Source organism: Idiotropiscis lumnitzeri, chromosome 22 (genome assembly GCF_059441095.1).
Source record: "Idiotropiscis lumnitzeri isolate Australia: NSW breed Sydney's pygmy pipehorse chromosome 22, RoL_Ilum_1.0, whole genome shotgun sequence".
Taxonomy (NCBI): Eukaryota; Metazoa; Chordata; class Actinopteri; order Syngnathiformes; family Syngnathidae; genus Idiotropiscis; species Idiotropiscis lumnitzeri.
The window spans coordinates 3,884,583-3,956,671 of record NC_142412.1 but is presented as its reverse complement, the minus strand read 5'-3'; the positions used below and the strand labels follow the sequence as shown (position 1 = coordinate 3,956,671).

Genomic DNA, 72,089 nt, shown 5'->3' with positions numbered 1-72,089 from the left:
GATTTGAAAATATATAGAAGAATTTTGAAAATGATTTGTTGATTGACTGGAAGCCAGTGGATCTGCTGAAGGATGGGGGGTTGATGTGATAGGTGGAAGGTGATTGGAATCCATTGCACATCCTTGAGGCACCCTAAAGCTCCCGTATGTCTGTCACTGAGTCTTGAATTTTTACTTAGTAAACTGAATTTTGTTGTGGAATGCCATAAGAGACGTGGCAGCCAATTGCTCATGCACTGCCTGGAGTGCTGAGGTGGTAAAATTCGCCAATCTATAAAGGTGTGACACAAAGGTCAGAGAATTGTGCAGTCACCTGCATTTGTCAAAAAAAAATTATTGTGACGAAGAAAGACATTCAGAAGCAAACTCATGAAAGGTCATACCATAACACCTGACAAAACCCCATTCAACTTAGCATTTTCTCGCGTTTTGGTCACTTGATTTGATAATGATAATACAGCGCTTTGCAAGATGTGCATATCCATCCAATTCACACACACTCAGTGCGAGTTCAATCAAACATGGCTTTTATGCAGTAGCTGGTTTCACCAAAATTAATGTAGCGGCAGATTTCTTTTTTGTGACTGTTTATTTTCCGCTGACGCTTATAATTCCATTACTTCAAACTTCAACTTGCTCTTGCGGTGCGCTCCCAAATTTTCCATGGCGAAAAGTATGAGAGCTACCTAAAGTGCAAACCCCTCTTTCAAATATGGTTGTCTCCACCACTTTCTCACTTGTTGCCAACACCACACAATCTGTTAGAATGAGTTAACATGCAATTTAGCAGCCGCTATTTGGAATCTTAGTACAGTAAATCAGGCCCAAACCGTCTTTGTTCTTTCTTGTATTTTTGTGATTCCATTTATTATACCCGTTATAATTAAACTTGGACTCTGAGGTATATATATTTTGTTGTGCATACAACACAACACAGAACCACAGGACACATATGCATGTTTGCAACAAGAGTTGAACAGCAAGTCCTTGATGTGCTACTCCTGCCAAATGCAGAAGAGTGCCTACACAAGTGAAAAATACCATAACATAAATATTATTATTAAGCATTATTTACTGTAATACTTTAAACCACTGATGGGCAACACAACTAAACTCTGAGTGGCTCCTGGTTTAATTTTCTATAGAAAAAAAAACATTTAACAATCTTCTCTAGATGTCTTATCTTGGAAATTTGGAATGATAGGCAGGACAAACATAGTACTTCAATCATATGACAATTTTGAATGAGTTTTTAGTGAGAGAAATCTGTCTTTGATATTGGTTTTGTTAGCCTGAATTACAACTCCAAATGTTGACAACTTGTCGAAGTACTTTATTTGCCACGGCCACCACCTCCTCCACAGCAAAGACCCCTCTTTCTTCTCCCCAAGTAACACTGCCCCCTAGCTGTGTAGCATGTGAAGGTTATAACACAAAAATAAGACAACAGGTTTCTTGTACCGAAGTTTTGTGCCGTCCTTGAATGTTATTTTTTCTGCTAGTAGTGGAAAAAAACATACAGTACTGTATATGTTTATTTTGTTGTTTGTTTCAAACCCTTGTTGGATCTCTTGGAGCAATGAGCTAGGTTTTACAGGAAGTCGGCCATTTTGAATTTACTTAAAAGGGGGCGGGTCACCACAATGGACTTTGTGTCGAAATTATTATTGGGGCCCGCTTGTAATATATATATATATACTTGAAAAATTTCGAGAAGATGGATCATCTGAATCATTTTGCAGGAACTTTTGTTGCCACGTTTTTTGGGGGTACAAAAGTGTGAGAGTGTGTGTGTGTGTTAACCCAAAATGCACACAGCTGCATTTTGGGTAAGCAGAGTGTGCATGAAGAACGAGCGTAAGAGTTTGGATCTCACCTTTTCTTGGGCAAAAAGGCAGTTTCTCATAAAGATGCGCCGTCATCGTTGGACTCCAAGATGTAGCAGACGGCTCGTCCGTCGGCAAGCCCGCTGGCTAAAAACATCACTGTCATCTGCAAGGTTGGTCATAAAGCAGCCAAGTTGCCAAAGCTATTGATGCACTGTAGTAAAAAAAAAAAAAAAATGCAAGCTGGTGTCAAACATTCAAAATTCAAACCAAAAAAAAAAAATTGTTGGGTATGAGCAGAGGTCACTAGAAACTCAACGCAGCACAATCGTATAAAGCCTTTGAGATCCTTTGTATGTATGTCGAGCAAGCTTTTAGGGGCCGCTTGGCACCGCCTGTGCCCGGGGAAGGTGCTCATATTCGGCTTACTGTGACGCGAGCATGCCCTCCTCCTCCGGAGCTTCCATTTGGTTAAACTTAGGGGCCGCTTGGCACGGGCCCCGATGCAGTATATCCCAAAAGCATTTTCCTCTTTTTTTTCACTTGTTCATAAAATACATATTTTGTGCAGAACATACGTCCTTCCATTATCTAAGCCGCTTATCCTCACAAAGGCGTGCTGGAGCCGATCCCATTTGTCTTCGGGCAGTAGGCAAGGTACACGTTGAACTGCTCAGCCATTTGTTTCCTCTTACTGTTTCTACAGGAAAAACGGATAAAAACATTTTCGCGCGGTTCGGACCGTACCAGGGCTCCGGCCGGCGTGCGTGGCAGCTTCAAGAAGAGTCGTCGACATTCTCAGTTCCATTTGTAGAGATGAACTTTTCAACCACGGAAGGATGGTTTAAAAGACAAATAAAAAGGTCATGTGTCTCTCCGGGATGTTAATGCCTGTCGTCAAATATCAAGCACATAAGGAGGCTTAATCAGCCTCCGCAATAGCAATGATGCATTTACATGCGAGACATTTTTCGTTTGGTGAGAATGTTCTTTGCGTTTATCTTCTATTTAAAAATCAACAAAAAAAACAAAGCTATACTCATCCATACTTTCACACTTATCGATTTAACAAAGACAAGTTTAATAGTAGCCTGTTAAATTAATAAAATTTTAGGAAAAATCTTCCCTCAAGTTCCAAGTCGAAGACGTTAAAAAATAATAATAATTGAAATGAAAATAATTTTTTGGGGATTAATCACCTGAGTTAATGCTTTAATTTTGACAGCCGGAAATCTAGCCATTGGAATAGTCGAAGTGGGAGCATTTCAGGTCAACACTAGCGTGGCTCAGAAAGATTGAGTTACTGCTCTGAGTAGATGCTATTTATATGATTGCTGAGCTAATTATAAACGCAAATTTACACCAGAGTCCCTGTTCAAATAGACGTAACCTTTGAAAGTAAGAAAAAAAAAACACAATTTTGCATTTCCTGATGTGAATGTTTGTGTTTGCATTTCTGATTTATATACAATATATTGATAGCATCACTGACACTCTCTCTTTAAGACCTTTAACGTTTTAAACAATTGACTATGACATTTTGCTGTTCTTGCACATACCCTCTGAATCATTTGGTCTGCATTTGTCAATTTGTTATTGTTGCATTGACACGTTTGCCATGATTTTGTACATATCTGCGGCACCGTAATAGCCACGCCCTTTGAAGGAAAGTCATAAAAATAGGGCTAGAGAGCTTTGACTTTGTCTTATATTGTTTCTACTGTGCTACCTTGACTTGTGCCTGTCGCATACTCGACAGGTTAGTCAAGCTCTTCCACATCTTTATTACTTAACCCCCCCGAGACCACCCCAAAAAAAAAAAAAAAGTCCAGAATGCCATTACGAACGTCAGTAAATTTGCCGGTCAATATTGCAGGAGTGTTAAAAGTGAGCGTTTGCCCAAAGTACATTTTTTTTTAAAATCTGAATTGAACTTAATGACAAGATTTCACCCCTTTTTTTGGGGGGGGGTTGCTTGGTTCAACTCTTAATTGTCCATCTTCCCTTTCAGATTCATCAGCCAATCGATGGGGATTTCACGAGGAGCTCCGCCCACCACCTCCGCCGCCTGCCCGCCCACCTCCACCTGCGGCCTCCCCTTCAACTCCACCCACTCCCTCCAGCCCTTCATCCACAAAATGACTCTGGAATTCACTGAATGGTCTTCTATATGGATTTTTCCCCCCTGTAATAGACAAAAACAAAAGTAAGGCGAGAGCGGAAGACGATCTCAATGACCAATAAGCCATAAGCGCGCACGCACGCACACACACACACACACGCACACATACACACGCCCATTCACTGCATCCATCCACAGACCACACGCATGCATGCATCAGACAAAAGAAAATTGCACAAACTTTGAATGTTAAGCGCTCTCTTTCTGTAAAACCAATTGGCCAGGGAGTGATGAGCTGACCGCATAAGGACGGTGTCAACACGGCAACAATTTTGCTAATTGAAAAAGAACAGACTCAAGAGAAAAAAAAAATTGAGATTTTTTTTGTGCGTATTTTCTGAACTATAGAGCGCCCCCTACTGGTGGAAGAAAAATCCACAGTTGCAGAGACACTTTTCACGAGCGTGATGGGCGGTGGAGGCGGTGGCGTGGATGTCAAAGGGAAACTGGGTCCAATATTTCCCTTATGAGATAATGCCTCTCATAGCAAATGTGTACAGCGCGAGCTGAAAATGCATTTACAGCACTAAAAAACCAAACTTTTATAACAGCTAAACCAAACGTTTCCAATGTAAATTTCCACCTGGGCCATGAAAGCAAGTTGGGCTGACATGATGTTTATGTGAGGCTTGGAGGTTCTCTCCCACATTGATGCGAATTCTTTTGGGGCCATGAAAGCAAGTTGGGCTGACATGGGTTGTTGTTGTTTCATGTTCTCATTTACAGTGATGTGCAATGTGGCCCACAAACGTGACGTTGCAAGGTGGAAATTTACATTGGAAACGTTTGGTTTAGCTGTTATAAAAGTTCGTGACTATATTCCAACAATTGTCCTGATTTTAATTGAAGGCCGAGGTTAGGATTATACTCAGTGGTTTTCTGATTACTGAAGTGTTTGTAGAAAGACAATGGGCTCTGTCAGAGGCGGGATTCGAACCCACGCCTCCTGGGGAGACTGCGACCTGAACGCAACGCCTTAGACCGCTCTGCCATCCTGGCAATGTGTCGAGTGACTCTGCTGCTGGTGTCAATCATCGCAGGTGGGCGATGATTATCAGTTCCGTCCATCGCAGGAGTGCATTTAATGAGCAGGTCCGGGGTGTTTCGTTCACTTTCATTTAAAATTAAATGTATTTTTTTTCGCTGATGAGGTGAGGTTACCAAAACACTCCATCCATCTGCTCCTGATCGGGCCCCCTCTGCAAATGTTGTCTATTATTCTCTTCTGAACGGCAACATGAGCAACACTGAAAGCCTCCATGTGGTTCAAGCATAAAAAATTTTTTTTAAAAATCAACATATTTATTATAACTTATTGAATGTTATATATATATATATATATTGTGATGAAATGATACTGACAAGATTACGTTTTTTTTCCATTAACATAAACCATATAAAAAACATGTGTGCCCAAAGGAGCAACATTGTAATTCCACATTCTTACACTATTTATTTTTTCTATGCCAAACAGCTTGGCTTGAATGAAGGACAGACAGCCTGATGGGACAGGAAATACTTTACAGACCCCCCACCCATCCCTCAACATAGATGTCAACTCCTCAGAGAGAAAGCCCTCACGTCAGCAAGCGATCCAGTGGGCACGACCCCCCGAGCCGGCACGAAACGGATTCCATGGGAAAGCGGCCCATCTGAAGTCGCAGCACGGCCGAGCTAGCATAGATTCATTTACTGTAAGCACAGAGTCTATTGCCACCTCTACGAAACACTGATTCTCAAATAGGGCAGTACGTTGACAGTGCTGCTGCCAAGATACTTTAGGATCCGCTTCTACTGTCTTTCAAATAGTTAGGCCGGGTGAGACACGGGAATAAAGACCGGCCAGCGTGCGTGGCAGTTAAGCCGTAGAGGAGCACCTTCCCCGGGCACGGGCTTAATTAACAAAGACCGGAGGTTGATTTTAGTCCAGCCCAGGAATCACCCCATGTGTGTGTGATGAACCTACTTGCCAAATAGGCCGACAATTTTTATGAATAAGATCGGAGGGTGGCGGCCGGAACGGTCCAGAGATAGTGGCCGGAGGGTGCGGGACTGACTGGCAAAAAGGGTTAAGTGCCCAGCTCTGCAAACAATGAAAGAAATTAATAATGAAGACAGTAAAACACACAAAAACAGTCAAACCAAAACCAAGTCGCATACTGAGTCAAAAGTCAAATAATAAAAATGTGTGATTATTAACTGCATGTTTGTTGCCCAAATGTACCATTACAACCTGATTGATGTTGAGAATGACGCCTATGCTTTTGCAAAGATTCCTCATTTCACTTTCAAAACCTTCATTCCATCTTTCATAACACCTACTTCTCTCTTTCAATTCATGCAACCAACTCAGTGTCTTACATCCCTCAACCACATAGGTTCTAATTCTGTTACTCTATACAGTTTTCCACTTGCAAATCTGCCTATGACACCTTTCTCACTTGCCCTATCATTTGGACTTCATCAATCCTTTCTATGGAAAAATAAAAATTTTTACTTTGGTACCTTTGCGAATGAAATATTTTTTTTTTTTGGCCACTGGGTATTGCTTCACCTCTACCCCAACCCTATCTCCTGCAACTAATTCCACACAAAGCGTTGGAGCACCGAGATATTGGTCTCGTGTGCGGTGTACGGGATTGCTGGCCGTGGTTCTGTATAGAAAATGGATGGATGGATATTTGTCACTCTCAAAGTAAACCATAGCTTGTAAACACAGTTGGCAAATCCAGATCTAATCCATCGTAAGTGCGGTCGCCGGAGGAAATCGAAACTCCGACGCTCATCAATAACCTCTGACACTAATTTAAAATAAAACCAAAACTAAAATAACAATAATACCCGGAGGAAACCCACACAGGCAAGGGGAGAACATGCAAACTCCACACAGGAAGGACGGAGCCGGAATCGAACCCACGAATTGGTGTCTGGTGAGTGTACACCCCTCAGGAGATTCATGCCAGTTTTAATAGCGAACTGCTAGCTGCTAAAAGTATGCTTCTATATTTAAACACCGTGTCACATTCAACTATTTTAAGATATTCAGTGCAACTATGTAACGTTTTTTTCAATTTTAAAAAGTTAATTAAAGTTAGTAGCCAATGTTTTAAGCAACATTATTCATTGTCAGGAAGTATCGAGACACACATTGAACAAGTGAAAAGTGAAGAAAATTTTCCTCTCATGTGCAAATATTGATGAGATGGATCTTACTCTCTGCCGAATTTTGTATTGAAGACGTTGACAGAAGTGAGCTTCTGTCTGTTAGATTCTTTACTTCTACTTCTATGGGTGTGAACCCTGTTGTGTTTATATTCTATGAGAATTTCTTCAATGCATTCGCTCGCGCCTCGCCCGCCTCGGACGCCAACGCTGCCACACACCTCATCCGGCACGCCCTGGGCACCGGTGAGTACGGCGAGCTGTGCCACGAGAACTCCGGAGGATGGCCCACGAGTATGTCAAATCAGTTGCAACTTATCTGCAGCAGGGCGGGTCACCACAATGGACTTTGTGTAGAAATTATTATTGGGGCCCGAGCAGCGACCGCGGCGAGGTCCCTATTGTTTTTGTATAATTCTTAGTGTCAATGGGTTCGACAAGACTTGATCGCTGACGACTTGACGTTTGTGTTATTTCTTTTTTCTCTAGCAAAGTCACATGTACGGAGCGAAATTTAAATTCCCCAAAATTCTAAAATACCGCGCTTGGAACCAGAACCGAGAGCCCCCCGCCCATATGAATGCATGAACATCGGCAAACATGCTCGTTCCATTTGAGCCTTTAATTTAATTGAAGACGTTGACAGAAGTGAAACCATTGATTACATGAGAGTCAACTGTAAACATCGGGACACCAATTAACATATCACTTATCACAGTATCTCAATAATAATAATAATAATAATAATTTCCACAAAAACAATGGGGACCGCGCTGGATACTTTAGCCGCTCTAGCTACGTTAGCCGCGCTAGCAACGTTAGCCGCGCCGGCTGCGTTAGCTGCGCTGGATTCGTTAGCCGCGCTGGTTGCTGCCGAGTCTGTACCTCACCAACGCCAGATCTAGATAATTACCGCAAGAGTTTACACACGCCCGTCCTCCGTATTTATTTATTTGAAAATATATATACTATATTTTTTTTAACAAATTCAACATTGGTTCTTGTAGTAATGTTTATCCATCTTTCTCGTGTCTTGGGAATTCCGATGCCTCCTGCTGAAAAGAAAAAAGGACTTCTGTTCTAAGGCTATATTGCTTTGGCACTTCCTGACTCCTTAGAAAATGATAAGCAACTCCCTGTAACGCGCCTTGAAATGTCCCGGTCCATGATGTGGTTTTCCCTTTTGCAGTGGTCAGTGATTGCTGATTTGTAATGTTCATGTTGTGCTTGTTCTTTTACTAAGTAAATCACGTTCTTCGCGGCGTTATTTTCTTTCTCTGATGCGAAAACGCCACCGTGTGAACCAAGTAGCGCTACAATAACATTTCATGGGAAAGAATGAGTTTTAAAATGTTCTCTTCAAGGTACACTCAGAGATGATTATTAGAGATTATATTGTGCTGGGTCAACTTTGAAAGCTTTTGTGGACAATCACATAAGCGGTTTGTTTCTTACTGCCTAAAACTTCCTTGATGTCTACTGTTTGCATTAAACGTAACTGTGCGTGCAGACAACACACCTCCCGTGGTCTGTTACTGGCAAGGTGGGCCTCCAGCCTCCCCTTGTAGGTTGCCTTGGCTAGCTTGATGCCTTTGCTCAGGTCAGCACGAGCCACCCTGTACTGGGCTTTGTCGCCTGACCTGAAGGCAGCGTCACGGGCCTTGAGGAGAGAGCGAACCCTGCTGGACATCCAGGGCTTCGCATTTGGGAAGGTCCGTATAGTCCTGTGTCATCTTGGCACACTCTCTTAACCCGGCCAACGCCACCGAGACGCCCGTCACAGCGTTTCACTCGTATGTATGATAGCGTTTCATAAGTATGCATGAGCAACAACAATTTCACTGGTGTGTAAGAGATATATATATATATATATGTATATATATATATATATATATGTCAGGTGTGGCGTTGGCCTTCATCGGAATTCAAGGGCCTCACTGTTTGAGGTGCAAAAACTACTGACAAAGAATGTGGGAAAAGGAAGATGCCTTTATTTTTTTTTAATTTTACAAATGCAGAATTCAATACGCTATTTACCAGGTATCATTCTTTGATCAGTGGGCTTTTATTTCTGCACAGTGGTTTGAATTGCATTCAGTGGTTTTCTATTTGAATTGTATAGGAAATGCATTAGCCAATTCGCTTTTATAACATCGAGGAATCAGATTACAAGAAAAAGAGGCAGAGAAGCCCCCAAGATCAATGAGTGACATAAAGAATCAGACCTTAACAGAAAGTGGGAAGGAAAATGCTTAAAAAAAAAAATACAATATATATAATAAATATAATTACTGCTCAAGAATTGAATCCACTTTAGAAGTTGGCAAAAAGGCATCTTAGCTTTATTTAATTAGGGTGCATGCATGCTTTGAACTTTAGAGGCGGTATCATACACTGCCGTAATTGGACGCTGTTTATTCCGGAGAGCGGGTTATTAAATCACACGAGAATGCAAAATGACTCATAATTGCACCAAGAAATGTTATGAATTGCGATAGAAAGAGAAATTATTGTTAACTGTAGATCAATGGCTGATATTACAACTGATTCAATAAAAAATAATTAAAAATTAAGTTTTTGTTATCCCGCAACCAGACTACTGCAGAGGAACACTAGGCCACCCCAGGTATCCAACCAATTTACTTTCATCAAAATCTGATGTGGCATTTCAAAATAAAAGGCAGGAGAAATCTCAAAATTTGACCTTTACATCCGATTCCGAAAATTCATTAAAAATTAAGTTTTCGTTATCCCGCAACCAGACTACTGCAGAGGAACACTAGGCCACCCCAGGTATCCAACCAAGGTACTTTCATCAAAATCTGACGTGGCATTTCAAAATAAAAGGCATTGCGTTCAGGTCGCAGTCTCCCCAGGAGGCGTGGGTTCGAATCCCGCCTAAGACAGAGCCCATTGAAAGTACCAAGCAAGAACAAAGCAAACACATTCAAGAGAGCATTACCAGGTGCCAGGATGGAGGAGCGGTCTAAGGCGTTGCGTTCAGGTCGCAGTCTCCCCAGGAGGCGTGGGTTCGAATCCCGCCTCAGACAGAGCCCATTGAAAGTACCAAGCTAGAACAAAGCAAACACAGTCAATAGAGCATTACCAGATGCCAGGATAGCAGAGAGGACTAAGGCGTTGCGGCCCATTAGATGTTTTAATCCGGCCCGCCGAACTTGAAAAAAATGAAATGAATAAACCTTGTTCATGTTTTATTTTCTAAATACTGTGTTTTTTCAAAGACATATATATTGTTGTAGAGCTTTTGTCCACTTTCATTTAAAATTAAATGGGTTTTTTTTTTCTCCGATGAGGTGAGGTTACCAAAACACTCCATTCATCTCTTCTTGGCCCCTCTGTCAAATTTTAGAACCCATTGTGGCACCTCTTCTTGAGCCGATTCAACTTCACCCTTTCCTTCCGTCCCGGGTCGAACAACGGCAAGGCGGACGCCCCCATGGGGCATTCGTAAGAGGCCCTGCATGGGATCCCCTCCAGATTGGGTTCACTGTAAAATGAAAATGCTCTTTCAAAAATTAAAACTATCTAAAACTAGTGATGGCAAAATGAAGCCCCATAAAGCAGCCAAGCCACGCTTGAACATTTTGACGGTCACCTGTAGAGAAGGCGAAAATCATCAACAATCAATTCGGCACAATCAACCCGACATTTTTAATCGTACGAAACTTATTTTGGAGTTGTATTTCCTGGAAGAAAAGCTCCAAAGTGACGTTCAAATTAGAGTTGACCAATGTTAGAATGCCTGGTAACCTCGTTCGCACTGCTTTTTTTTTTTGTGGCATTGGCAGATCTCGGGAGTTTTTAAAGAAGGTTGCACGTCTAAATAAGTATTTGTAAATGCAAAATTTTCAGCAGTCGGATGGCGATCGAGACCTGCAGGAGCACCGGCAGAAGAAAACGGATTAGGCCTCATAAAAACAAATAAGTCTTAATGAGCTGAAATGCCATTATGTCCCCCCCCCCAAATAACATTAAAAATCTCTTATTTGTTTTTTTGCTGTCATTGGGCAGCATGCCAAATTACGGCCGTGGCTGCGGTCTAAGGCGTTGCGTTCATGTCGCAGTCTCCCCAGGAGGCGTGGGTTCAATTAGTCAGAAAAGACTCAAGACAATGATCTTACTCTCTGCCGAGTTTTGTGCCAAAAGTGACGTTAATATTACTCGGCTTGGGAACTGGGCTAAAAAAATTAAGATTTGTTGTAAACACCAAACTCCAGCAGTGTTGGTTTGCAAGGTCCAGTGGTAACTCAAGCAAGGTGTTTTGTTCTGAGATCATGTGAAAAAGAGGTACAGCTGATTTGGAATATTGGCTTTCCAAGTTATGCAAATGAATGTTTGAAAAAAATAAAACCGAGTTAAAATACTTAATCGCGTTAATTTTTCAAAAGATTTATTTGTTTTTACACCATACCAGAATCTTCACTTGGAGATGTTGTACCAGCAGCGATAAAAGGAGAAAGGGAGGCCTCGGTGAGAGTCGCAGAGGTCTCTTGTTTTAAACGTGCATTGTCCTAATAAATTGAAACCTTGAGATCACAGAACAAGCTGTTTGCATCTTTAAAGCAATTGCTAACCCCTGGCCGCTCGTGGCTTATTTGACATTATTTAAATTAAATTGGAACCAACTAATCGAAAACTATTTGCCGTAGTAAACTTTAAAGAGACGAAAGCAGCCCTGGTTGAGTGTTTCACCTCGCTTTTTGTAAATTTTATGGAGTACAGTGAACCCTCGGTTATCGCGGTTAATGGGGACCGAGACCACCCGCAACAACAGTGGCAAATATCACCTGTGGGGTTGCCATGAGGCCATCAAGGAATTTCCAAATGCAGAGCAAGAGCCAAGGAATCTGTATGGTGGCCCGGAATCTCATGCTCCTTTTATACCCAGTCATGACACTCACCTGCTTCCAATTAACCTGCTGACCTATGGAATGTTCCAAACACGTGTTTCGTGAGTATTCCTCAACTTTCCCAGGCTTTTGTTAACTCATCCCAGCTTTTTTTGAAATGTGGTGCGGGCAACAAATTGGAAATGACAGAAGATTTGCAAAAAATACGTTCATCACTATGAACATGAAATATCTTGTCTTTGTCGTATATTTAATTGAATGTAGGTTGAAAAGCATTTGCAAATCATTGTTATATTTGGTTTTGTTTTCGTCCAGGGCGTGCGTCAGAAGGAACCAGGGCAAAGTGAATCCATTTGTATATTAGTCACAACAATTGGATCCCGTGGCGCAAATGAACTTTGACACCACGTTTTCTTTTGAATATTTTTTTAACTTCTCTTAATACTGTGTGGGCCATAAAGATGTTTTTTCATTATATAGTGTAAAAAGACATCCTGAAGCCTGGGCAGTCATGCCCTTTTGCAAAGTACAAACATTTAATGTCTTTCCTTTACCATTCACACACGCACACACACACACACACACACACATACACTTATACTGTATATTTCGGACATGAGCTCAGCCAAAGTAGCTGCAACCATGTGAGGCTGCTCAAGAAAGAAGAGTTCAGAACATTCTGAAATAGACACTCTCATAAAAGTAATAAAAATCCAATACATTTATATGAAGGAAATAATAATGATTTATTTATCAGTGTTGCAGCTCAAGTTGGCCAGTCTTAAAAAATAATTATAAACTGTAGAAAGGTGGAAATTTACATTGGAAACGTTTGGTTTAGCTGTTATAAAAGTTTAAAAAAACTTTTGGGGGGTAATTTTTTTGCAATTTTAAAACCCCCCAAATTCTTAAAATTTAAAAAACAACAAAGCAAACACAGTCAAGAGAGCATTACCAGTTGCCAGGATGGCGAAGCGGTCTAAGGCGTTGCGTTCAGGTCGCAGTCTCCCCAGGAGGCGTGGGTTCGAATCTGGATCAGAGAGGCCATTGAGATCTGCGACCGAAAAATGTCATCTCAAACATTTTACGTTTTTTTTTATGTATATGTATGTATGTATATGTATAAACGTGTGTGCGTGTGTTGAGCTGCATCAACACTTAAAATAGATTAAAAAAAAAAAAAACAATTATTCAATCAATGTCAGAAATTAATCTTTGAGACAATCTTGTGTAGAAACTGAAGCAACATTGTCGCCTACGGGTTAGCACGTTTGGCTCACGGTCCGATCTCGGAAGCTAAGCAGGGTCGGGCCTGGTTTTGTCCACTTATAATAATAAGTGACTAATGATGTTCATTTCTTCCACATCAGTGCGTCTCCGGCGAGAGAGTGGCAAGGCGCCCCGTCGTGCCGCTCGGCGAAACTACAATGCCCCCGAATATTTTAAACTTATTTATATGTATGCTTCAGAAACAAGGAAAATGTAAACTATCAAAAATGCAAGAAAAGAGTGAGCAGCAATTATTCCAGTTTGTCGTGTCGTTGCATCACTACGATTCTGCCCTGAGTAAATGTTCATACCATCGGAATCTTGAACGGGCTCTGAATCCTGCTTCGATTTTTTTCCTTTGTAGCTCTTTCCTTTGTTATGTTCTTCTGCAAGAAAAGAGTAGGCAGCAATAACTAAATACTGAACTTATCAAATTAATGATAGACAACTTTTTCATTGGGTCGCACCAAAACAGATTTCACAATACGAAAGTCTTTCGCCTTCTTCAGAGTGTCACATGATGCTGTCTTGTGACCCGTCTTTATCAGCTGATGTTCCATGAGGGCGTGTGTGGGTCCGGGAGCGAAACTCTTTGATGGCATCGGCCTGAGCGAAGATGCGCTCAAGGACTCGCTCAGACTGTGCACCAAGCAGTGGGTGGGGGGGGATGAACTTGTGTTGCTGGAGGCAGGCTTTGGAAAGCAAACACAGTCAATAGAGCATTACCAGGTGCCACGATCTCAACTTTAAAGCCGTTTTTGTTTTATGACAGTTTTTTTTGCACCATTAGGCGCAATATCAATGAACGGGTCTATTTTTATCCATTTTCATACAGGCCACAGTCGGACTCCCTGGTTTGGCCTCCCGGACGCCCGCCCGAATGGATCATCTTCAATTTTAGCTGCAGTATACTAGTGAACAACCACATGAGTTGGTTTGTTGAAATGAATTGCAAAACAAAATAAAAGCAGGAACAAATCTAAGTAAAATGCATCAAATAAATTTAAAAAAAAAACATTTTACCACAAAATTGATTGAAAATCAGGTACAGACTCTTTATGTACATGTGAAGTTTTGGATTTTTAGCAGCATGTGCAGGAGAGTTATTAAGCATTTTGATTGCAGTTGGCTAACTGCGCCGCTCTCATTTTTAAGTGAAGTGCAGCAATAACATTTCATGATTGGGGTCCTCCTCAAGACTGAAGGAGGTGCTGAACCCCCCAAATGCAACATCTCGTCATTGAGGGTAGATGACCTTTCTTCTTTAACAAATGCAACTTCTTCCACGTTCCCTCTTAGTGCATTCGCACACACCCAGACGAGAGAAGCCCTTGAAGGCTTTCCAGCTTCAACATTTGGCCCATGTGTAAGTAATTAAAGAGGGGAAAAGGTGGATGAGGTGGCCTCCCTGAAGCCTGGAAAGTCATTAATTTGAATATATATATATATATTTATATATTTATTATATATATTGTATATTTTTTTTAAGCATTTTTGAAGGTGCGCCGCCGCTTCGTTCAGGTCACAGTCTCCCCAGGAGGCGCTGTTGTTTGTTCTCTTCTGTGCGGATGACCCTGCCCTTCTCCCGGTCCATGATGTGGTTTTCCCTTTTGCAGTGGTCAGTGCAAACCTTCCCAAAGCCTGTTGGACCTCCCCGAGCTTAGCTGGCCTGGAGTCGACCCTCACATTTATTTTGTTTCTCAACCATTTTGACGGTTCATCGCAGAGTCTGATTATTCTCCGTGGCAACAAAAGTTCCTGCAAAATGATTCAGATGGTCCATCTTCTGGAAATCTTTCACATTTGAGGATATTCAGACGAGTGGTAGAAGGCTAGCAGCAGCTTCCTGTCCAGGTTGAATTTCCTGAGGACTCTCAGGAAGTGCAGACGCTGGCGGACCCAGTCAATAATGGAGATGGAAATGACAATGGTATAGCTCATTAGCCATTTGTTCTTCCGAAATTCATCCCAGCCAATCAAGTAGCTCTGAGAATGAATCATAAGAAGGGAAGTCGAATTATACTTTGTTGTTTTATATGTTGTCTCGTACGCATTGTTGAAACTTTGTTACCTCAACCCTGATTGCATTTTAATGCCCAAAATAACTGGTTTGATCCAAAAAATGTTGTCAAAAAAATGAAAAAATCAGAGCAGTAAAAGAACAAGCACAACATGAACATTACAAATCAGCAATCACTGTTCATTTATTTGTATTAGGTTCATTTTGTCTTTCATTTCACAGGGCACACCGGACGGCGTACCAGCAGGTAAAAGTCGGAGTAATTAAATAAATACAAAAAGAATGGTTGGGGGCTCCAGTCCATGGTGCTTTCTTTCAGTTGGTTGACAACATCCATGGACTGGCCAATGTCTACAGTGCTGGGCATACTTCCGAGGGTTCCGGGCGGTGTAGATGTCCGACAGCGAGAAATGACAGGAATATGATGAATTATCATGTTGTGATGGATTAAATTAGATTATGAATTAAATTAGAAATTTTTAGTCTGTGGATAATCCACTCAAAGACGTCTGCGTTAAATCAGAGTGCATCCAACTTTGCAGTTTATACAGTAAAATCGCAGGCAAATTAATAACTCTCTGGATTATGGAGAGAAATCAGGAATTGCAGGAGTCTATCCAAAGCGAGACGTTGTGAAGGCATTCAATGACTCAGCCACTGGGAGCCTCATAAATAAGTTCAACCGCGTGGAGGCTCCGGAGGAGACAGGCCGGCATCCGTGAAAGTCAGGCCGAAGAGGACGGACTTCCCCCGGACGCGAGGTGGGCCGAGTGGCCCCTAAGTTCAACCGCGTGGAGGCTCCGGAGGAGACAGGCCGCTGAAAATGCATTTACAGCACTAAAAAAACAAACTTTTATAACAGCTAAACCAAACGTTTCCAATGTACATTTCCACCTTTATATAGTGTAGAAAGGCATCCTGAAGCCTGGAAAGTCATTAATTTGATTGTCCAGTATTTCCTTCATGAGATATTGCAACAAGCAAGTATTGAAGAAATATCTTTTCTTTCAGTACGTGATAAAAGTACTGTAATGGTGAGAGTACTGAAATGACAGGAAAGTACTGCAATGATAGAAAATACTGCAATGATAAAAGTACTGTAATCAATATCATTTTTTACATTTTGACGTACTGCACGGTACCGATGTCAGAGTTTGGTCCGCATTGTTTGGATTGCCCGGGCGCCACCGACTCACACAATGAGACGTTGTCTTTCCACTTGGCCACAATAGAGCATTCCTACAAAAACAATAGGGACCTCGCAGCCGTCGCCATACTGCATTACTCAAAAGAAAACTGCAGCGCAGGGGGCGCCACCGCTACCCTAGCTACCGTGATCCCCCACCTGTCGTCACCGTTTGGCATTTGCCGAGTGCAAACTGCGGCCCGGGGGCCACGTGCGGCCCGTTAAGCGTTATAATCCGGCCCGCCGAACTTGAAAATAATTAAATGAATAAGCCTTGGTAATGTTTAATTTTCTAAATACTGGAATTGATGGCCGCCGCCCCTGTGGTGTATATTTCCACCTTTATATAGTGTAAAAAGATTGTACTGGTCAAGCAGGCGCACTATGTCGTGGTGCATTCTTTCTTGTCGCACTCACATTGCAACAGAGAATTTTCGGCATCCTGAAGCCTGGGAAGTCATTAATTTGAGTTTTTGTGCATGTTTCGGGGGTCAAAAATGCGATCGAACACTCATCAAAGTTTTAGTTTGAGGTAATGTTTTCCTTGGCTCATAAAAGGTGACTAAATTATCATCTGAATTTTCTTTTTTGTCCCATATATCGTTGACATGCTGGGTACCAGTCACACAAACGTCAGACGACTCAGCACATACCGACTGTCTCAGCACTACACACTTTCACTCCAAGGCAGTGCTTCGAACCCACGCCTCCTGGGGAGACTGCGACCCACGGAGGGGAGGGGAGCGCGTGCGCGTGCGTGTGACCGAGCGCAAGCTTGTGCTGCTTGATTATGAAAAAAATATTAATCACACTTATTTTAGTAATAATTAAAATCACAATTATTTAAACGATTATTTTTGGGGGGTGCAAAAAAAAAACCTGTGAAGCCCCTGGGCCAGTTTTGGCCCACGTGCCAAATGTTTGACACCACAGATGGATATTTTTTTTATATATATATTTATATATTTAGTGAGTTATGAATTTTTGAAAGTCCCAACCGGAAGTGATGAAAACGACAGGAAGTTAACCGGAAGTGTACTTTAATTTCGGCAAGGCATGCCTCTAATTTATAACACTCCTGTCTGTGTCGCATCAAGAAATCACTTTTTTCCAGCCACCTCTTCTGCCTTCCACACGCCCGATTTTTATCCTGTTTGTCCTGCATGAGAACAGTTAATGCAGTATCTATTGCTGTAGATATAAGATTAAGATAAAGATGGTCTTTTATGCATGATCACTTAACTCTGACATCACTGCATTAACAAAGGGACTTTTGCTTGATACTTTCAACGGGCACTGTCTGAGGTGGGATTCGAACCCACGCCTCCTGGGGAGACTGCGACCTGAACGCAACGCCTTAGACCGCTCGGTCTACCAAACACTCTCCATCTCCGGGAGGAGCGGCCATGGCGCATCCAATTTTGTTTGTTTGTTGAGAATCTGTAGAAGTGTTTTTGCCTTTTTTATTATGAACTCCCACTCAGGATCCGGATGACAAATCTTTTCTTTTGAGGAAAATAATTGCAACGTCAGTGGCTTTTCTCCGGGTGTTCCAATTTCCTCCCGTGTCCGGGGGAACGTGCTCTTCTTCGTCCACCCATCCTGGCACCTGGTAATGCTTTCTTGAATGTGTTTGCTTTGTTCTTGCTTGGTACTTTCAATGTGCTCTGTCTGAGGCGGGATTCGAACCCACGCCTCCAAAACACGCTTGTACCTCAGCCTCCGAATCCTTCAGTTTCTGTTTCTTCTCCTTAACCTTCATTTCAAAGACTTGTTCCATTTCCGCCTCCATAGATGAAAACATAAAGTTCCACTTATTGAGACCAAAACACTCCATCCTTATGCTCCTGGTCCGGCCGGCCCCTCTGTCAAATTCTAATCAGATATGGGAAGCGCTCTACCACCAATGGCCCAAAGCAAGGTCCACACGTTTGACCTCTGACAAGGTCACCACCGTCTCTCTTATTACCCCCCGGGCCCCCCCCTCCCAGTATTCATCTGTGGTGGTGTTCAATCCCCGGAGCTCCGTGCCTGAGGGCGGGCTGTGAGCCGCGCCGAAAACCACTGCCACCTGCAAATTTTCTGACCGGCAGAGCAGGTCGGCCACTTTATCCGCCTTGAAATGAGAAATAATAAAAACACAATTTGGCTTACAACGCGCTCGCCAAAGTGATGAAATTGTTGTGATGTAAGCACAAGCGACAACTGAGCCGATTTGCAGTTGGAAAGGGCTGTCGGTAGATTGGGTAGCGCCACGAAGTGGGCGGCCTTGGAGAACCGGTCATCAAACAACCTGAACACAACCAAAGCAGCTGCGGCGCCCATACCAGATGTGTGTATGTTAGATGAAAACCCAGGACGATGATTTTATGAATAAGGGCGGGGACAATGACGGAAGAGAGCCCAGGTCACTAACGGCAGACGGACTGGCAAAGTAGGGTAAAGTGCCCAATACAACAAGACCACTAAAATAGTTGTTGCAACTGCTAAAAGTGAATTACCGATTTTTTTTTTCCAAATAAACAAAATGCTTCCATTCAAGCACAGCTAAGAGATTTGGCGGGGCGGTCTAAGGCGTTGCGTTCAGGTCGGAATTTTTAATCAGGTCTTGAAGGACTTGTTATTTTCATGTGCGCTACCCCAAGGCGCCTTCAGTCAATGCGTGCGGCCTGCGTAATAAACATTTCAAGTCCGGGAGCCGAGCGACCCTTCCCTGGAAAGAAGCCTGGGAAGTCATGGCAGCAGCGGCAGCAGCATCAACAGCAAATTCTGCTGCGACGGCACGGCCTGTGCCCGGGGAAGGTGCTCCTATTCGTGACGCATTGTGTTGGAGCTCCAAGTTCTAGGCCACCGCCGTGCCGCCGAGTCCCGTCGCCTGTGTTAGTGCTGTGATTAACAGGTGATCAGTCTGGCGTGCGCCTCGCCTCTCCTCAGCTGGTTACGTACACCCTGTTCCGTCATCTTTCTCTGATGTCGCATCTGGATTAAGGACTTTCTTGCTTTTAACTTTTAGCACAAACTCCAAGTCAACAGCATGGTTGTGTTGTGGGTGGTGAAAAAGAAAAGGTTGGACGTAATTAATCACCTGACAGCACTAATATATATATATATATATATATATTAGGGCCCGAGCAGCGAATTATTTCCCACGAACGAGGAATTCCCAGTAAGCGATGTTCTCGGAGCGTTGTCTTCCTTCAGCGGGCTGAATAGTGAAACGAGGAGCTCTCGCGAGTTCAATTTGCTCGGATGAGTGTTTAGGCCTTGAGCATGTACGTATAAATACGGCTTCGGTAGGCAGGGACTGAATTTCTGAAGACGCGTATAAATAGGGGCCACCGCCGCACGGCGAACCCCCCCGGGGGGGGGAACGGAGGGGCGTTCGGGCCGCAACGTGGCAGGGCGGTGAGGGAGATACCCCCGCCGCAGGCTCCCGACGGGCGCCGCAGCTGAAATGATCGTATTTCCTTCATGAGATATTGCAACACTTAGAAAAAGTGTACAGCGCCAGCAGACAATGAATTTTCAAAAATATATTCTCGCTTTTTTCAACCACAATGGCCTGCATCAGCTGTATTCTGGAAAACGACACGACAACTCACAGCGGCCATGAGGATGTCACAATACGAAATTCGTCCTGGAGGGCATGCTCGCGTCACAGTTCATTTGCATGCCAAACATAAATAAATAACTCCTGGCTTTTGTGCTCGCGCCCATCGGCGAGCAAGTGTTGCAATATCTCATGAAGGAAATACTGGACAATCATTGTTTTGTGAAGTGGAATCTATTATTAATAATAGACCAATTACCAGAGTTTCAAACGATCTTATATCGCTGGCGTCGGGCCCGCAGCTGAAATAATCTACCAAATCGTTTGCCGCAGCATCCACTGATGTTTGCCCATGGGAAGGACTACCTTTAGTCATAGACGTCCACTAAGGAAAACAGTTTTCAAGGGACCAAATAAGACCATTTTTTTCGTTCTTGAAACGTAGCATTATATTCATCATTTATAATTTAATAATTTATACATATTTTTTTACTATAAGAACGAGATCACGATAGCACTACAGTACTTCAAAATCCGAGCGGTCTAAGGCGTTGCGTTCAGGTCGCCGGCGTGCTTAATTGCCTGTTTGCCGATTGATGCCGCACTGAGGACAGTCCGCGCCAGTGATCGGCCGCGGACTGAACTGCTGAAACCGCCTGCAGCACCGCCAAACGTGGAAATTTGAAAGATCAAAATGTCATCACAGATGACAAGCGAGGCATAAAAACCATGAACAGAGACAAGGGAGCCTTCACGGCACAGTGGCCCGTCGTCAATGGGACAAAATTCCAAAAATGTGTTTTTTTTATTTTTTTTTGCCCCTAGTGGCTCACTTTGAAATCCAAGTGCACTTGTCCAGAAAGGACACGTGAAGGGCACATCAGTCTTGTATTGGCACATAAAGTCCCTGCCATGAACTAACCGTTTGCGGCCCCATTTATAGTGACCATGATAATGATTAGAACAAGACAGCTATAATTTTGTCAACAATTTGAGCAGAGATCTGACACAAAACATGTCCAATTCAGCACAGGTGAAAGATCAGTTTTGCGTCAACTCTGTCACGGTCGCCTTCCAGCCGAAGATGGAAGGTGGACTCTAAAAACGCGCCTCTCGGCGCAGGGCAAGCGCACACGCTGGTCCGCTCAGTGTGGCGCGCGTGCAGCCCCGGACATCTAAGGGCATCACAGACCTGTTATTGCTCAATCTCGCGTGGCTATAAACATATAGATGTCTTCAGGTACAGACTCTTTATGTACATGTGAAGTTTTGGATTTTACAAGGATTGAGGTGAACATTGTTATAGAAATCATTACCGAAAATTTGTTGGCACATACACATGGTTAAATGCGGACAAAAATCCGTAGATGGGCGAAACACATTCAAGAGAGCATTACCAGTTGTTGTTTTTATTTTAATTTTCACATTATGCACGGTGCCCGAATCCTCTGCACTGTACAATGGAAATATAAGCTGGAGTTCCACAGAGTGGACGAGTCCAACTATCACCAGATTAATGTTTCAAAAAAACTAAACAGAAACAGACACAACGGTCTCATCCACTTGTTTATTTTCCTACAAAACCTTCAAAGACACACACACGCGCACGCACACTAGAGTGCGTGTTGCGGTCGCGGGCGTGCGGGCGGCTCCGGCTCCCTCCCGCGACTCTCTTTGACCAGGAGCAAACAACACCCATCAGTTCCAAAACCAATTTTCAATGTGGACTCACCAGACAACAGCACACCTTTCCACATCGGCAACTTCGAGAAGATAGGATCATCTGAGTCATGTTGCCGGAGCTTTTGTTGCCACAAAGTACAATCGGACTTTTCAGCACAAGCTAGCAAAACAAGTAAAAAAAAAAAAAAAAATCAGTTGACGAAAAAAAACAATCAGATGAAGCCTTTAGGATCAGGGTGCAAAAGAATGACCCAGGCCCCCTAGCCTGAGGCCCACACAGGGCGTAGGCTCTCGATGGACGAGTGGTAGAAGGCCAGCAGCAAACGTTTCCAATGTAAATTTCCACATTTATAGAGTGTAAAAAGGCATCCTGAAGCCAGGGAAGTCATTAATTTGATTGTCCAGTATTTCCCTTATGAGATAATGCCTCACATAGCAAATGAACAATAGGGACCTCGCAGCCGTCGCAGCTCGCGCCCTAATAACAATTTCTAGAAAAACAATAGGGACCTCGCAGCGGTCACTGCTCTAAATGCATTTTCAGCTCGCGCTGTACACATTTGCTATGTGAGGCATTATCTCATAAGGGAAATACTGGACAATCAAATCCATCGTTGGCAGTGATTATATCGTAAAGCGAGCGTGGGAGGAGCACCGAGGGTGGGCGACTCACTCCCCGTGCCCAGGAGCAGCTCAGATGAGGGGCTCAATTTGCCCTTTTGTGTCATATGGTATTGCTTGGTAGTTTCAATGGGCACTGTCTGAGGTGGGATTCGAACCCACGCCTCCTTGGGAGACTGCGACCTGAACGCAACGCCTTAGACCCAGGACAGGATATTCTTGAGCTACCAAAAAAAAAAAATAAATAAAAGCTGTGCTGATCTCTATTGAAGTCTATATGCCTGATAAAATGATGTTTTTGTGATGTGGATGACTAATCCTAAATATTTCCATCGTCATCATCATCTCCACCATTACTGACATTTTCTTTGGTTCAGAGGGGGCGGCTCCACGCAGCTGATAAGCCGTCCTCAAATGTGTACAACTTCGAGAAGATAGGATCATCTCCGGAGCTTCCATTCGGTTAAACTTAGGGGCGGAAACGTATCCACATTTCTACTTTGAAAAGGGCAACATCGATAGTTGGCGAGATGTTATTATCCGTCTAAGTTCTGGCCCACCAGCAAGACTCCTCCTCGAGCTCACGATTTGTTTAAATTGGCGAGAAGGGCCTGATTTGGTTCAATGGTGAGCCGTTCGAGTGGAACCTCAAGTAATAGTCATAAAACTGTAACAATAAAAAAAAAAAAAAGGTGCCAAGCGGCCCCTAAGTTTAACCGAATGGAAGCTCCGGAGGAGGCGTGGGTTCGAATCATCCAAGAAAATAACTTGTATTAGCTTTTACCAGTTGGTGGCGCTACTACTACGATGTAAAATAAGTTGGTAGATGTCTTCAGGGCCACACGGAGTCATATTCATATTTCCGTTGGTGCTGAAACACGAGCGTGTACTATGAATGAATAAATGAATAAATAAATAAATAAATAAAGAATGCCACCTTTCATTTCACAGGGCACACCGGACGGCGTACCAGCAGGTAAAAGTCGGAGTAATTAAATAAATACAAAAAGAATGGCTGGGGAATAAAAAAATAATACGTTTTAATAATAATTTGGTTTTTTTGTTATAACATGAATTTCACTCTCTCTCTCTGTCTATATATGAGGCGGTCCCGTTGACATGATCCAGTGAAAGTTGCACTTGCATGCCTGGCGGTCCGTCTCTTGGTGTCACTTACCCAAGACACCACCCTGCCGTTGAAGCAAGGCAGCCGAGCGTTGTCGTCGAACCCCTGAGAGCATTTGATGCAGCCCGCCATGCGATTTGAAAATACAAATGAAATGTTCGATGAACAAATATTAAAAGCACCAACAAATTTATTATTTTTGAAACAGAATTATGTACAAGTGCAGTATCACAAATTGTGGCTTTGCAAAGATAATATTGGCACTTTCCATAAAAACGATACCATCCCTGTGCCCAGACAAAACTATTCGTTGCTTTTCATCATGGTTTCTAAATGATGACATAAAAGCTAGGGCTTATTTGGAGATGATGGATTAATAATGTTAAAAGAAGGACGATGGTTTGGTTGGGTTAGATAAAACGTTATAGAATCGGTTAACAACTATCTGTATGTGCTATCTAGTATATAGTATCAAATATATTTCTCCCCCCCAAAAAAACCCATAATTTACATGATTACAGTGCACTTTGCAAGTAAAGTAAATAAAGCTAATTTGATACAAACAAATGCAAAACAAAAAAACTGAATAAAATAGCTACAGTTTGGAGTGCAGTGGCATTCCTAAAATAAATAAATAAATAAATAAATCATTATCTAGCCTGGCACCTGGGGAAGTCCAAGCATATTTTTAAGGGGGGCGGGGGGGTAGTGACCACCCAGACCCCCCTCGAGCTCCGTCAGTGACAACACATCAATAGGGAATAAACTGAGCCTCATTTTTTGTTCTTTTTAAAGGACAATTTGTGTCATGGTATTAGGTGTACCTAATATAGTGTCCGATGGCTCGGAGGTTCTTCAATCAGGGGCACGCAAAGGATGGGGCTAAGAGCTCGTCACCATTGGTTAAATAAATAAAAATTGAATGGCAGCAAAAAGCAAAAATATTTGGCTTAGACCATGACTGGTTTTCAGTGCCTTTTTTTTTTTTTGTGCTGGTGTGTTGATCAAGGCCATCATCGAACATGAGGCCAAAAATGGCAATCTGGCGTTGGTGAGGTACAGACTCGGCAGTGGTTGCCTATGGGGCTGCCGAAACGTTTCCAATGTAAATTTCCACATTTATAGAGTGTAAAAAGGCATCCTGAAGCCTGGGTCATTCTTTTGCACCTTGATCCTAAAGGCTTCATCTGATTGCCTTAAAATTCTGTCTTTAGCATCTGAAGACCTGGCACAAACACTGGGGCTAAAATTTTTTGTTTCCGAAATTGGTAGACCTTTTCCAGGTGCTCTTCAAAAAGAGACGTGGCAGCCAATTGTTCATGCACTGCCTGGAGTGCCGAGGTGGTGAAGTTCGCCAATCGTTGGTGCTAACGTTAGCTTAGCCGCTGTTTAGATATATACATATGTAAATATTAAAGTCCATTTTAAATCCACAAACATGAAAATGAAGGTCATGTTAAACTGAAGCAGGGGGTTTCTGCATATTATTTGTCCAGCCGTGGTGTCATAAATGATGGCCAACGCGGGCGTAGCACGCCTAATTGGACACACTAGGACATGATGATGAAATTGTATATTTTTATTACCATAAACAAATTCCACTTGCAAGACCTTTTTGCATGTAAACAAAAGGCCGCACCCGTGACTGAGGGGGAAGCATCACCCGTTGCTCCGGCGGAGGACAGTCCCGCAACGGAACAAGGCGCTCCGGGTAGGAAAGTCATCAAATCTCGTGTTGTAGAAAAATTGATCCGTTAATAGACCAACGCCCTGAAGACGGCTGCCAACTTATTTTTGATCGCAGTGGTAGCGCCACCAACTGGTTAAAACAAATACAAATTATTTTCGTTGATGTTTTTCTCCGGGCAGGTTAACAAAATCTACCTTATATTTGCTCGGATGAGTGTTTAGGACTTGAGGATGTCACAATACGAAAGTCTTTCGCCTTCTTCAGAGTGTCACATGATGGTGTCTTGTGGCCCGTCTTTATCAGCTGATGTTCCATGAGGGCGTGACTTACCTGTCACAAGAATGAAGGCAAGTCACGCCCCCCGCTGTCCGTTAACTCCGCCAAGATGCTGGTCCAGGTGGTAGAGAGGATGAAGGCAACCTTGTCTCTGTTCATGGTTTTTATGCCTCGCTTGCAGATCTCAATGGCCTCTCTGATCCAGCGCTGTTGTTTGTTCTCTTCTGTGCGGATGACCCTGCCCTTCTCCCGGTCCATGATGTGGTTTTCCCTTTTGCAGTGGTCAGTGATTGCTGATTTGTAATGTTCATGTTGTGCTTGTTCTTTTACTGCTCTGATTTTTCATTTTTTTGACAGGTAAGTCACACCCTCATGGAACATCAGCTGATAAAGACGGGTCTCAAGACACCATCATGCGACACTCTGAAGAAGGCGAAAGACTCGCCGAAACATGTCAGGTAAAAAATTTACCGAAAACATAATTGTCTGCTTTTAATGAATCTGTCAAATATCAATAATAAGAAGACAAAATGAACCTAATACAAATAAATGAATGCTTAATAACTCCCCTGCACATGCTCCTAAAAATCCAAACCTTCACCTGTAAATAAAATGTCCCGACCTGAAGACATCTTAATGTTATTATTTTGTTATACACACAGCGCCGCCAAGTGGAATCAAAAATTTGTTTTTATTTTAATTTTCACGTACTGCAACGTGCCCTTTTGACGAATCCGACTGAAAATTAGTCAGAAAAGACTCAAGACAATGATCTTACTCTCTGCCGAGTTTTGTGACGTTTTGGCAAAAGGCGTGGCTATTACGGTGCTGAAAAGTCCGATTGTACAGCTAAACCAAACGTTTCCAATGTACATTTCCACCTTTATATAGTGTAGAAAGGCATCCACACAACCCCTTCCAGAATGCACCATATTTGAGCGGTGATTTTCAACTGGTTATTACGACCCGAAAGTGAGTCTGTTGTGGTTAGATACTAACAGCCACGTGGCACCATAAGACATGTTCAGTTAACACTTAGTTTTCATTTACTTGTTATTTACAATATTTATGGCCAGCAAGTGTTTTCCATTACAATTTTTATTGTAATTCATCAAAAAGCAGAGTTTATATTCCTCAAAGGTATATTTAATGCAATTCTAAGTCACGGTCACATTATGCACAGTTTGAACATTTTCTGTTTCAGCTTCAGAGAAACAATTGCACATCCACTCCACTAGTTGGCGACGAGGATGTCCGGGATGATTGTGTTCACATAGGCGTCATGAGCCCCGAAGATAGCAATACCTTCAAAACACATCCAGCTGGCCGGGCGCTCGCTACATCGCGCGGATCGGACAAGGTCAAGGATTAAACTGCAATATGACTATGGTCCGGCCGTGGCCCGGCCAGACTAGTGTGAAATCACACTACCAAGTCTTAGCTTAGGAAATAAAATGTATTTACACTTAAAAAAAAAAACAACAACATTGTCCATGTACGTTGGCCTCTTTTGGATCTGTAAATGTGGTACCCGGGAGGAAGTGACGCACCATCAAACTGAGCCATTTTTTCCAGCTCCAACACAAACCTGATCAATACAAGTTTTTTTTTTTCCAGCGCTCTAAATGATATAGCGATATATATAAATAAATATATATAAATAAATGACAAACGCCAATTGTCCCGTGCGGGATTGTCGGGGATTCGAACCCACGCCTCCACGCCTGAACTCGCACACACACAGAACACTCGCATTCACACAACTTAATAAACCATCTTAGTAGAAAGACAGGGTAAGGCACAGAGAAACCATATGGAAGGTGCTCCTCTACGGCTTAACTGCCACGCACGCGGGGGAAGTCATTAATTTGATTGTCCAGTATTTCTTGATAGAATTGGGCGAATTTTAGCAATGTTACGCAGATGAAAAAATGCAGTTCTAGTAATATTTTTAATGTGCATTTGAAACGACATAGTTGTGTCAAATATAGCACCGAGATTTTTATTTGATTGTCCAATATTTCCCTTATGAGACATGGCCACCCCCACTGCTCCCTGACCTACCGCCAAGGAAGGGTCCTCCGGTGCCATTGCCGCTCTGATGCGTCTCAGCATTAATTATCAGTCCCCAAGAAGAACAACATTATTCCCTCTCGTGTGATATTTCCTAATAAAGTAACAAATACCAGCCACGGGATTGAATCTTCTTCGACAGCAAACAACAAAGATTATATATTCAAATACAATGAGAAACGCAGTACAAGTAGATGTTGCGGAACTCAAGTCAAATGGCTTCAAATTGCGCTCCACACTCCCATACTGAACAAATGTTTCTTGAAAGATTCCCCAAAACAATTTTTCCGAACAAACAAATTGATCACAAATTCACAACATACATCAAAAAATGTGCCCATAGATTGGCTTCCAGCAATGGAGAGAATCTCACACTCCTCGTCCATTCAAAAAACGACCTTACTATACATGGTCGTTTTTTTCCCACAAAAACGCCTTACTATACATGGTCGTTTTTTTTGCTCCATCCTGCCTTCACTTGTGGACAAGAGTCCAAGATACTTGAACTCTTCCATATGGGGAAGGATCTCATCCCCGACCAAGCATGACAAATCTTGACAGACTGCAATGGCCACCACACCACTGCGGGACAATTTCTAGAAAAACAATAGTGACCTCGCAGCGGTCACTGCTCGGGCCCTAATAATAATAATAATAATAATTTCCACAAAAACAATGGGGACCTCGTAGCGGTCGCTGCTCGGGAGTGCCCGGGGAAGGTGCTCCTCTTCGGCTTACTGTGACGCGAGCATGCCCGCCTCATAAATGTAAAATTTAGCAAGACGTATTCTAAAATTTATTTAAAAACAGTTGTGCTGCTAAAAGGAGATTTACATCGTAGCTGCGAGGGTTTCTGAACATTGTCCCCGGACACGATCGGTGGCGACGTTTCGCGCGGTTCGGAGCCCGCCTCCTACGGCCTGACGCGTCGTGATATTTCACATTCGGTCTAAAGTAGTGTTTTGGCGGGTTACACACGCCAGACAGAGCCCATTGAAAGTACCAAGCAAGAACAAAGCTTGGTCGTTTTTCTTTCATAAGAAAAATAACATTTTATAATAAACTTAGCCTGAACTTAAACAGATTTGTAAACCTTGATACCAGCAAACAATTGTATTGCGGCTTCTAAGCAGTTTAGATGCGGCACAACATCTCAAACTCGTTATGTAGTAGCAGAGCGGAGCAGTCAGTGCCTGCGGGTGAAACGCAGGGACGCACTACGGGGGCGGGCACTCACCTTGTCAACTCGTGACACAAGTCACGCAAGCAATGGCATGCCTTTGGGAGCCTCCTCCACCGTGGTCACAACCAATGACAAAGCAAACAAAGTCAAGAGAGCATTACCAGTTGCCAGGATGGCAGAGCGGTCTAAGGCGTTGCGTTCAGGTCGGACACTCAATTTTCTGTTTTCTTGGTGCCCTTAACACATTTCAGAGGTGGCAATAAAGCAGAAGCGATTATAAAACAGGCCACGTACTGTACGCTAGTGAGGGCAAGATGGTCACAGGTACGCTTTATTTTTTTCGGACGTGGGCTACCGAAATTTCCGTTACCGATTCAGCCCCCGTGCGCGGTGAGGAAGTCGGCTGGGCCTCGGTATGTGCTCGGTCCGTAGAGGCCGCGCTATCGCGGTTAACGGGGACCGAGACCACCCGCGAAACTTAAGGGCCGCTTGGCACCGCCCGTGCTATTTCATGCAAAATCGACTGTGACGTCATAATCTGCGCAATTGATGGCAATGGTGTCGTTTATGGCACCTATGCTCCGCTGAGATCGCTCCCTGTCGTCGTCCCTTTTAATCAAATAAAATGCAAAACAATTTTAGCGAATTTGTGCGTAAGTGATTCTTTATCTTAGGTGATGTCATCTGCTTTGAAACCCTAACGCTATTTTGGAATGCATTGCGTTCAGGTCGCAGTCTCCCCAGGAGGCGTGGGTTCGAATCCCGCCTCAGACAGAGCCCATTGAAAACCTCTGAGACGTTCTCTCTTATGGTGTCGCCATCTCTGTATGACCAAACAATAATTAAATTTAAGCATTATAGAGTATGTTAACCTGCCCGGAGAAAAAAATCAACGAAAATAATTTGGTTAGTGCCAATCAGGAGAGAAGACTGGACATTAGAGCGCGTGTCTGGAACAATTAATGCAAGAGTGGGCACGATGATTTCAGTCCCAAAACAGTCCTTTGCTTCAGGGCTGAAGTATCCTCAAATGTGTGTCTTGAGACCCGTCTTTATCAGCTGATGTTCCATGAGGGTGTGACTTACCTGTCAAAAAAATGTAATTCAGATGCATACATGATTACCTTGCTTGTACGGGAGGTGCCAAGCGGCCCCTAAGTCTACCCTAATGGAAGCTCCGGAGGAGGAGGGCGGGCGCACCTTCAAAAATGCTTAAAAAAAATATACAATATATATAATAAATATATATATATATATATTATTATTATTTTTCCGATTGTTCGATCGCATTTTTGACCCGAGTGTCAAACAAGGTATCGGACATGCATGCACATCTGTCTGAGGTTGGTCCACCAATAGAAATGATGATTCTCTGTATTTATTTGCAACCCTCCCCAAATCGAGCCCAATATTTCCCTTTTGAGATAATGCCTCTCATAGCAAATGTGTAGCCCGATTCCCAGCATTTGACCAGCTGCGCATGGAACTGTAAATATCGATGGTGTTACATTTCTTCAACAAATAATAAATACAATTGAAATAGTATTTCAATGGAAATTAAATCTCATAGAAAGGTGACACCTTGATTTTTATTATTTCGTTTTTAGATAAAAACTCTGACTGAATAACTCATGCCACATGGCCGGGGGGCGAAAGGTCATCGTTTCAGATAACAGAAGTGACAAACCAAATAATATTGCAACGCTTGCCTTATTATTATTATTAGGGCCTGAGCAGCGGGCGTTTAATTCATTACTTCAATATATATATTGTATTTTTTTTTAAAGCATTTTTGAAGGTGCGCCGCTACTTCGCGGATTTTCAGTTTTCGCGGGTGGTCTACGTCTAAGGGAGGAAAGAAAGAAAGGCATCACTGCTGGGCCTCAGTAGAAATTGTTTGTTTTCTCTTTTTTTTTTTTTTTTTTAGAATATTCCGCTCGTCCCTTTGGCTCGTTGTGATATTTAAAGCAATGGCAAAGACACCCTGAGAGATCTGCTGAATTACTCTTTTCCATTTTTTGTGGCAGTCAAGATATCTTCACCAAAAAGTGTTATCATGGGTTTCTGACTGGGTGAGAACTGTTTGCCGTCGCGATTTGTGCAAGTTCTCTTCGCCGATGAAAGGGTGTCTGGTTTCAGACTTGGTCTCGTTGCATTTTGAAAGAGACTTGCTGGGCCCCTAATTTGCTTCATACGGATGCCCCGCCCCCGTCATATAGTATTTCGGAAATGAGGATGTAGATGAGCGGGTTGATGACGGTGCTGCTCTTGGCTAGCAGGGATGGCACCACGCTGGCCACGGGGCTGATGATGTCAGGCGGACCGAATGTCGCCATCATGGCCACTACACCATATGGCATCCAGCACAGCAGAAACAAAAATTTAAAAAGTAAATTCTGTATTCAAAGCTGCGACTTTGGGATGTTTCATTTTGTTTCCATAAATATAAATAAAAATGGTTTAAAAAATGCAGGGAATAAAAAAATGAATCAATGGATTAACTTAATTTAAAGCAGCAACGAATAAGAATGTGTTTAAAAAGGAACATGTTAAGGCTTAAAATATTTTTGAAGCTTTTTTTTTATTTAATTCCATTTTCTACATGTTGAATGGGTTGAAGTCAAACTCGTCTTAAGGTGTGATTATCATTTTGATGAGGATGTTCAATCTTTATTTGAGAGAACATTAAAAAAAAAAAGTTGGTTTGAACTCTCCAAAAACTTTCAGATTAATTCTGAAAGGATTGTTAGCACAAAGTTAAAAGCCAATTTAATTATTTTAATTTTGGACCACTCAAAATAATTGGTTTCGTTCACAGTTGCAAAATTATTTTTCAAGACTGCATTCTTTCGTCCTCTGATCGGTTCAGATATGTTTGTGCTTATAAAGTGCAACAGAGATTGATTTACGGGGGAGAATGATATCAGACGAGTTTAAAAATTCATTTTCAAGGTGCACTTTTAAAGATAACTTTATGAGTCACGGACAGCATATATATATATATGTATGTATATATGTATGACAAAAAAATAATATATATATATATATATAATATATATATATATGCTGCATGTCCGCCAGACCTTATTGTACATGTAATCTGTTTTCTCAAAAAATTGCAATGCTGGTTTATCGCACGCCCACCACCGGCACAGCACACCAAGCGCACGCAGTAAGACAGAGGGAGACGCCAGCCAAGCTCCGCCCTCCACATTAGCGCACGACTCATTTTGGTGAGAAGCACTTTCGGGGGAGCAGGTCCGGCGTGCATGACAATTAAGCCGAAGAGGAGCACCTCTTCCGCCCGAGCACGAGCGGAGCGCGAGGCTGTCAGTTATGAATGAATAAATGAATAAAAAAAAATAAATGAAGAATGCCACCTTTCATTTCACAGGGCACACCGGACGGCGTACCAGCCATTATTTTTGTATTTATTCAATTACTTCTTTTTGTATTTTTTTAATTACTTCGACCTTTTTCTTAAGAAGTAGCATCTGAAATATTGTCGTGCAAAAGAGCTAAAAATGTTGCCAAAACTGGATTCGGTACTCTGCATCGTTTTCACATTATTTTCTGAGTCTAAAAAGTCACTCAGGGCAAGAGAAAAAAAATTGTCACTTGCCCAAGTTGGGCAAGTAATTTGGCCACTCGGCGGCTGGAAAACCAAAAGTACGTCACGCACACACACACACACACACTTGGTTCCGTTGCATCATGACTTTTTAACTTCCTCAGAGCTGCTCCTCTGGGCCCAGCTTGTCGCTAATGTAATCCTTGTTTTCCTGGATAAATATTTGACCCACCCTTTCTCAAACCTAAAGTGAGAAGGCCCTGTTGTTTTTGTAGAAATTGATGACCTCTTTAACCCTTCGTAGATAATGTTGGGGCCCGAGGCCTCCCGGCCATCCGGGTGGCCGAACCCGCAAGTCCAGTCGTGGCCATTCGGGCGGGCGTCCGGGAGGCCAAACCAGGGAGTCCGACTGTCATCGAAGGACACATCGACGTCTAACGACGTTGTGAAATGCTGTGTTGCAGGCGAACATCTGCTTGCAAGCGACCGCTTGTTCACGCGTTCGCTCCAACTCAAGACAATGATCTTACTCTCTGCCGAATTTTGTGATGTTACAGGTCGTTTTTTTTCTAATGAGAGACCAGGAAATTGGAGAACAAACCGTTCTGCCATCCCGGCAGCTGGTACACAGCACACTGGAATTCTTTTCCCTTATCATCCGGCCTTTTCGTACACATTGTATTTAGCAGCACTAAAAAAACAAACTTTTATAACAGCTAAACTTGGGTCCGCCTGCTCCTCCGCCTCTGAGGGCTGATGCTAAATTGGATGTCTTGAGAAGATATGAAAATACCATATGTGTAAAACCGAGGCAGGTTAGTTTGGTTGTACCCTTGGGACACAGCAAGACGACGAGGATGTTTTTTTTTTTTTTTTAATAAAACACGGTTTTATTTAACAGGCTGCACTAAAAAAACAAACGATAAAAGAGGGGAAGTCAGTTATGTGGTCGCAGGGCGAACGGTTGCACTTTTAATTGTTTGAAAGCAAACTTCAGCCTTCCTGGATTTGTCTTGCAAATGAATAGGGACCTCGTAGCGGTCGCTGCTCGGGCGCAGACAGCCCACTGCAAGGTGGACGTCACTCTGCGGGATGCCAACGACAATGCCCCCGTCTTTGGACGTGATGCCTATCGGACCGCAGTGTGGATATATATATATATATATATACCTTCCTGGTATTCGAAAACAACATTAATTTGGTCTTGTGTACGTCTTGGCCTTATACATACTCCATAAAATTTACAAAAAATCCACTTGGCGGCGCTGTGTGTATAACAAAATAATAACATTAAGATGTCTTCAAAACAGACAGGAAAAGGCACATGGCAGGAAGGAGGGGAGAAAATAACAACAAAAACAATAACAAAAACCGCATGCATATGAAAACAATAACAAAAGGCTGTCATGCCCCAATTTTATTCATATGATTTAAGTCCCTTCTACATTAATAAAATGGATTGTGGCCCAAAAAAAGTGAAATATGAATGTCCTAACCGTGAGCTTCGCTGAATACCTCCCACACATATATATATATATATATTGTATTTTTTTTTTAAGCATTTGCGCGAGCTGAAAATGCATTTACAGCACTAAAAAAACAAACTTTTATAACAGCTAAGGACCGAGACCACCCAATGTCCTCGCTCTCTGCCGCGCTCTCCCTAGCCACCAACACTCGCTCACTCTCTTCCCTTCCACTTATCTGTCTTGCTCGCTGTTTATTTCCCCGCGGCCTGCTAACTTAAATAACTGTTTTAGACTCCGGTCTAAGGCGTTGCGTTCAGGTCGCAGTCTCCCCAGGAGGCGTGGGTTCGAATCCCGCCTCAGACAGAGCCCATTGAAAGTACCAAGCAATAACAAAGCAAACACAGTCAAGAGAGCATTACCAGTTGCCAGGATGGCAGAGCGGTCTAATTTTGTAATTTTTCAAGGTTGCCTGTGTTGGAAAACTGCTTGGTGCGTTAGCTAAAACACAGTATGCTAAAATGATAAGTGACGATAGAGAACACACAATTCCATTCAATCAATCCAAATTGCAGCTGAAGGTCATCCTCAGCTTAGCTTGCATGATCTGAAATCATTGATGTAAATTTCCACATTTATAGAGTGTAAAAAGGCATCCTGAAGCCTGGGAAGTCATTAATTTGATTGTCCAGTATTTCCCTTCCCCAGGGTCCCACGCGCCCCCCTCAGCATCGCACCGCACCCCCGCTATTTGAGAATCACTGAGTTAATAAGAGCAAACCCTCCATGTCGGTGCGCATATCGCTTGGAGATAAAGTCACGTGATCGATATAGCTGCTGTATCGCTCAATTACTACCTGCTCCTGAGGTGCCAAACTTAAGGAATACATATATATATCCGTCCCCCCTTTTTTTTTTTTTTTTCTTTTTGAAGTTGCGTATACACTTGTCTGAAACCTGAAACTCCTCTTTGAGGCCTCTGTTTTCCAAATCACTTCGGCCTTACCCCTCATTCTTTTTCCATGTTTGACTCGGTCCGAATCGTAGGGAAGGAAATAAAAAAAAGCGTGGGTGAATCTGAGCAGAGAAACATCCTCTGGGTCTTTTTCTTTTTTTAAAAGAACTCCTCCAGATCTCATGTGCAGTGTTTGATTTCCACCAAGCCGTGTGTATAACAAAATAATAACATTAAGATGTCTTCAGGTCGGGACGTTTTATTTACAGGTGAAGGTTTGGATTTTTAGGAGCATGTGCAGGGGAGTTATTAAGCATTCATTTATTTGTATTAGGTTCATTTTGTCTTCTTATTATTGATATTTGACTGATTCATTAAAAGCAGACAATTATGTTTTAGGTTAATTTTTTACCTGACATGTTTCGGCGAGTCTTTCGCCTTCTTCAGAGTGTCGCATGATGGTGTCTTGAGACCCGTCTTTATCAGCTGATGAAAGATCAAATGAGAAGGGGGGGGCATGGGGGGGAAGGATGGGCTCCCCCAAGCAGTTAGGTTTGCCCCTGATTTTCTCTTCTAAACAAATGGATTTGAAACCAGCTCAGGGAGCACCCCACTAACAATGACAAATGACAGAACATGGAGTTTTCTCTCTCTCTCTCTCTCTCTCTCTATTTATATATATATATATATATAGAGAGAGAGAGAGAGAGAGAGAGAGAGAGATTTAAAAAAGCTGCACAACTAACGTATAAAATATTGATAAATTTGCTCTGTTAACATGAATTTCACTCTCTCGCTCTCTCTACCCGTATTCTATATGGTGTACTGTATACAGGGTATTTCCCTTATGAGATAATGCCTCTCATTGCAAATGTGTACACAATTTGTAATGTATGACGTAACATTTACAGTCAAGTTGTGAAACGCATTCGCTTTGCAAGTGCAGATGGCGCACCTGCAGTGATTTGAAAAACGATGATGCCTTTTTACACTCTATAAATGTGGAAATTTCCATCCTGAAGCCTGGGCAGTCATTAATTTGATTGGCGTTCAGGTCGCAGTCTCCCCAGGAGGCGTAGGTTCGAATCCCACCTCAGACAGAGCAATTGCAGCTTGTTGGAGCAGTCGGACAGATATGATCCACATTTAGTAGGTGCTACTTTTTAGGTAGTTCCGGCCCCCCCGCGGCGGCGACGTCTCATTCGAATGTCACTGTGGAGCCGTCCAAATCCGCACTGCGGGGCAGACATGTGGGCAAACATACGGCCCGGGGGCCACATGTGGCCCGTTAAATGTTTTAAACCGGCCCGCTAAACTTGAAAAAAAATCCCCCGAAGGGCTGTAAGCAGCACAGGCATGGCATTATTTTTTTATTCCCCAACGGCCCCTGCCGGCCCCGGCCTCGCGCCGGAAGCCGAATAGGAGCACCTTCCCCAGGCACAGACGCGTCCGTCGGGGAGATGACCCTTCCGGTGCGCAAACTAGCAGATTTACAGGCAAAATTATGTGATTGTTTTAGCACGCCGGCCGTCTAACCGCTCCAGCGCCCGTCGTGCCGCTCTGATGACTTCATGAACATATGCAGTCTTTAAATTATGATGCGAGGTCTCTCCCCCCTCCAGACAGGACAAACACGGCATTAAGGAGAAAGCATCCTTTTTGGGACCTCGCAGCGGTCACTGCTCCAATATGTCACAACTTGTGAAAATGGATGGATGTTACGTTATTTTTTTCAATAATACATTTCGGGGAAGCAGTCAATAAATGGTTACAGTCAGCCCGTCCTCGTCAAGAAGAGAAAGATGTGGTTGCTAATTCTAATAATCCATCCATCCATCTTCTGTACCGCTTCTCCTCACTGGGGTCTCGCACAAACGCGTGTCTGCACGCATTCGCATTTCCAGGCTTCAGGATGTCTTTTTACACTATATAAAGGTGGAAATTTACATTGGAAACGTTTGGTTTAGCTGTGTCCACCTATTATGACCAGCTATCCAAAGCACATCTGCACGTCGCTCTGCTCTTGTTGGCTCCACTGCAACTCATTATGTGTTCATATGAACAGTTTGAAGCATATGTACTTTGTTTGATACGAAGTATTCACAGAGTCAACACCAGCCACCCCCGTCATATAGTATTTCGGAAACAAAAAATTTTAGAATGACAGTAACAAATAAAACATATATAATCAAGATGAGGAAATGAAGAAACACAATTAGTCCATTATACCTTTTTTTTCCTGCAAGGGGAAATCCGGCTCGGTGACCCGGAAGTGAAGCGGTAGACACGCACAAAAAAGTGGCCGACTTACATCTCAAATAAAATAGCGTAAATCTGCTGTTTTGAAATGACTTTGTTTCGTCACAGACGTATTTTTGAATTGGCCAGTCCAGCGAGTCCAGTTATGGCCATTCAGGCGGCCGACCGGGGGGCCAGACCAGCGAGTCCAGCTGTGGCCATTCAGGCGGCCGACCGGGGGGCCAGACCGACGCAAAAAATTGAAAGACATCCGCTGGAGCGGTTAGACGGCGAGCTATTTGCCGGACGAGTGGGTGCTCATGTTGTGTTAAAAATGAGACCGCATCTTCCTCTCTTGTCTTGTGTTCTCCCCCCATTATTATTATTTTTTTTTTCTTTGTTTTGAAAGTGCCTCTCAACCGGTACAAACGTTTCCAATGTAAATTTCCACCTTTATATTTTTCAGTGCTGTACTCAAATGTTATACATGATTGATGGTTGTGTGATTTCAAACTATCAAACAGAAATCATTTCTTCTAGATATTTTTTGCTGTAATTCTGCAAAAGCTGACTGAGACGCCAACTACTTTTTTTTTGCGCAGGCGTGAGAAGTCGAATGACTTTCAATGTTGGCTGTGGGCGACCTGCTGTCATTAATATTCACTGCGCTGTGTCGATATAAAGGCGAGGCAGTTTCCAATTTTCTGAAAAGGGAAACTTGACACAACATGCTAGAGCCCACGCAGGTGAGAAACCTTTTGCCTGTTCGCTTTGTGGGCAAAGATTTTTCCGGAAGGGCAGGACTGTAGCAAACGTCACCTTTGATGCCACCTGATGTAATATTTAGGTTTTGTATAAGTATTATTTTGTTGTTATGATAGGCCATTAAAGTTTGGTTCAGAAACTTCTGAGCTAAATGACGGAGCTGAACTCCTGCGCTCGCCAGAATTTGGACAGGCTCGATAGCTACGTACAAATAATTAGGCTGCGTCCTTCGATGTCTAATATGGCGGACAGAAGACCACAATCTTACTTCGGAAGTCCAGCTCAATTCATGTTATAACAAAAAAAAAATATATATTATTAAAACGTATTTTTTTAAAGACAAATATTTTGTTGTAATGCTTTTGTTCCCTTTCATTTAAAGCCACACCAAAAGGCATATCTTCCTTTTCAATCAGTTAACGACTGCCATTGATGCCTGTTTTTCCTCTTGTGTCTGAAATGTTTTTCGCCATGCCCGATGAGACTGCCAAGTTTGGTGAGTTTTTGTGCATGTTTCGGGGGGAGACATCTTTGCATTGGAGTCAAGCCAAGCTTAAATTCAGTGTGTTCTTGTGTGTATGCTTCAGGCAGGAGTGAGCGTCTGTGCCGCAGTGTCAACTAGCGAAGCACTGAACCCGCGAAAGGTGAACGGCGGACAAATATGCTTCCCAGACAAAAGGGGTGACAGAGGTGCAACCAATGCTAACCTGGCTGTCATTTTTGAATGGGGCGACGGATGTACGACGGTAATTTGGAACCTCCGTTTCCTTTAGTTCCATTGTGCGAAAGTGCTGGTGATGTTCACCACATCAACATTCACAACACCTCCACAAAATATGTTTTTTAATCAGAATTCAGCAAGCTTGTGTTGTTGCGCATTTTTCCTGCTAAAGTTTAATCTGCGTCATTTGTTTTCCACTATTTAAATCAGCCCCGCCTCATAGGGCTGGCCTATCACTATACCCTTACAAAAATCTATTCTATCAGTCAGTTCCCATGTATGTGTTATTTTTAAACATTATTCGCCAATGTTGAGTGTTAACCTGTTTTGAAGTTCGGATGGGCGGTGCGTGTGTGTGTGCCATTTGTAATGACTTAGCCCTATAAATTCTACCTCGAAATAAGTGATGCGATAACAAGGAGAAGAATACAACCGCTTTTGTCGGACAAGGACCGTGTTTCTTTCACAATTTAACGACATACAAATTTCCGAAAACTGCTTATATTACCAAAGTACCATTCCCATAATAAATGAAGATTGTTGCCCCCCCAACCCCATTAAATCCTCGTTTGTTGATTAAGCTAACATTGTTTTGTTATTATATTGTTAAACATTTCTGTGTTTAAATATACAATGTTTGATTCTCTTTTGTTTTACATGTCAGTTCAACTGGGAGAGACAAATAAACAGCTTAAATATTACCTATCTTCTCGAAGTTGTACACATTTGAGGATACTTCAGCCCTGAAGACATCTACCAACTTATTTTGACATTCACTCCCTTTAAAGTTATGTGAGTTTGCATTATTTGGGACATGTGTCAATAAGACGGAGAATGCGAGCGGCTCCTTAACAAATACAATTTAGTCTATACTGGGTGTTCGCTCATTCCAATTACAGGGCCTCGAAAGAGTCCTGTATTGTTATTTTTCGTCACTACCTCCCCGTGTTGAACAAGTTTTTTTTTTCTTTTGTTCGTGTTGTCCGTGCATGGGGAAGCGGGTAGGGGCAATTCAGTGAACAAATCTGTTGAAAGATTCTTTGTGATTAACTGATTCAAATTTACATTGGAAACGTTTGGTTTAGCTGTTATAAAAGTTTGGTTTTTTAGTGCTGAAAATGCATTTTCAGCTCGCACTGTACACATTTGCTATGTGAGGCATTATCTCATAAGGGAAATACTGGACAATAAAATTAATGATTTCCCAGGCTTCAGGATGCCTTTTTACACTCTATAAATGTGGAAATTTACATTGGAAACGTTTGGTTTAGCTGTTAATGAAGTTTCGTTTTTTTAGTGCTGAAAATTCATTGTATTTTATACGTTAGTTGTGCAGCTTTTTTGAAATGGCTCGCCATGGTAACTAGTACGGAACACATTTTTACAAGTGAACTTCAACAGGGGTGCTTTTTTTCTTTTCGTTTTTAATGTCGACGCAGAGGCAATTATGATTAAAGATCAGAAGCGAGCATTCCGTCCGTACTGGCAGACGCCGATTAACTGATGAGTGACAAGTTACGGGACACGTGGAAAAAAAAAACTGACGGACTCTGGACGAATCCGAGCGAAACGCCGCGCCCAACATACAACCAAATGCGCTGAAGCTCATGGCCAATAACGAAAGTTACGCCCACCAGTCACATGTTCCACAGCTAAACCAAACGTTGTACAATCAACCAATGAGGATCAGGTGAAGGAAATGAAAGCACACAGAGAATTGGGCGGATTTTCAGTTTTCGCAACATTGAACTATCTTTAAACACCGCGTCTGAAATAGTTTTGTCCGCTCTCCAGAACCGAAAGCGGGATAGAGTCCTTGCCGGGTGGGAGGGCACGGCGGTGCCAAGCGGCCCCTAAGTTTGAGGGAGGAGGGCGAGGGCTGTGCCTCTCCCGACCAGGCTGCAAGGGCATCTCTTGTGCACAATCTGAACCTGCGGAAGGATCATTACCGGTTGAGCGGCCAGCGGCCCGCTGATATTTTAACGTCTAATATGAACAGGAAGTGAGTTATGAATTTTAAAACAGGGTTTGGATTTCAAATTAAAAATAAATTGAAAGTCATTAATTTGATTGTCCAGTATTTCCTTCATGAGATATTGCAACACTTACCAAACGTTTCCAATGTAAATTTCCACATTTCTAGAGTAATCAGTCAAATATCAATAATAAGAAGACAAAATGAACCTAATACAAATAAATGAATGCTTAATAACTCCCCTGCACATGCTCCTAAAAATCCGCTCCGCCATCCTGGCAACTGGTAATGCTCTCTTGACTGTGTTTGCTTTGTTTACATAGACATCTAACATACATGTAGAAGCTCCACTCGCCAGGCCGAAGTGGGCAACTTGGGAAGGGCCATGACGTGGACCAGGCATCCTGAAGCCTGGAAAGTCATTAATTATTATTCAAGTAAATATTTAGTACAAGCTTTACAAAAAATGTGATTAATCACAATTAATCATTGAAATATTTGGTTAACTGCAGTGTTTGCGTATCCTCAAGTGAGTGGCTCCAAATGTTGCTGATTTGTCAAATCTTCCTGGTGGGTCATTCGAATTTGCAAATACAAACATTTGCAAGCTAGTGGACAGAAAAAAGCAAGAGACGAGTTCTTTTTGATTTCATTTGGTAGGTTCCCAGACTGACCAGGGTAGACCCTACACATAGTGCAGAGGGCCCCGGTCTCCTGAACTCCAGAAATTGAAGAAACGCCCGGCGGACCGGGGCCCTCTGCACTATGTGTATGATATTTGTCATATATCTGTGACTTCAATCATGCATTGTAGATTGTTGTTACACATTTGTGACTGTGGTTATAGTTTCAGATTCTTGTTACGTATTTTTAGCACAATTCGGAATGAATGCTGTTGAGATGTTGTAGTTGTTGTTGGACGGTTCAGGTCGCAGTCTCCCCAGGAGGCGTGGGTTCGAATCCCGCCTCAGACAGAGCCAACAACCACAAAGACGATTTCAATCGTAAATTACACAGGATTAAGATTTATTCCCTCGTCTAGTCCGCAAGTCCAACGATCTGTGACAGCGCGAATCTCACCTCAGACAGAGCCCATTGAAAGTACCAAGCAAGAACAAAGCAAACACTCCAGCGCCCCGTCGTGCCGCTCGGCGAACAATCTTTTTGGGGGATGGACGACAAATATAAAAGAAAAAGACCACCTTTTTTACGAAAACGCTTGCCAAGGTGAAAGGCAACAGCAAAAGTCACATTTCAATAAATGACAACTTTTTGTATGTACATGCAAGAGTTTTCCGGGTATTTTAGCATTTTCTCATTGACTTCTTTTGAGGAGCAAATTACAAATTTTGACGAGCATTGTTAATGCCTCTCATAGCAAATGTGTACAGCGCGAGCTGAAAATGCATTTACAGCACTAAAAAACCAAACTTTTATAACAGCTAAACCAAATTGTAGATTGTTGTGACACATTTGTGACTGTGGTTATAGTTTCAGATTCTTGTTACGTATTTTTGGATTGAAGTATTTGCCACAATAAAGACAACATGTATAAAATGCAAAAGGAAGAGTAAACATTGTGACAGGTGTCTGGCGAGGGACACTCACGTGACAGTGCTTCATCATGGCCATGGAATGGGTTGTGTATGTTGGAACTTGTGAAGATACACTACAAGATTGTATTGTTTTTGCAGGGCAGCATTTGATGTGTTTGCCAAACAAAACGGCAGCATTTTGCAATGGTAAGAGGGCCTACATTAGTAACAGATGAAAACCCGTCCTTGCATAGTCCGTCCTATTTTTTTTTCAGAAAGAGGAAAAGGAAAAAACTCTTTTTTTTTTAGAAAAAAAGGTTATTTTCAAGAAAAGAGGCTATAATTTCTTTCAAGAAAGAAGAAAGGAAGCACGGGCGGGGCGAAATGAAACCGAGTTCAACCGAACGGAGACACGCTTCGGGGGAGCAGGTCCGGCGTGCATGACAATTAAGCCGAAGAGGAGCACCTCTTCCGCCCGAGCACGAGCGGAGCGCGAGGCTGTCAGTTATGAATGAATAAATGAATAAAAAAAATAAATGAAGAATGCCACCTTTCATTTCACAGGGCACACCGGACGGCGTACCAGCAGGTAAAGGTCGAAGTAATTAAAAAAATACAAAAAGAAGTAATTGAATAAATACAAAAATAATGGCTGGGGAATAAAAAAATAATAAGTTTTAATAATAATTTTTTTTTTTGTTATAGCATGAATTTCACTCTCTCTCTCTCTACCCGTGTATATATATATACATATATATATATATATATACATATTTATTATCCCGTAGACAGAAAAATGTATAACATGCTTGGGTCCTGGCACCTGGTAATGCTCTCTTGAATGTGTTTGCTTTGTTCTTGCTTGGTACGTTCAATGGGCAAACCATAATCTGGGGAATAAAAAAATAATAAGTTTTAATAATAATTTGGTTTTTTTGTTATAACATGAATTTCACTCTCTCTCTCTCTCTCTCTCCCCGTATATACAATATATATAATAAATATAAACCAAGTTCGCTTCCTTTATGGAGAGTATAGTGAAGAGTACAATCGCAGAAACTACCAAACTTTTCGAAAGTGTGGTTGATGAATTAAAGGCTGAATTGTCAAAGGTCAAGACGGAGAACGAGGCCCTCAAAACAACATGTAGACAAATGGAGGATGCGAAAACGAAAACCATGGCAATCGGCGAGTCTGGCCAAAGTGTCCGTCCGAAGATGCGTGATACAGCCGATCAAGGCGGTGAGTTTTAATGCGTTTCTGAGTCGTAAAGTAGAATCTTAATTGGATACATTTTTCTCAATGGTATGCTTGAAGATGTGTTTTATGAGACGGATGTGCTACATTCATCTGTAGACTTCTTGCCGCGTGTCGTAGGAGGCAACCCTTCAGATAATACCCTTGCATTGCGTGATAAATGAGAGAAAGTCCATCCGAACGCATCCATGCTAAGCTTAACGCTTAAAGAATGCGCACATTGTTACAGTGGCTAACATTATTTTCCCTCCATGTTGTTTTGTGTTGGGGAGACTGCGACCTGGGCGGAGCGGTCTAATGCGTTCTTTGTGTGAGTGATTGCGCATCTCCGTTGCGTCAATTTCAATTTTTACTAAAATAATTGTGATATCTTTTTTCATAATCGAACAGACCGCTGCGAGGTCCCCATTGTTTTTGTCGATGAGACTCCGGCAAATGCACCACACGCACGGTGAGACGTCGTTATGTTGGGTTTCATGAACCCAAAATCGAAAAAGATTTTTTTTAAAAATGCCCTCCAATCTCAAAGCATTAATGAATATTTTGATCTCTTCTTTCAGTTCTTGCTGGCTCCAGATCAGTTGACAGGTGGGAGCGAACAGTGACAAAATGGAGCCTTCAATGAACCGAACAGCCAGTAGTTGTCCGAGATGCAAACGTAGTCCGACCGAGGGTGCACACTTGGTAGTTTTATTATGAATGGAAGCATACATGGACATACACCCTCCCGCGTAAACTAGTTTTGAAGTCAACAACTTCCAAAATAAAATCTCTCTGGAAATTCCCTTTTTAAACAACTTAGAAATGTCCGCTTCAAACCAAAATGGCAGACTTCCTGTGTCTTTGCAGGCATGACATTGTCCGACTTTATTTTGTGGGTCCGCTCATGACAGACATGCCAACCCAGAATTGCTGAACAATTACTTCTGATTTCAAAACTTGCTTTCCATCAATTTGTTGTGTGCATGTGATAAGGTACCCCCCTTTTAGTTTTTTATCGTCACATTAGAGCAAGGTAACAGCGAGGTCAAACAGCGGGTAAAGGCGACCTCATTTTTCACAAAAAAATTGATATTGGAGGTTTATCAGTGTTTTCTTTTGGCACTTTGAATATATTACTGAAAAGAACATTTTTGCCCCTTTTCTCATGCATGGAAGAACTTTGTCGATTTCCAGGTAAGGCGCATTGCCTTGCCCGAGTGGCCGCTATGCAAGTCAAAGCGTTTGATATGACCACATCCAATACGCACAAGGTTTAATGAAGACTCCCGCCATAATTGTCTGCTTTTAATGAATCAGTCAAATATCAATAATAAGAAGACAAAATGAACCTAATACAAATAAATGAATGCTTAATAACTCCCCTGCACATGCTCCTCATGAGATATTGAAACCAATTTTGAAATATTCCTAAAAATCTCAGCTGACAGTGAAATGAAGAAATCAAGTGCACGGAACTCCCGGACTCAGCCGCCGCCAAGTGGAATCAAAAATTTTTATTCATATGATTTCAGTGCCGTCTACATTTTAAAATTGATTGGCAAACATGCACAAAAACTCACCAAACTTGGCAGTCTCATCGGGCATGGCGAGAACCCGTGGCATAGATGTGAAAGAAACGATGATGGCTGCATTTGGTCACTTGCCCAAGTTGGGCCACTCTGCCCACCTCTCTGCATCCCTGGTCATCCCAAAGGTTAAAAAAATAAAAAGCTAGCTTTGCGCATTATTTTACAATGAGACACTGTCTACACGGTACTGAGCGAGTGTTCTTTAGCCAAATGACGCCATTGCCAACAGCTGGTTCTCACCAAGAAACCTTCCTACCTGAGGTGGTAGCATCACTGTGTGGTGCGGGTGATAACCCGACAGTGGTATCTCATAAGGGAAATATTGGACAATCAAATATATATATATATATATATATGTATATTAGGGCTGCGTGGGATCATTTTTAGCATTTGCAAAATTACAGAAAATATATCAATGTAAATAGCAGAAGATTTTGGCTGGAAGAATTTCCCCATACATTGGCTCACCCTTGGACCATACTCTTCATTCAAACCAATCTGCATTTATAAACCAGGGGTCGTGAGTTCAATTCTCACTGAGGCCTGGACTGTATATCATCTGATTAGTCATAAGACCTTGGCTGGCAACCAGCTTGAGGTGTAACCCCCCCCCGCCCCCCGACTCCCTCTTTTTTTCCGAAATGGCTCACGATGTGCTGCTTCACATTTGAGGATACTTCAGCCCTGAAGACATCTACCAACTTATTTTTCATCGTAGTAGTAGCGCCACCAACTGGTAAAAGCTAATACAAACATTTGAATTCAAACCAAAACTCTGATCTTAAATTAAAAGCTTTGGGCATTATGAGTGGTAAAAAGTGTTTCAAAATCTGAAAAAAATTGAAGGTCATACAGCTGCAAAACGTGAATTGCAGGACGGGATTTTGTTTTTTGCCACTTTTTTTTTATTTGAAGTTTCACACAGTTGACACCCCATGATAATACGCTTCGAGAAAATAATGCAGCCATGAGACCTCTGCTCTCTAAGGGTGACCCAGATACTTGTGTCGGTGGGTGGATGTCAGAATAGCATTCCTCTGCGCGCGTTAGCTACTCTGGCGTCTCGAAAAGATAAGTCCTTCCAGCAATTATAAGCTCACTTTAATCAAAGGAGTGCAACCAAAAGGCGTTTGGATGCAATTCTTCTTGATAAACCATAATGAAGGTACCCAATGATTGCAAGCGCAGGGTAGCAGCTGCGCAGATCCAAAGATTTAAAAAAGAAAAATTAACTGTAACAGAGGGCCATGTCAGCCACCGAAGCGCAAAAAAAATCAAGACATACTGAGGTTCGTTCCCAGAAAACAGAAAAATGCACTGTTGGAGAACGTTCAAGGGAAGCAACGTCCTTTTTGATCTGCAACTTCAAGGCTCTGGTGTCATGTCCTCAGTCTGGTCTTTCGCATCGAGTCGTTACTTCCTCATTTACAAGACTTTCAATTTTTCAACATTTCTTTTGTAGTATACTTAGAACACAAACAAATCTAACCCTAAATTCATAAATATTACTAAATATGTTACTATATACATTTATTATTATTATTATTATTATTACCATCAATATGAAAACCTCATTTCCTGTCCAGGTTGAACTTCCTGAGCAGTTTTTCCTGTTGCAGTTATTTCCTGACCGATGCTTTCAAGTCATTACATCAACAGGTTACATTTTCAGTATTTTTCGTACGAAAAAAAAGTTGACATTTCAGTAAACATGACCTAGTTTTAAATACTTTTTCCGTCGTAAATTGCCGGACCGCTCCTCCTGCGTCGGACCCGAGTCATAGGAAGTGCCGTGTGGTGGGGCCGGGAGGACCGCTCCTCCTGCGTCGGACCCGAGTCATAGCAGCAACCGCTCGAAAGAATTTAAAGCTTCAAAAAAAAAAAAAAAAAGCACGTGATCACGAACAACACACCTAACAAACAAGAATTCAAGAAGGGGACTTCCAGACTAGCGCGCGTAAGGGAGCGTAAGCGAGCCGGGGTGACCTTTGACGGATGTGAGTGACAGGCCGTCGGTGAGAAGCACGTCCTCTGGTCTTATACATACAGCGAGACTACATGCTCTATTTTTGTGCATGGCGAGCTTTCTTACAGCGTGGAGCCATTCCTTTGACATGCCGGTGAGTTTGCTCCGCCAGCAGTGCACCATAATTGCTTAGCAACACAGTCTGGGGTCTGTTGGTCAGAAAGTCCTTAATCCAGATGCGTGTTTTTAATAATAATTTGTTTTTTTTTGTTATAACATGAATTTCACACTCTCTCTCTCTCTACCCATATATATATATATATATATATATATACGTCGTGCCGCTCGGCGAAACTACAATGCCCCCGAATATTTTTTAAACGTTTCCAATGTAAATTTCCACCTTTATATGTAAGAAGATCGGCGTGGACAACCTACAAAGGAGGGGAAATACAAATGAATACATTTAAAATTTCAATTTGCCATCAACTAATAATTTACATTTTTAATATATTTAACATTTTATACACTACCGTACCTCATCAGTCCTGCGCCCTGCATTCATCTTGGGTGTGGGTCACAATTTTTGGCAGTCTCGTGCCTGCCTGAATGCTGCTTGTCATGTCCTGCTGATATTGGTTGGGGTCCAACTCCGCAAGCTTGATTTGCCTTTTTTTTTTTTTTTTTATTGCTGAACTGAAACACATTCACTATATAAAGGTGGAAATTTACATTGGGCCACTTTTTCATTCTCCTCTGACCAAAAAGTGTCTCGTCTATTTTTCCTCGGGTCGGCCTGGAAAGGCTTGGGGCGACGGTGGTGCGGGGCGGCCCTATAATAAATATATATATATATATATATATATATATGTATATATAGACAGAGAGAGAGAGTGAAATTCATGTCGCACATAATGACCTAATCTAACCAAAGATGCTCTCTTGACTGTGTTTGCAGCAACATGACTCAGATGATCCTATCTTCTCGAAGTTGCACACATTTGAGGTCGCTGCCTGGTCTGATTCCTCGGCATGAATCTGCTACTCCCACAGATGTTCTTGCATATCGTCATTGTCGGGCATGGTCCTCCATGTTATTGAGAGAGCAACGGGGAATTTCCTTCTTTAGCGCAAAATTTCCGTCGGCTTTCCCCACATCAGGTATAGCTTGGATGTGATCACCGAGGAAAATTTGAGAATTAACGACACAGACGTACAAAAGAACATGAACTGAATTCAGACGCGTTGATACCGTAGCGCCGGTGCTGCCCTCCGGTTGGTCACGAGTAGCCGAAGTATGTGAGGTGTGTCAGAAAAAAAATCCAGGACTGGTGTCATAAAAGACACTGAGGTTCTGACTTTTCTGGCTTGTAGTCGCATATCCATCAAACGTGGAATTCAGCTAGATCACTGTTGCTTGCTGCCACTACAAAGGGCAGGGACTTAATCAACGCGGGCTGTTGTTACCATGGGCCGGGCTGCAGTCGTACCCATTCCATGGCCATGACGATACTGTTTTAAAGATTACCAAGGCTTGTTGCAGACAGGCTACACTGCATACAGAAGTGAGAAAAGGAACCATACGTTAGGACATTAGCAGTACTCAAAAATAACACAATTCAAAATATCTAACAAGCTGGATATGAACGCAAGGAAAACCAATTGAAAAACAATATCGCGGAGCTGTGAGGAGCGTGTGTGTGTGTGTGTATGCACATGTGTGTGTCTCCCCAGGAGGCGTGGGTTCGACATCCTCAAGGCCTAAACACTCATCCGATCAAAAATAAGTTGGTGCGGTTCGGACCGTACCAGGGCAGCTATCGGAAGGGAATAAAATGGAAAATACAGAGGTGTCGCTAAAAGAAGAATTTAAGGGAGAGCCCAGGATGATGGCGGAGCGGTCTAAGGCGTTGCGTTCAGGTCGCAGTCTCCCCAGGAGGCGTACCGCAGGCGTGGTCTCCCTACCTCCTCTCTGTAGGCTGTCTCGTCACCTTCCGAGATCAGACCGACCACTGTCGTGTCGTCAGCAAACTTGACGATGGTGTTGTTATGAAGGCTCCCTTGTCTCTGTTCATGGTTTTTATGCCTCGCTTGCAGATCTCAATGGCCTCTCTGATCCAGCGCTGTTGTTTGTTCTCTTCGGTGCGGTTTCTTAACATTGTTATAATGATCTTAAGGTCGGAGCCCCATCCAACCCGTTCAGTTGACACCTCATCCCTATTCAGCGTCCACCTTTGTCCCGCTTCTTTCCACCTTTCGTTTCTGTCATCCATTCTGCTACTGGAGGGTGTAATTGCGCGCAAAGGCAGCGTGTAATGGAACATGAAATGGAAGCCGTTCTCCTCCCAATGTTTCTCGTAAAAATCTGGAAGTGATGACAAAATATGGCACGTGCGACGATCACGCCGGAAGCATGCAAGCGCATCGCGGCGAAATGATAGGGAAGAGGTGTGACATTACATTACATCTCCATGAGGCTTGACAACATTTACTCGCTATGCTAACATCAAGACGCTAGCTTGATTTACGCCGGACATTTGACCATGATGTCACACATTCTTCCGGTCAGCAAATGTCCAAGCGATGTCAAGGGCCATGCTTCAAAGATGTCACATTCGCCTAACAATTCATAACTCACTTCCTGTTCATATTAGACGTTAAAATATCAGTGTACGCCGCCTACTGCCCAAAGACACCTGGGATAGGCTCCAGCACACCCACGACCCACATGAGTTGACTACTTGTTGAGAAAGTGCTTGATTAGATAACGTTTCCTCACTCACCCGGTGAGGCGGGGCCGCTTGGAACCGCCCTCATTTGTCGTCAATTGTTGTATGTTGTTGAACCGATTAAGCGAGCAGTAATTTTAGCTTTGAGTCTTGGTTCGACATTGACACACTCGGGGAGGCAGAGCTGAGGCGGACAGAGTGAGGCTCCAGAGGACAGTCAAAACAGCGCAAAGGATTCTCCATACTGCACTTGGTCAAGCTATTCAACATTTCAATCACATCTTCAACCATGACTTTGTCATCTTGAGTTAGGTATTTGATTGTCCAGTATTTCCTTCATGAGATAATGCAACACTTAGAAAAAGTGTACTGAATCGCCAGTGTATCACGGCCTAATAAGCAAAACGCGAATGATATACTCCTTAAATGCTACTATTGATACAATGACACCCGTTAGTTATTAATAATGATAATAATCACACCAGATCCCCACAGAGAGAACCTTGCTGTGATGGGTCAAATGGGCGTGGGTTCAAGTCCAAAACCACCAAAGCAATTTACATTGGAAACGTTTAGTTTAGCTGTTAATGAAGTTTCGTTTTTTTAGTGCATATAAGTGCATGATTACACAACAAACTGAATGGACGGTTCGGGTTCTGAGCACACTGCCGTATCTAAATTTTAGGACCTCAGCGACCCAAGGCTAATACCAAGTCGAGCGGATGAGTTGTACACAAGCCCGTGATTGGTCTAATATGAACAGGAAGTGAGTTCAGTCAATCCATCAATTCATGGTGAGTAGCAATAATGCCGTGAAAAATAACAAACGATAAAGCTTAAAAAAACAAACGTTCAACCTTCCGCTAACGACCCAGGCTAAACTTAGCTCCTTCCCCGGTCCCTCAGGTCTCCCGTTTTCCTGATTCCCTATGGCGGCAGGCTGAAACTCATTATTCCAACCTGTTTTTTTTGTGACTATATATGGTACAGAAAGAAAATCTATATGAGGTGGTGTATCCACCTGTGATTGGTGGATTAACTTTTTTTTTTCCAGCCGCAATCACTACCTCTCAACCAGCCAAGCACATTGGTTTAAAACCTTTTTTTTCTTTCTTTATCGCTGTAGATTTTCACCTTTCGTGGGTGTGTCTGGAACAGCACAGCAGATTGATGTGTCCTTCAAGTTACTGTGTTTGCTTTATTATTGCTTGGTACTTTCAATGGGCTCTGTCGGAGGCGGGATTCTAAACAATTTTCTGTAAATATTCTTTGTAGAATAGCTTTGACAGCCTGGGGGAGGAAACCCTTTACAACTATTTTTTGTTCTGTATTTGAGATTTATGTTTTTCTTTCAAGAAGAAGAACAGGGAATGTTCGGCCTGACTTTCACGAACGCCGGGCCGTCCCCGACGGAGCATCCACGCGGTTGAACTTGAGGGCCACTCGGCCCAACTTGTGTCCGGGAGAAGGCCGTCCTCTTCGGCCTGACTTTCACGAACGCCGGGCCGTCGCCGACGGAGCATCCACACGGTTGAACTTGAGGGCCGAGGCCATTTAAAGATTTGAATATGAACAGAAGTACGTTAAAGCAAACTATAAAGTGCCGTGGGAGCCAAAGGGATAGAGTAAGATCAATGTCTTGAGTCTTTTCTAGCCAATTTTCAGTCGGATTCGTTAAAAGGGCACGATGTAGCGAGCGCCCGGCCAGCTGGTAAGGCCAGCGAGAAGGCTCACTGTAACTAACTTGTGATCTGATTGTATGGCGCAATAGTCCACATGCTGTGGCTAATTAGCATGAAATGGGGCAGACCAAGGTGGGCGTGATGAAGTAGTGTGGTTGCCTTGGTTACCACATACTATGCATTTTCAGCTCGTACTGTACACATTTGCTATGTGAGTTTTTAATTTAATTTCCATTTTAGTTTGAAAAAAAAAAAAAAAACAAGCCTCTGACGTTGCTTTTCCTTAGCTGTTATAAAAGTTTGTTTTTTTAGTGCTGTAAATGCATTTTCAGCTCGCACTGTACACATCGCCGCCTTCGCATCCCGCCGCCTTCTCCCAGGCCCGTCGAGGTAGGCTTACAGAAAAGATCCTAATGGAACAAGTTCGTTTGGAAGTGCTGTTTTAGATTAATCTCGTTTTTAACGGTTGCAATGTTCAGGAGCCGCCATCGGAGGGCCCCTGCCGGCCCAAAAACCTGCTCCAATCAATGTAGTCAAAGAAGCCATTCTTATGACGAAATCGGCTGAGGTACTTGCCGAAACACTTAAAATCCCCCTGGCTCTTCTTTTTGTCTTTTCTATATTATGTACGTATTAATAACTGTGTTTGGTTTGCAAATGTCAATAAAGTTGATACAAAAAACTATGAGTAAATATTTCCAGTGGGAAGAGAGCAGCCTCCTCTCCTCCAGTCCGAAGAGGGCACGCATTATCTGTTCATGCCTATCGTTTTAACCAGTTGGTGGCGCTACCACTGCGATCAGCCAGCGCCCAAAAAAAAAAAAACAAGGCTCGTCCACTGCGAAAGGTGTCAAACTACTCGCGGCCAGTGGCGAGGACTTGTCCCCTCACTCTATGTATAAGACCAAGACCTACAAAAAAGTCTCGGGACGGGAGGAGTGTGCAAGTGAGAGAAGGGCCCAGGCGCATATGTAGTAAATCTGTGTATTGGGAATAAATCCACTCGTGCGTCATCGCGGTTCACTTGCAAAACAATCCGTATATGTATGTGTTCATGTGCGCACGCATGTGGTTGTGTTACAGGGTCGGGGGCGTGACTTGCCTTCATTCTTGTGACAGGTAAGGCACGCCTTCATGGAACTTGGTACTTTCAATGGGCTCTGTCTGAGGTGGGATTCGAACCCACGCCTCCTGGGGAGACTGCGACCTGAACGGAACGCCTTAGACCGCTCCGCCATCCTGGCAACTGGTAATGCTCTCTTGACTGTGTTACACGATCATCCCAGACATCCTCGTCGCCAAACTGGACACTCGAGGGGTATGCGTACCCCCATTTGAGTACCGGCGGCTGCCGTGTCGTCGTCGTCGGGGTCCGGCGCGGTGCTGTTCAGCTCAGACCCATTTGTGACCATTGTACAGGGAGGACGAACTTTCTTGGCCCGAAAGTGAGCGAGCGAGCCCACACAAGTCACACTTTTTTTTCATAGCTTGGCTGGTCTTACGCTACCTAGGTCTGACTTGTATATATTATGTTTAGAGCTTGGACTGAATCCCCAAATCAATTCTCAGTCGTCATTTGCGTTTTCTTCGACAATCAAACACAATTTGGAGTCTTGTTATAAACATCAAACAATTTAGTCATCATCTGACACGTTTTTATAAAGATCAAAGACAAAATAATCTTTTCATCAACTAATCAATTTTGTCTTCTTCAAACTTAATGTATGTGTTTTTATTAGCCATGTTCGAGCCACGTCAGAGTGTGATCAAGCAGTCCTGACCGCTGCTTGAACTCGAAGATAGGATCATCTGAGTCATGTTGCCGGAGCTTTAGATGGGTGGGGCTTGTTGTCAGACACCCACTGTTCTTCTGCGGTGCGCAGGCACGACAACAACGGCTGTGACCGGGGCAGGCGGCTAACACGTGAGGATAGTAAATAAAAAATAATTTGTTTAAAAGGTGAATTAATCCTTGCTTATCTGTCCATTTTTTCTTTGAAGAGGAGCACCTTCCCCTTGTCATCAACGAGCTGTTGGAAGTGCATGTTAGCACACCCTGCTGGGCAAAGAGTGAGTTGTCTTGCTATGTGAGGCATTATCTCATAAGGGAAATACTGGACAATCAAAGGAGCACTTCAGAGGCCGCAAAAAAAGCAAACATGTGACAGGTGCATCTATCTCCCTGCCTTCCCGGCCATACATGTTTTTGGAATGTGGGAGGAAACCGGAATACCCGGAGGAAACCCGCACAGGTACGGGGAGAACATGCAAACTCCACACAGGAAGGCCGGAGCCGGAATCGGAACATTTCTCGAGGGCCATGGCGAGCCATTTCAAAAAAGCGGATCTCAATGCTTTTGAGAGGCAAAACAAAGCAGAAGGTCTTGGGATGGTAACAGAAGAAGGATCAAGTATGTAACTGTAACAGCGCCAATGTTATCTTGTTGTTTTATTTACAGGAAGTAGCCTCCAAGTTATGCTTTCATTTTCAGTTCAAAAAATATTTTTTTGTTGAGTTCTACATAGTTACTAAACTAGAAGTTATATTCCCTCAACCTGACCTAATATTTTTCTTCCAAGGCTATAATGACGGATGCGTTTTTTTTTTTTGTAAAATGGCAATTGTCAGTTTTATTGCTAGATGAATAAAGTGATGTGCCAAATAGGTCAGGTTTTTATGCCTCGCTTGCAGATCTCAATGGCCTCTCTGATCCAGCGCTGTAGTTTGTTCTCTTCTGTGCGGATGACCCTGCCCTTCTCCCGGTCCGGGGCGCTGGAGCGGTTAGACGGCCGGCGTGGTTTATAACAGCTAAACCAAACGTTTCCAATGTAAATTTCCACCTTTATATAGTGTAGAAAGGCATCCTGAAGCCTGGAAAGTCATTAATTTGATTGTCCAGATATATATATATATATATATATCGGAAACAAAAATTTTTAGCCCCAGTGTTTGTCCCAGGTCTTCAGATGCTACAGGGCAAAAGGCATCTGTGGCACCGACCTAAAACAAAAAATTTTAGCCCCAGTGTTTGCCCCAGGTCTTAAGATGCTACAGACAGAATTTTAAGGCAATCAGATGAAGCCTTTAGGATCAGGGTGCAAAAGAATGACACCTTTCTCCCGACTGGAGAGACAGTTTTTTGACGGCCGCAAAGGGGTGGGAATTTTTTTTTTAACAAAGCATTTTGTTTCAAGGGATTTCTCCGGGAATCGGATCAGGGGACACACAAAAGTCAATAAAAATGTACTTCATTAAATGTTTAAAAACAACCAGTTCTTAAATGCAACTTAAATAAAGTTAAATACAACCAACCAGACTTAGTATTTTTGGGGAAATGTCACATTGCTACTTTGATTTTAAATAGTTGTTGAGGGCCCAACAACAGATGTTCATGTTTGCAAAATTGTTGAGTAGATTTAGGACAGTGACATGGAATTGCTCCCTAAGTGCATGCACACAAGTGAATGGACCCCTCAGCAATCACAACAGACTTGACATTAATTATAGCCTTTTCCTGCAATAAAATACTACATGTCATGAATGTTTGACAGTCTTGAACTAACACATTAGTCTTATTTTTTTCAACACCGACAAATACAAAGGTAACATTTTTAACATTGGACAAAATGGCCCATATGATAATTGCAATCCATGTTGATCCAGCGCTGTTGTTTGTTCTCTTCGGCGAGTAAATGCATACTTAAAATCTACAATAGTCATGTCAGAGGAATCCGAAATTTTCGGCCAAAATATCGTAGGTTTTTGTTGTGTTTTCGCTTTTGAAGAGCAGATGCCGCACGCCGGCTCGCGCGTGGAAATTTACATTGGAAACGTTTGGTTTAGCTGTTATAAAAGTTTGTTTTTTTAGTCTTCTCGCTGATCAGGCTGCACGGGCTACTCGTCCAGATGAACTGCGAGGAGGAAATGGACCAAGGAGACCACTTCGGCTCAGAGCTTGTCCAACAATATAATTAGAGGTGATAATTACCTCTGGCTGGATGTTGTTTGACTCAACATGCGCACAAAACGTGCAACATCTACCCTATAAGGGCTGTACGGAGACATCCTGAAGCCTGGGGTTATACAAATGTTCTTGGGCCAGAAAATCTGTGTTTTTAGGGCAAGAGACCCAAAAAGAAACGTCAAAACCGTTGATTCTGGGCATCAAGTATGCATGGAAGAATCAAAATCATTGATTCACTTCAAATTATTATCTCATAAGGGAAATATTGGACAATCAAATTAATGACTGCCCATTTGAGTTCTGTATTTGAACCATATTTGATGGTCCTTTTTTGCAAGTATAAACTTTGTATTCCAAATCTCTTTTACAGGGCCTGAAAAGCAATGTGTTCTTTGTGGAGCACAAGCAACTGGAAAAACAATTGGAGGAGGGCAAAAGCCATCAGAACGTTCACGAGGCCACGTTTGTCGTTGCTCTTTGCCGTTATCTCCTCCTTCAAGAATACAAACCAGAGCAGATTACCATCCTAACCACCTACACGGATTGATTGTTATTTTGGTGGGTTTGTGGGCGGTTCCAAGCCCACGGGATTTCGAACCAGTGATCTTTCCTTTGGTGGACTTCACTTAAGAGGCTGGAAATCAACGCCGGTTACATGCTTGTCACCTGCTAATGGATTCCCATCGATGAGCCATTGGTGTCAGGCTGATACTGGCTTTATCTTATTGTGGCCCACGCTCTTCTTCGGCGCACGCCGGCCGTCTAACCGCTCCAGCGCCCCGTCGTGCCGCTCGGCGAAACTACAATGCCCCCGAATATTGTACGCCGCTTCCCTCCCACAAATTACCCCTCGCTACGAGTGTGAGCGCGACGTGTGGCCTGCGATTAAAACTTTTCCCACCCCAGAAGTGGCTTCCTTTTTTTGAAGCTCTGCAGAGGTTTTGAGCTTCCAATGGTTGCGTCTGCTGACATCAGATCAGCTCCTGAGGGGGCCCGTCATCGGATCTCATTGACTTGCTGATGCCCTCGCATACGCAAAGGAGATCGGGGTTATCAAACAAGATGATTGAACCCACGCCTCCTGGGGAGACTGCGACCATCTCAAGCAAAAAATAAATAAAATTGTCGCTATGCCGCATCAGCGCAGTCAAAGACCTTCATTCAGAGCCCCATCAGTCGCAGTGCCTGCGAGAGGCAATGATGAGAGGTTTTGGCCCAATCGCAATAAACACTCTACACCATACGTTCCTCGTTGACGTGTACATGGGGTGTTGCAGAGCACAGGTTCCAAGCTGTCTGAGGTGGGATTCGAACGAATCAGCTCCAGTTGGTGACGCTGGAAGACCCCTGCGAATTCCCCAAATGTGGGAATCTCGACTGCACAATTTCTGACAGTGGGTTACTAGCTGGATCAAAAACTAGCTCGTCTTACATTTTGTGCTAAACCTGTGCATCGTGTATCTTTTCATGAATTCACTGGAGAGGGCTCACTTCACCAATGTCAACAAGGAGAAGGTCCTTAATATTTCACTTTCTGAATAAATTTTTGACTTGCTAAAAACACTTTCTAGGTTGAGCTCTATCAAGTGTTTGGGGTTTGTTGCTAAGCAGAATCTCACTTTGGAAAAACTATCATTTTGTCAAATACAGTAATACCCCGCTACTTCGCGGTTCACCTTTCGCGGGTTCAGTGCTTCGCGGGTCTAAAAAATATTCGGGGACATTGTAGTTTCGCCGAGCGGCACGAGGGGGCGCTGGAGCGGTTGAGCTTGACTCACTCCCAATCCCCACTCTGTCAAGTCTTGTTCCTCCTGGGGGGGGACAACGTGTTTTGCAGTGAATTTACGCCTTTTGTTTTTGTATGTTGAGGATTGATTTTTTTTTTTGCCCAATTGAATTTTTTTTTGTTATATTTCGCAGCTGATGTTAATTATATATATATCTATCTATCTATATATATATATATATATATATAAATATATTTCTATATTTATTATATATATTGTATATTTTTTTAAGCATTTTTGAAGGTGCGCCTTAGTGTTAATCTAGAACAGGCGTGGGCAAACTACGGCCCGGGGGCCACATGCGGCCCGTTAAACGCTGAAAATGCATTTACAGCACTAAAAATTTGTTTTATAGTGTCAGCCTAATTATAACGTAAATAAAAAGCTATACTCAGTGAAAAGTTTGGGTTTTTTAATTTTACGCTAAAATTTTTTTACAGTTTTCTGAACAAAATATGTATATATTCTCATGGATTTTCCTTTTTATTCTTACAATGGTGGCTCTAACTAAGCCACTGACAATAAGAATGAGCTAACTCCACTTTTGTCTTTTTTTTTTTAGTTAAGTGCAGAAATGAATAGAGAAAAGGGACATCTTTGAGGTGAATACTGGTCCAAAGTAAGGTTCCGATCTTGTCTCATACTAATGGGCAGTCCATCAACGGCGCTCAGCATGTTTTCCTACCCCTCTTCAGCACAACACTGGGCCATCATGCCAGAAAGAAATACAGTCGGACGTTTTATTATGAGACGAGTTATTATGGCACATTACAGTTTGTTTCTTTTTTTTTTTTTTCAGGCGTCTTCTGACAGACGCCGGTAGGGTTTGAGAAACATGCTTTTTCGGAAAGGACCGCTCGGCCATCTGCACAGAAAAAGGTCTTAATTCTATGGGAAAACCTTCCAAGAGGAGGTCTCCGAAGCAGGAATGCCCATTCATGGCGACACGGGAGGAAGGCACTTCTTGATGACTGGTGTTTCGGGGGTCAAAAATGCAATCGAACAATCGGAAAAATAATAATAATAATAATTTCTACAAATCAGGAAATTAACCTGGTGAGATGTCAATAATGTTTTATCACGAGCCAGATCGTTGTAGTTTCCCTCAGAGCCCATTGAAAGTACCAAGCAATAACCAAGGAAACACGGTCAAGAGAGCATTACCAGTTGCCAGGATGGCGGAGCGGTCTAAGGCGTTTGAAAAATTTCGAGAAGATGGATCATCTGAATCATTACAAAAAATTTTAGCCCCCTTCTTATTCTGTCTTGGCTTTATACATGCATCATCAAATTTTCAAAAAGTTTGAAGAAACACAGATCCGGGGCTGTTTTTTTTTTCAAATGTTCAAGGGGGCGATAGCGAGCCATTTAAAAAAATTAAACAACAAACTAATAAAATATTGATGAATTTGCCAGGCCTGATTTTTCATTTAAATTTCGAACCTCAAAATAAGCAAACTTGTTAACGTTCAGATAGTATTCAACTCCTCCATTCCGTCTAATGCAGTTTTATAAAAAACAGTGGTTCTGAGGACAAAAACATGCTCAACACATGAGACCCTGCTGAAGTGACAACATATGCGGCTCGGTCACCTTGAGACCTGGACTTCCGGCAACCAAAAGTACATCAGTTATTCGACAAAAAAGTGGAACGTCATCTTTCATTTCACCGCCTTCTCTTACGGCTGTGATGACACTCAAGATCAGACACAGCTATCATAATAACGCAGACGGCTGATAATTTGGACTTTGACAGTGCGTGCAATCGTTTATATCGCATAGTGATGCAAGACGACTTCAGTGAAGATGATGCTCGTGTCTTATTGTGGTTTCGATTGTGGCTGCACAACCAGGGGTGGGCCGCTCCGCAAACATTTAATGGTGTATAGGATTAGACTCGCTGTCAAGAGCTGAATGCCTCTCATAGCAAAGTGGGAGGAAACCGGATTTGTTATCTGCTAAGGAACATTTTATTGACAAAATCTGTGTGCAAAGAACATGTAAATAAGAGGTGTAATATTTCAAAATCGTAATTGCGAGCAGTTCTGCGGGGCAAGAAAATGTACCCAGGAAGGTAGCAAAACCAGGCAGCGGCTCGCAGACTCATTTCCTGTCTTCCAGAGTCCATCGAGGAGCACCAGCAGCACGTTCGGGCCGTAACAATATTGTGGTCCAATCAGACAGTATGAGAAAAGTTCCTGGGATCTGAGGTAGCCTCGCATCTGGTACCCGGGCCTTGAGTTTGATGCCAGAACCGAATGACTTTCCAGGCTTCAGGATCACAGGCTGGAGGTGGTAAAACGCTGGACCTGAGCGTGTCGCCTTACTATACATGGTATTCCACTTGGCGGCGCTGGAAATACTGGACAATCAAATTAATGACTTCCCAGGCTTCAGGATGCCTTTTTACACTCTATAAATGTGGAAATTTACAACACTGCTCACCTCCTTAGCATGAGGAAGGGGCTTAGAGAACAACAGGGACATGTGCTTGATGGCCTTTATCAAAAAGTTTTCCCGCCATTTGTTAATGCCCCCTCACTTATTTACATCATGAGAGCATCTTGGCGCAATCTATTTGCAGAAAAAGATTTCAGCTTTTACCAGTTGGTGGCGCTACTACTACGATGAAAAATAAGTTGGTAGATGTCTTCAGGGCTGAGGTATCCTCAAATGTGTACAACTTGAATTTGACTTAGGTGATGACGTCAGCCTGTCTAACTCGCTCAGGTGAGTCAGACTTAACGTCTAATATGAACAGGAAGTGAGTTATGAATTTTTGAAAGTCCGACTTTTGCCAAGTAGCGAGGGTTCACTGTATGTATAAGACCAAGACCTACAAAAAAGTCTCTTGGAGCAATGAGCTAGGTTTTACAGGAAGTCAATATTATTTTTACTTTGGTTTTTATAAGACTAATTTCCCATCAAGTTTTCACTCTGATGTATATTAAGGCAATCAGATGAAGCCTTTAGGATCAGGGTGCAAAAGAATGACCCCTGTAAACATGCAAAAAAAGCACAGACAGGTGATCCACCCTGTCCTGCTCTCCGGGCTTTCCTCTCATTCACTCTGAGACAAAAAGACGCCATTCGATAAATTTCACCCTCTCTCTCTCTACCCGTATATATATATATTATTATTTTTTTGGGCTTCTCGTTCGGGGCATGGGTTTCTACCCTTTTCTCTCGTGGGCCAGGTACAGCCCATTCCATTCTTTAAGAGTCCAGCAGTATTTTTTTCATAAAAAAAAAATAAAAAAAAACGTTTTAATAATTTAATAAGTCTGCGTGACTCGGACTCACCGAAGAAAATGATAATGCTAAACAAAAAAGAAGCTAAAAATTAAAGGACAATAATATAAAAAGACGAAGCTAAAATATATAAGAAAAATTATGATACTAAAAGACAGAGAAGAAGCTAAAAATTAAAAGACAATAATATAAAACGACGCAGCTAAAATTTACGTGTGACCTGCATTGGTCACCATCACATTGTGGCTGATCACTTCCATGTGCCCAAGGAGGCGTGAGTTCGAATCCCACCTCAGACAGAGCCCATTGATATATATATATATATATATATATATATATATATATATATATACGGGGAGAGAGAGAGTGAAATTCATGTCAAATGAAGAGATCAGACAGTTGAAGAGGGCCTATAAAGAAGGTTTGACCTGGTTGCCAGAACCTCCACTAGGACATCTTCATCTGTGCCCAGTTTCTGTTGCAATAAAATGAAATTTATTTATTTCTACAATTGAAGGAAATATTTCTTGATGTTATGACATGCTTATTAACTATATTGTGTTTTGTAAATATATTGTGACTGGATTTTCACAAATAATCACCATTCCAGGTAAGAAATAATGGCTTTTCAGAATCAAATATGTGTCGGACGTGCTTGGCTGAGAATAGACTCTCGTCCTTACATACTGCGCACATTCAGGAGTAAAACACGGCTGAAATGGCCTTCTTATAATTAAACAGTCACGGGTGATGTATGACCGTACGGTTTATATGGGGATGAATTAGCATTTTACATGGCTAAAAGCTGATTTTTTTTTCGTATAATACGTACACATTAATAAATGTGTATAATATTTTCATGGGTTTCCATAGATCAGTGTAAAGGATTTGTTTTTAAGGCGTGACAATTACGAAATTTAAATGAAAAATCAGGCCTGGCAAATTCATCAATATTTTATTAGTTTGTTGTTTATTTCAACCATCTTATTTGATGAGACTGACCCGTGCATTTGGGCATTTTCACACACGAGTGGATTTATTCCTAACACACAAATCTACAACTTGAGTTTGGGTCCCTCTCAATACAGCTCTCTTTGTCTTCGCTGTTCAGCATTAATTTATAGACACAATATGCAAATGACACAGAGACAAAGGCATCCTGGCATGATTCTATTGGCTATGTGTATGCTGCAGTTAACTTTAGCTTGCTCCTCTTGGTCTTTCTTCAAGTGGTGGCCCCTCCTGCTTGTGGCTGAAGGGTCCAGTTTCTTGTGCATCCCTTCCCCCTCGAGGTATCTGTCTGCGCCAGGCACCGACCTAAAACCTCCCAAACCTCACATTCTTTTTCCAACTTCACCAGCCACCCACACAGCATTCCACAGAATAACAGTGACACAAGATGCAGGACATCGAATAAAACTAGCCAGGTTTAAACTCTTCCACTCCTTTAGTGGGTATTGTCTTTGACGATGTTGAGAGCCCTTCTGAGGCACCGGGCGGTGTAGATGTCCGATTGTACTCTGTGGCAACAAAAGCTCCGGCAACATGACTCAGATGATCCTATCTTCTCGAAGTTGTACACATTTGAGGATACTTCAGCCCAGAAGACATCTACCAACTTATTTTACATCGTAGTAGTAGCGCCACCAACTGGTAAAAGCTAATACAAGTTATTTTCTTGGATGTTTTTCTCCGTGCAACTCAACAAGGTCGCCCTCATATATGCTCGGATGACTGTTTCGGCCATGAGGATGTCACAATACGAAATTAGTCCTTTTTCGTTTGGTCGGATCTCATCATTGAACAAGCGCATGCTGCAAGGAATGCATCTGCATCTTTGTCTTACTATGGTCTCAAAAAGGCTGAAAGTCACAACCCCCTTTTCTACCTACAAGTCCAGGAACATTTGTTCTTATGCTTAGTTGCATCTAGTTCAGGGGTGGGCAAACTCTTTGATTGGCAGGCCACAATGGGTTCGAAAATTTGACAGAGGGGGCGGACCAGGAGCAGATGGATGGAGTGTTTTGGTAACCTCACCTCATCGGAGAAAAAAAAATGATGGCCTAACAGGGCCACCGCCCAGAAAAGAGTAACACAGAACTTTGTAATACTGTCACTCCCTGACCAGTTCGTTGTTAGCTGTTGTTGAAAACCTGCAGTGAGCACATCAAATCCGTCAACGCTTTGTTGTCCAGCCTGCCCAAGAGGTGCTGTAAATCTCAATAAGCATTGGAGCAGCTACAAAATAAAGACATAAACATGACATTTGGATGTTTTTTTTTTTTTTTTTTGTTTTTTTTTAGTAAGAAAAAAGTGTAGAAATGCAGTACTTCTAATAGGGTAAAACAGTGCTTTTCTTAAAACCTCGTATAGCTTGTCATCGTCATTAAAAAAGGGGCGTTGTATATGTGAAAGCATATGTGCATTCGCATCAGTTATCCTGCCAAAATAAGAGAAGCACCTCGGCAAAATAAAAGACAAGGAACAAAGCAAACACATTCAAGAGAGCATTACCAGGTGCCAGGATGGCAGAGTGGTCAAAGACGCTGCGTTCACATCTTCCCTGGCAGAACTAAAAATTCACCCGGAGCTCCGTGCCCGAGGGCCGGCTATGAGCCGCGCCACTTTATTTATTCATTTATTCATTCATAACTGACAGCCTCGGCCTCCGCTCGTGCCCGGGCGGAAGAGGTGCTCCTCTTCGGCTTAATTGTCACGCACGCCGGACCTGCTCCCAATACATAAAAAAACGGGGAATGTCGAAATCATCGACTCATTAGAAATTGAAACATTTACAAATAGTTCAAACCGTAAAAATATCACAAACTATGATCCCAAAACATTTGGAAAAGGTTCGCAAAATGTGAACCATTAATCTGTACTTCATAAAAGCATGTAGTCAAACCCGAAAGAGGCGCCTTGTCATGCAACGTGCCTATAACTCTCTCGCATGTCAAAGAGGGAGGTGCGCATGATGGCTTCGCATGTGATCTTGTACAAGCTAATCAACAATAAATTAAATCTGCGAGCACCGTTGATTCTGAAGGAAAGCAAACACATTCAAGAGAGCATTACCAGCCGCCAGGATGGCCGACTTCCTGTAAAACCTAGCTCATTGCTCCAAGAGACTTTTTTGTAGGTCTTGGTCTTATACATACAGTGAACCCTCGCTACTTCGCAGCATGTTGTCTGAATATGTGCAGTCCAAATCCTGCAAGTGGTGGCTCAGTCTGCAGAAAGTAATCAACAAGGTCGAGATAAACCCACGCCTCCTGGGGAGAGCACAACTAACGGGGGCTAAAATCTTTTGTTTTGCGTTTAGGTCGCAGTCTCCCCAGGAGGCGTGGGTTCGAATCCCGCCTCAGACAGAGCCCATTGAAAGTACCAAGCAAGAACAAAGCAAACACAGTCAAGAGAGCGTCTCGGCGGGGTTCGTCGAACAGTGCAATGCCACTCCCAGCTCATGAAAAATGGAAGGCGGATTCAACATTAGGGCGATGTCCGTGAACGACTGGCTGATGGCGCAACACTGTGAGGCCATTGGAACAGGAGAAACGCAGAGTCTGAGGACGTCCATCGTAGATTTTCTCGGCTCGAAATATTGGACAATCAAATTAATGACTGCCGAACCAGTGCAATTGTGCAGTCCTAGGATGCAAAGCGAAGCACTGAACCCCGTCCGTCTTGCAAAGCTCACCGGGTCTCAAAGCTGGTCCTGGTCCTCGGCTTTCGCATAGTTATGTATCTCGGTGCTTTGTTATTGCTTGGTACTTTCAATGGGCTCTGTCTGAGGTGGGATTCGAACCCACGCCTGCACCTTAATAGCCACGCCTTTTGCCAAAATGTCAGATTTTAGATTAGATTACTCTACAGAAGGACCTCATGATGACCACTGAGGCTCCAATAGTCACCCGGAATGGTCATGCCGCGTATTGTGACATCCTCATGTTTAGACTAGTGAAAAAAATACGAGGTGATTGTCCTTCTGGAAGGTTCTCCTCTTGCCACAGTGGACTTCTGGAGTTCGGACAAATTGACCATTGGGGCCCGATTTAAAAGAGTCCTGCTCGGTCAGAACTGGACGCCATCGCACTCATTTGAAGCTCCAAAGCAGCAGAAAGATTCGTTTACCCTCCACGTTCTGCTGCCCGACCACAGCTAAGACATTCATATTCATCACTTGTTCTATTATAGATCTTTTCCCAAAAAATTATAAATAAGAGAGTGCAATGGAATTTAGGTGCTTGTTGGTTTCTTTGCTCTGCACCTTCATCCACCCCCGCACCTGGCACACACACACACACACACGCACACACACACACACACACACGCACACACACGCAGTCGTCGTGGTCTGTAGAGGAAATACTGGACAATCAAATTAATGACTTTCCAGGCTTCAGGCACCGGATTAGATCGTCAGCGACCATTGAGAATCTTTTCAGGCCGCGGTCCGAGTCCCACGGTGACATAAAAATATTCAATATGTTTTGCAAGTTTCTAAATTCTTGTTAAAATTAGCTAATCATTTTCATATGGCTATTTATAGCTCAGTTTGGTAGTGTAATGGCACTTCAAGCACGTCCTCCTCAAACTCCACCTCCCAGAAGGCAGTAAACTCTCAGTCACCAACATTAGGTGACAACAGAACATGGCAAACCAAGCTATAAAACAATATGACAGTTCTTGTTTCCTTACTGCTTCTTATTTTGATCGGGGACGGACGAGGTCGGGCCGGGGGAAAAGGAATCGGATATCTGCGCGCGGGTTTCAATGGGCTCTGTCTGAGGCGGGATTCGAACCCACGCCTCCTGGGGAGACTGCGACCTGAACGCGGCCCCTAAGTTTAACCGAATGGAAGCTCCTCGTTATTGTGAATGATGTCGACGGCTGTTGGGATTTTTATGGCTCTTTTGACGCGCTAGTAAATGGTGGTCCCGCAGTTTTGCTGTTGTGGCCGACTAACACAATTGAAAGGCTGTCTCTTGTTTTAGAGACTTTCACCGAATGCCGCCCAAAGACTTAATATTGTCTCTGCTTTTTTTTTTTCCCTGCATGCAGGCAGTTTGCTGAAGCCTGCGGCCAGGCGTGTTTCCAACGTCTTTGACGGCGACATGCAGCTGGACTCGGGCAACGGCAACTCCACCCTGCTGAAGGGAATCAAAGCTCACTCTCACATTGGCACAGCATTTCCCGGGACGGGAGCGGAGACATGTCGAGCATTTGATTATTTTTGCGGGTTACAAAACTAACAAATTCTAAGTGTAAACAGTATTCAAACATAACATGTATTTTATTTAAAAAAAAAAAAATATGGTATGTCAGGAGTTGGTCACTTGATGGTGACTGTGGCAATGTTATGCCGCCTTTAATGTTGACAGGTAAGTCACACCCTCATGGAACATCAGCTGATAAAGACGGGTCTCAAGACACCATCATGCGACACTCTGAAGAAGGCAAAAGACTCGCCGAAAATGTGAAATATTTTTACAAGTATTTCTTTTACTACTCATAGGCAGTTTCATAATAATAGTACAATTTGGCATCGTGTATTGTTTTTTGGTTAAAAAAAAACTTGCTGGGACTTACTTGACTCTCATAAACGGGTTAAAAGTGAATTCATCCGCCAAAGTAGATGGGATCGTCGGCTCGTTATTTTGGGGGATTTTAGTCCGGCCCACGAATCAGCCCTCTGGCGTGTGATGAAACCACTCGTGGCCAAATGGGCCAACGACAAAAATTGACTCCGAACGTGTCAATTCGATCTGCTATCAACACAAATCACCCCTCCAGCACCGACAGGATAGGGATGGAAGTGTGTTGACAGATGCCTGAAGTGTGATGGGGATCGTCTACTTTTCTCAGTCTGGTGTGATGCACTCGCACATGGGGGAATCCCCCTTCCAGGATGACCAGGCTGCAATGGATGCCGCTTGCCCTCGGGGAAGTTACGTAATTACTCTCACGACGCTCTAACGGAGGCAAGTGATGCAGTCGATGGGTATCGATCCAAGGCAAGTGTCTGACGGAGACGGCCCCGCGTCGCCGTGGGAGCGCGATATGGACTACATCGGGCCGGGAGCTTAGATAAATGTTATTCGTTGGCTGGACATCATTAGCATTCGCAAAATTATGAATCGCTTTGCGGTCGAAAGCGAAAGATCACTAATTTTTTTGACAGGTAAGTCACACCCTCATGGACAGAATGTCAATTATTTAATTATCCCGACTTACCATGGGCATTTTACAGAGCCCGCCAGGGGCCATCAGGAGAATAGATTGCGTTATAACGCAATACTTTGGAATATATTGCAATAATTAATGTGAAATTTCGCAATACATTGAGCATGAATGGGGGATTGGGGGAGCTTGCACCAGTGGCTAATGCTAGCAGCTAGCTGCTAGCCAGTAGTAGCCACTAACGCAGTAGACTTGTGTTGTGTCATACGATGATGGCATAATAAACTCGCGGTTTGTTAGCATCCTAAGTTAGCGAATTCTTCCCTGGCAGCTGCTTTCTTAAGAGCGGCCCGTCATTGTTGTTTAGAATCACGGTGGAAATGTGCTCCACTTGTTTGAAAGTGAGAGCACTTGATTGTCATCTGGAGTGGCCTTTGACCCCAAATCCCACTCAGTCTGCTCTAATCGGAAGATCACTGACACTCGGTGTGTGTGTGTTTTCATCCCTCTCTATTTTCCTCTTTACATCAAAATTCATGTCTATACACCTGTGATATTTCATAATTACAAATGTGGTATATTTGCATCCTATTTAATGTACCATATATTCTACTATTACACTTCTCATGTGTAGCACTCGATACTTCTCAAACACCCTGGGTTCCCTTGCCTGATCTTGGACCGTTCCACTTTTCCAAACCCAGACTCCAATCTGGGCCTTTGAGCACGTGTTTAAAGTTGCACACAGGTTAAATTATAAATAAGCACAGAACCCACGCCTCCTGGGGAGACTGCGACCTGAACGCAACGCCTTAGACCGCTCCGCCATCCTGCCAACCGGACCCGGACGACGTACCAGCAGGTAAAAGTCGGAGTAATTAAATAAATACTAAAACTCTACCAGTATATATATATATATATATATATATATATATATATAAATATATATAGGTGCAAAGTAGCGGCACACCTTCAAAAATGCTTAAAAAAAAAAAAAAAAAAAAAAAAAAATATATATATATATATATATATATATATACTGGTAGAGAGAGAGAGAGTGAAATTCATGTTATAACAAAAAAACAAATTATTATTAAAACTTATTATTTTTTTATTCCCCAGCCATTATACCACATGACTTTCGATCTTTGAGTGCGCAACCAGTTAGTTCCTTTTTCTGCTAAGCTTAGCACACAGCCCTCCAGTATACAACATAATTTTTCTTCGTGAATTTTCGGGTTCGAATCCCGCCTCAGACAAAGCCATCTCCTCGTGCATCTCTTATCTGCGGTGCCTAACAAGTGGAGATAAGCCTGTTTTTATTACCCTGCCTGACCTCCCCCGCACATACAAAAAGTTAGCGTTCTGAAATTGCCATTCCTTTCACACTCATTGCAGATCCATCGTAGAAAACTTTCAGTCAGATAATGTGGCTGCTTTTGCCTTAAGAGATTAGGTGGTTGATGGGGGGGGGGGGGGGGACAATCCCACTGTCCCTTTAAAAAAAAAAAAAAAAAAAGTCAAGCCAACCCATTAGATGCTTTTGTTCATTTTCATTTCAAATTAAAGCATGTTTTTGCGATATACTATATGTATTTTTTCTCGGATGAGGTGAGTTTACCAAAACATCTGTCTAGTGGGGACACATCAGAATTACAGGGAAAATAAAACATGAACAAGGTTTATTCAATTTTTTCAAGTTACATGGCTGGACTGTAAAATAAGACAATAAATCTCATGCAGGAATCAGAATCAGAAAGCCCTTTATTGTCATTGTACTCATTAATGTAAGTTTAATTAATTAATCTAAATAAATAAATAAAATTGATTATTTTTTTGTTACCCAGCCATTCTTTTTGTATTTATTTTATTTTCTACAAAAACAATAGGGACCTCGCAGCCGTCGTTCCATGAGGGCGTGACTTACCTGTCACAAGGGACCGAACAAAGTCTGACAGGACCGCGTCCATGTCCAGAGTCATGTGATCATGTGTGCGCGCTGCCCACGGAGCAGCGGAGGCCTTGGTGGACGCCATTGCTAATCTTTGACGTCAAAGCGACGAAACGGCGTTGCGTCCTGTAAGATGGGCTGAGGATAGTTAATCAGTTTGTGTATTTATAATCATGTTTTTATACACTCATTCATGTTTAAACACACACACATAGACACTTACTTGTTATTTTAGCACACACGCACACAGACACTGTATCCTGATGATGTGTATAGTTAAATTGACCTTTACACTGTGAGTTGTGATTCTCTGCCTGCTAGAGTTACTGATGATTAGTTATTGATGTTTTCTGTCTTCTGCTGATTAGTTTAGTCTAAAACAGACCACCATTGTTAATTAATCTCCTGTATTCTGGTGATTTAGTTTAGGCTAAACAGACCTTCATTGTATTCTAATTTCATGTGATTCTTGAGTCAAACTAATAAAAGCCGAGCCGGTGAGAAGAGGAGGAAGAGGAGTTGCATGGGGCGGCCGCGAGCAGGCTGCTCGCGGCCTCTCTGTCCCACTCTTTTCCCCCGCCGGCGGTGAAAATGAACAACGGTGTCTGGTTCCTCCTGGCCATCCAGCTAGCGTTTTATTTCGGCCGTTACATTTAGTAAATTATTTCAGTAAGCCCTCCCAAAATGGGCATTTAAACCTGACAGTCCCTATTCTCTTACGAGATCATCACGGAAGAACCCACTTGCGACAAATACCGGGATTCGAACCCACGCCTCCTGGGGAGACTGAGACCTGAACGCAGCGCCTTAGACCGCTCTGCCAGGATCGCACAGCAGTCCCTCTCCTATTTTTAATAATCCATGCAGGAGCTGCTTTGTTCTTGGTACTTTCGATGGGCTCTGTCTGAGGTGCGGTCTAAGGCGTTGCGTTCAGGTCGCAGTCTCCCCGGAAGGTCTTCGCCTGAGAGTCATGATCTAAAGAACGGAAATTGAAGCGTGATTAAAGAGTGCACAAATGCAAATTCAAATCGGATTTTTCCTCCAATCCAATTTTCACGGCGACCCAGTCACCTTCACTCACTGGGACCGACTGGTTGCCAGCCAATCGCAGGGCATACATAGACGAACAACCATCCGTGCTCACACTCATACCTTGGGGCAACTTAGAATGTCCAATTAACCAGGTGGAAATTTACATTGGAAACGTTTGGTTTAGCTGGTCCAGCGCCCGTCGTGCCGCTCGGCGAAACTACAATGCCCTGACGCGAGCATGCCCTCCTCCTCCGGAGCTTCCCGACAACTTGTAAAACTTTACACACACATCAGGCCGAGCAAATTTATCAATATTTTATACGTTAATGCTCTTTTGAATGTGTTTGCTTTGGAACATAGAAGATTTTACACAAATATGCGCGCTAGCATTTTACTCAAATGTGTGAAGTCATAAAACTTGCTAGCTCAGTTGCAAAAAAGGGTATAACAAAAAGTTTTTAACTGAGCAAATACGACTATGTTGACAGATAACCTTCACTTGTGGCAATCACAGAAAATAATCATATTAATAGGAACTCAATGCACATTGACACAGTTTTATGGACCTGCAACAAGTTTTAACTTTCACATACTGTACATATCACTGTACATCGAATCCCACCTCAGACAGAGCCCATTGAAAGTACCAAGCAAGAACAAAGCAAACACCACACACCCCGGCACCCAGCAACGCCCTCCCCATCTTGTGGCCAGCCCCGTCACATCTGGCCCCACAGGTAAAAATGCCTCACTCCTCATGAACATACTTTAATTTCCTAAATGTTAAAAAAAAAGCAGCTCTGGTTGAGTGTTTCACCTCGCTTTTTTTGTTTGCTTTGTTCTTGCTTGGTACTTTCAGCACTAAGCAGTTTCAGCAGAAAACGTGGAAAAACAGTAGTTCTAATCAAGAAGATGGCCTATTTCACTTTTGGCAATCTGCAAAATGCTCACAGAGTATGACAGCCTATCGTCTTCTCGCATTACCATCTTTCATCATTTGAACTTTTAAAGCTCTGTGCGCACGGGCGGTTCCAAGCGGCCCCTAAGTTTAACCGAATGGAAGCTCCGGAGGAGGCGGCTATTTGACTTAGAGCAGCTGAACAAACGGGAGCCTTCATCCTCGTCCCAACTTCATTGTTCACATTAGCATTGAGCTACATCATTAGCGGTGGTGTCCATCTTGGCGATCGAACTCTAATCTGTAAAAATAGTCAACAACTTTACCAATCGGTTGTCAATGTGTCAGGAGAAAAACATAGGCGTTTTTTTTTTTTTTTTTTAAATTCATGGTTCACAACTGATTAATAACAACTAGCGAGAAATCCCATAGTCCAAACCGGATGAATGTGTTTTGGAGGGCAGTTTTGGCAGCCAATGGAAATACTTGGTGATTTTTCATTGGTTATTAAACTTGACACTTTTATACGACATGCAGGAAAGTGACATTATGCCAAAGTTATGTTCAGAAGTCAAAATTGTCATTTGGTGGATTTGTATGGTTATTGGATGAAATTGTGACAGGTGTTCTTATTCAAGTTTTAAACCCTAATTAATATCGAGTTGTAACTTGCTGGCATCCCAATAATGACACTTCTCGTGGTCAAAGTCGATTTGTTAAAAATGCTCATCGAATCAATCGAGGAGAGTTCGTCAAACGCTGATTGTTATTCGAAGGCGGACGCACGTTTTCTAGGACAGTTCTTGCACAATAAAAAATTCTCAAAATTCCTTTTTTTTTTAAAGTTTACAGAACGTTTTTCCCTATTTTGGAAGCTCAACTGAAGGATGTAAAACTAACTAACATTGTTGCCATAAATGTCGGTAATTTTCGGATTTCCAAATTAAATTTCTTTTATGCCCAAAAATGAAAAAAAAAAAACGAAAAAAAAATTACGATCAGAACGAGCTGGCCACTCTTGCAAGATGCATGATATGTACAATAAAAGCATGAGGGGTAAAACCACATGTTCAATGGTAACTTGCGAGCGCTTACCTCCTCGTTCAAAAATTAGTTGGGAATCGTGCAGTACGTGAAAATCCGCGGAGGCGCTACCTTTTGCGCTGGTGGAGGGGGCAAACTTTTATAACAGCTAAACTAAACGTTTCCAATGTAAATTTCCACCAGACCCTGGTGCTGAAACAGAAGCTTTTGCGCATCTTCTAGTTGGGATGCTTTTAGGGAACTCCCTGATCGCAGTGGTAGCGCCACCAACTGGTTAAAACAAATACAAATTATTTTCGTTGATGTTTTTCTCCGGGCAGGTTAACAAAATCTACCTTATATTTGTTCGGATGAGTGTTTAGGCCTTGAGGATGTCACAATATGAAAGTCTTTCGCCTTCTTCAGAGGGTCACATGATTGCAAAAAGGAAGCCTTGGAAGCTCACAGGATACAACCCAGGTGGAAGCCAGTAATGTTTACACAGAAAGGTTATACAAGAACACCAAAGGTTACAAACGCAGGAGGAATCAAAGCAACAAGTCAACAGATGACTTTCACCTCCAGAGTCTTGCTCGCGGCTTCGTCTGCCTCGTCCGCCGAGAATGTTTTTGTAAGATGGAACCTAGGAGCAGCAAGTATAACGAAAATCGTACCTTGTGGAACACCATATGACAAAGGGGCAAAGCAACCTAGGTGAACACAAAAGGTCCTGCCAGTGTCGTCGAGACAGGGACGTGGAGCGGCGGCTGGGCAAGCATCAAGAGTGGTTTTTAATCGGGACATCTTCTCAATCATTTGCCAAGAGTGCCACAAATCAGAAAACTAAAAGTG

At 42.8% G+C, this 72,089-nt stretch overlaps 1 long non-coding RNA gene across 1 annotated transcript; it reads left to right on the top strand.

Annotated features, from left to right (window-relative positions):
* Positions 1 to 53,012: 53,012 nt before the first annotated feature.
* LOC148316150 (uncharacterized) lies at positions 53,013 to 57,163 on the top strand. The gene is made up of 3 exons (XR_015840330.1): positions 53,013 to 53,073; positions 53,151 to 53,560; positions 55,485 to 57,163. It is a non-coding gene; the product is annotated as an uncharacterized LOC148316150 (long non-coding RNA).
* The last annotated feature ends 14,926 nt before the right edge of the window (positions 57,164 to 72,089 follow it).